The 72,089-nt window shown below is 40.7% G+C and overlaps 1 protein-coding gene across 1 annotated transcript; it reads right to left on the bottom strand.

The window, feature by feature from the left end:
- Positions 1–18,577: 18,577 nt before the first annotated feature.
- On the bottom strand, positions 18,578–57,545 carry INO80C (INO80 complex subunit C). Its single transcript, XM_030445696.1, has 5 exons — positions 57,234–57,545; positions 33,850–33,960; positions 30,791–30,902; positions 29,005–29,072; positions 18,578–24,119 (listed from the first exon to the last, which is right to left on the bottom strand). Exons 1-5 carry the CDS (start codon positions 57,366–57,368, stop codon positions 23,988–23,990), a joined length of 558 nt encoding a protein of 185 aa, XP_030301556.1. The 5' UTR covers positions 57,369–57,545; the 3' UTR covers positions 18,578–23,987.
- Positions 57,546–72,089: the final 14,544 nt, after the last annotated feature.

The raw sequence follows: 72,089 nt of genomic DNA, 5'->3' as shown, positions 1-72,089 counted from the left end.
CTGAAGAGCTCTCTGGGTTTAAGTCTCCAAAGCCCTGCAGAAGAGATGGGACCTGACTGCCTAGATGAGGGAATTCTGACATCTACTTTGAGTCCGGACCTCTTCTGACACACTCCCCTGCACCGAGTGCTTGTTTCTGGGCAATCATGGGTGTTGTGGCACCCGTGCTTCCTTCCCTTGGTTGCACCTTTCATGAGGTCTGTCAGCACGGGCTTCACCTACATTCAAGAGTAGCCTGGTGCCAGAAAAGCTGGTTTCAAAATGGCATCCAGCAGCCCTTGCTCTTCCCCTCTGCCCCTGCCTCAGAAAACAGAGAACAGACACCAGTGCAGGTGTTTTCCCTGTGTCACTCTGACTGCTTTGAAGTGGAAACCTCAAGAGAGGTGTCTTTTCTCTGAAGAAACACCTCCTTTTCTGCTTACTCCTTGACATTTCCATGGATGAACTAAGAAGATTTTGGCGTCTATTTTAATCAAGTAATGCAGATTTCATGTGCAGTCTGGTCATCCTAGAGCTCATTACGGTGTCTGAGAGATTTGTTCTCTGAAGCAGAGACCCAAACCCATCAGTATTTCTTCCTTAAGTACACAGACACTGTTTCTGTCTCTAGCTCCATGTTTGCTTATGCAAGTGTTTCAGGTTAGTGGTGATGCTGTCTGCATCTCCTGTTGGAGATCTCATGTTTCCTCTGGTGCTCTTTTGCTGGCTTGCTGTCCAGACATCTTGTGTCTTGCAGACCAAGAGTTTGTCTGAGACACTCAGAAAAGCTGAAGCAGATCCCTGACAAAGCAGTACATTGGTTGTGGAACTTCTCTTTATCTGAGTGAGGATGAAACTGGAAAGGGAACTTCCTGTTTCCGTTTACCCACTGGTAAGACAATTGTCAGCTACAGCCTTCCTGCTGTGGAGATTCTTGGGAACCATTCCTAAGACATCTCCGCATGCATGGCAGCTGTTGTGCTTTAGGCAATCAGAGTGTTCTTAAGCTGATTTTATGTCGTGTCTGTATTCCAGCTAACCTCTCTCCCCTCTTGCACATGCTGCTCCATACATCTCCCTATTCCCAAAGGATGTCCTGCCAAACTCCAGCCTACTTTACCTCTCCTGCAGTTTGTCCTCAGCCCTGATGGTACTTGTCCTGTTGCACACAAGGTCTCCCAATTCTGGATCCAGATGTTCCTCCACTCTGGGTAGCAGGTCACTGTCTGCTGTGATACAGCTGCATCAGCCCCAGGCATTGGCTGCTTCAGCCTGTTCACCTGAATGGTTCTTTCCTCAGAAGTGAAAACCCTGCTCCTGCTTCTGAGATCAAACTACCCAAGCGTGTTCATTACTAAAAGTAAGCCATGTTCACAAGAAAAAAAAGGCTTCTGAAAGCTTTATGTTCTCACAGTCTTGATTCTTCCACAGTAAGCTGTCTGGTACCATCAATCATATCCCTGCAGAGAGTGCAAAGCAATGCCCAGTGCTGTCTCTTGTATTTACTTTATGAAGATGCTAATGACTGTGGGACCAAAATGAAGTGAGTCTTCCCTGAGGAGATAATACCATTTTGTTCTGAGAGGCAGTCATAACAACAGATGGGATGCATGTGCACTTACTTTTCTGTATGTGTATCTCAATCTTTCTTTCCTGTTTTCTTCCAGAAGTGAATTCATACCAATTGATGGGATGAAATGGGAATCACACTCTTGACTCCTCTGTAGCTCACATCAAAGCCTCTTGAGAAGTGGTGTCTTTCTTCTCATACTTCATCTTAATAATAGCAATTTTTGATCAATAAATTAGAAGTCGAGTGATTCAGCATCATAAAAAGAGCTTGGAGCTCATTGGGATTCTTCTTTCATTTCTTTTGTTGGCTTATAGTAGTTGGATAAACAATGTTTCCTTATTCTGATTCTGTATTAGATTCTATGGCTCTGTATTTCACAGCTACCATAAAAGCATGTACAGCAGTGATGGGAGCCATATAATACCTAGATAGGTGATAAAAATATTGTTGCTGAGTCCTTCAGGGTGTGCTTTGTGAGAAAAGACACTTAATCTAAGGAATAGGGGATTATTAAATTTTACTATATAGCATATGCAATACTAGAATTTATTAGTCTATTGTTCAATAGAGTAACTGGTGTGATGTTTAAGTATATTCATTTTTTTTTTAATCCGCGAGATAAAAGAAGTTCCCAAACTTCCTGCCTCAGTTTTCCTCTTTGCAGCATGCATGCTGGTGATACTAAATGAAACTGCCAAAAATGAAACACCCACGTACCTATGTAGCACACAGGTGGAACATGATTCACATGTGTCCTTGAAAAGCTTTAGGTTTTCCCCAGATCAGTGAAGAATTGACTTCTAGCTTAGCTGCAGTAACAAAACTGCATACAGTGGACACCACTTAGAGCACTCGTCACTTGTTGCATTTGAGAGAGTGCAGGAGAGCTGCTCACTGTTATCTGCTGTCTTCAAGCAAGTCTGTAGCAAAACGTTAATAAAACACTCTTTTGTGGTTGTCCATATTTATCCCCATTATGATAACCTCTATGAAGGATTAACACAATCCAGGCCAGACCTCCTGCTCTGCCAGGTGTGGTTGCTGCTGCGAGGAGCTGACTGCTGCACGCACAGTGCAGTGATGAGGGGTAACCAAGAGAAAGGAAAGAAAAGGAAAGATAGTGGTGTTTCCACCAGGAAGATTCAGACACAGTCTCAGCAAGCTGTGCGTTCATTACTTGTGTATAATAGTTAGTAGAAAGTATTGCCAACATTTTTTTCAAAGGTATGTTATACAATGTACCCCTGTATCTTTGTGTTCTGCTTCTTTTTCAAACTGGGTGTGGAGTGACGGGTTTAGCCCATATGCTTTTAATGCACTTGGAGGGGACTGTGGCATTTCTTTACCTTTCCACTGTTTGAGGGAAAAGCAGTCATTGTGTACAAAAAGTCTGCATCAGTGGCAGCCTTTAAAGACTTCTGTGCTTGATGCCTGAATTCAGTTTTTAAGAAGTCTGAAGTGCCAGCTTTTTCTGCATAAAAGCTGCTTATCCCTCAAATGCAAGAACTTCAAACAGTTTGCTGACAGCATCTAGACGTCCCCAGCTGGAATAGCTTGAGATGGTTTATAGCTTCTCTTGGCAAGTGGGGAAGCTTAAGAGCGAAATCCTAGAGAGATGAAGACTGTTATGCTGAAGTCCCTCTCTGCTATTGATCTCTACACATCTTCAGGCACGATCACCACTTCCCACATTTCCCTTTGCAGTGTGCATACATTGCTGATGTGCTGATCCATCTGCAGGAGCACATGTCCCGCTGAGCTCTCTTGATGTTGGATCTCAGCTCAGCTGAGAGGCAGCCTGTGCCTCACAGCAGTGCTTACATGGGGCTGGTGGTTGTCTCACATTGCTTCATGCTAGCATGCAAAGCCAAAGTGCCTACTTCACCCACTTCAGTGCCTGACATTAATTCATCTCTCCTCTATGCCTCCAGAGCAGCAGAGGAGCACAGTGCATTTGTGCTTTGTTAAACCTGCATGTCAGGCAGTGAAGTGCATTTTAATTATTCTCACACAGATATGTGCAGTGGAGAGGGACAGTGTATTGACTTTTTTGTTTGTGTTCCCACCTCTGAATGAATATGTTTTTTGCTCAGCAGGCTAATAACCTCAGCTTACCAGTACTTGTTTTTCAATTGACTTTTCTCTCTAACTATCACTTACCTATGGGATACCTTGGGGATCTGCCTGTACATAGTGTTCAAGGGACATAACATTAAGATACACATTAATACCTTCCTGATGCTGCTGGGATCTGAAGGGAGACAGCCACTGCATGACAGTGGTCCTGGAGCTATTAGGAAGCCGAATGCCAAGAACATCCGAGTACCTTTGGGAACACAACCCCTGGTGTCTGTAAATGGCCTGCTGCAATACCAGTACCAGGTCTATGGCACCTCTCTGTCCATCCATGCCCAGTTTCTATTAGAATAAGCAGAGGCTACATACATCAGTGGATTTTGGCAAGGACTTTTTTTATCCTGGAGGCAGCTTTTGTATGCAGAGCTCCACATCCTAGAAGAGAACAGGCTCTGAACTGACATAACATAATTTCAAGGAGCAAGAGCTGTGATCTTTCTTTGTTTCACCATCCTTTCAGTAGCTCAGCCCCATGTGCAGTGGGTATCAAGCATTGCAGGCTCATGGCAAGCTGTTTGTCTTCTTTTTAACATACTGCAAGTACTGTGTGTCAAAGGAAAAGGAAACTCCTTTCTAATAACTGAGCCACTTTCCAAATACTGTTTGTATGGATTCCCATTTTAGAAACCATATTTTCACCTGGCTTGCAGGGAAGGCTGCTTTACCACTGCAGGTGGAATCAAAATAGGCAGCTTCACAAACCTCAGGAAAATTTTACTCAGCAGGCAGACCGAGGCTATCACTGAACACAGAAAACATTTTTTTTTAAAGGGCAAAAACAAGTTGTCTGGGTTTTGTGCTCAAGCTGATATGCTAGGCTAGCTGATGATCCCTGCTTGGCTCCAAGACTCTCAATGTGCTCCAGAAGCCTTGTTGCAAGCTGTTACTTTAAACCTGGAGGAAATGAGCACCTGCAGCCTTTTGGGGCTTATTTTGTAACACCTGCTGTTTGCTGGGGCTTGCTCTCTTCCAGCATGAAAGTACTCCTTTCCTTTTTTCCACCTGAGGTTACTTTGGACTCCTTTCTTCTTCCCTTTTCATACCCTCTGTGGTTTAAAAGCACTGATCATGAGAAAAGTTGGGTGGAGGAACCCAGCAGCTTTCTTCCTAGCATCCCTTTGCATAAAGCCCTTTAGCCCTGTAAGAAGATTAAGGTTTGTAAAGCACCAAGTCCCACCATGCTCCTCAGCTGTGTCTTCCTCCACCCTATGGGTACCATGGGGTCATTGGTACGAAAGTGTGCCTACAGGTAAAACCTCCTTGCTAACAGCCCCATGGGCAGACATTCCCAGTGCCATTGCAGGGGAAATCTCAGTGCTGGCAGCACTGGTTCAGCATTGGCTTTCCTTGCCAAGCCCCCAGGCCTGCCAGTCACTTGGGGAAGGTAGGTTTTGATTTGTATTTCTTCTCATTCTGCCAACTCGGCGGATGAGATGGTGATACTTGTTGTGATGTTTTAGTAGTTAATAAACATGTGCATGCTGTGAGAAAAATCCAATGCTGAAATGAGTCAGTGTGTAATGCATGCCTTCCTTTTCAGTACCTTTCAAATGATTTTCCTGTTTTTTTCAGAAGCCTGTGGAACTAGAGCATAACAGAAGAAGAGAGGATGAGGTGAGAAGAAACAACAGAGTTGAGTTTGTGGGTATCAGAGCAAAAAGGTAGGATTGCATCTATGTTGTTGTCAGTCCTTCACCTGCTCACACTGCCTGTAAGGTAGCTGATGGCTCAGTTTGTGCTGGTGCCCCTATACTCTAATTGGACCCTCACTGTCTAAAAGTGGAAGGAGACATTTGAAAGCTTCAGAAGTTCAGGAAGGTAGGAGCCAGATTAAGGCAGAATTTAGCAGACTTGTACTCCAAATGGCTTGCTCCAGGCAAGCAAATGAGAGGTTGTACCACTCTGCACATGAGTTGGCCCTCACAACCCCACTCCCCCACCCCAAAATGTCACTGCCTCTTTGAGACTAGCCCTATTTCCCCCCCACCTCACATACAAATACATGAAAAAAGAGCAAAGCCTGGGTTTATTTGCTGCAGCAGCTACCTGCTTAATGTTTAAAACTGTGGCTTCATTTCCGTAACATTATATGGCAGCATCATAATTTTTAACAGCTCATGAATCAAAAGCTTTTCCCCTTCAGCCATGAGCCTTGTGATTCTTGCCATGTGCTTTAGTTTCTTGTGGTTAGCCGAAGCTTGCTTGCAAATTTTTCCAGTTTAGAAATGTCCATCATTTCCTGTGCTCTTTAACAACAGAGAAACGCCAGCCAAGGCAGGCAGCCTTGCCAAGCTGCTCCTTGCTTCTGCACATCTAGGGTCCTCTTGGTAAACAGGGTCACTGCCTCTCCCTGTCTTGAAGCAGACTGTAGCAAGATTTTGGTTTATGCATTTCTTCTGGTGGGACTGGGAGGCTGGAGGGGGAAAGTGGCCCCAAAATGTCAGAAAAACAAACCAAACCCAAACCACAAACAACCAAAGAAAACCCCACAACTTTTTTACCAGTTGTTGAAAAAAAAAAGTTATACATTATGTGGAAATTTTCCTATTATTGTTATTATTTCAGCTTGTAGTTGGCCATGGGAACATTTCCAAAGAAACTAGTACTCTGGGAAACCTTTTGTTTTGCAGAAAGGCTGTTATTCAAAAGCAATTAACATAAAAATGTTAAAATTGTCTAACCTCAGAGACAGAAGACTGGAGGAAGGAAATGGGAGAGAGTGTGTGCACGTGGGAGGGACCACAGCAGGCTGGGGTAATGTAAAGAGGCAGAAGGGGGAGAGCAGGGGGCTCAGGTCAGCAATGGGTGCGATTGCCAAAGAGGGTTGGGATGGAGAGATCAGACACCCAGGGGAGTCAGGGAGGACAGGTGGGGTTGTTGTCACCTTGGAGGGTAGGAGGAGCTGAGGAGAGGTGTGAGGTATGGGGCAGCAAGCATCACAGGATTGAAGGTGATGCCCAAGTGTCTCTCTGTTCTTCAGGCCAGGTATGCAGTGTATGTTTTGGCAGCTCTGAGTGCTGTTGTGACAAGGTGGAGCTGTAGATTCAAGACCAGGCGTGTGCTCTGGCAGCCTAGGTCAATATTGCCAAATCATTTTGCTTCCCATCGTCAGATCTGGGCAAGGGCACCTGCAGCTATGGTGTTGTTGGGTTTATTTTGCACAGGTATGGTGCAAGTATTCTCCACTGTTTCTCCAGTGGGTTTTGAGCCAACTGGCTGAATTCAGTCTTCCTGGAGAGGCCAGGGGGTAGTAGATATGAAGGTACTGGCTAGTTGTGTGGAAATGAAGGTCAGTAAGAGGGAGTTTCCAGCTGTCCCAAGGCAGATGTCTCTGCCTTTCTCAAAAAAGCACCACTATTTTAAAGTCTGAACTGCACCATATGCAGCCTGAAGTACGGCACTTTATTTTGCAAGAGGGGTGCAACAATCTGTAAATTTACAGGTTCTCTCTTTTGACCTTTCTAGCAATCTTTCCTTCTCTGATTTTCCCTCATCTATACCCTGCTCATGTCCACACACGTTATTCTCAGTCAGTCAGCAATGTGGGCAGAGAGCTGAGTCCTCCTCAGGGAAGACCTTGGAGACTTGGGAGGCAGCCAGAAGGAGCATTGCAGGCAGGAGACCCACAGAAAGGAGAAGTGGCAGTAAGTACTATGAAGGCTGAGATCACAGGGGACTGGAGAGATGAACTAGACTTGCTGGGGTGGAAGGGAGGGATGCAAAAACTGATTAAATAACCCAAACTAGAGAGGATTCTGAAGGTCAGTGATGTTTGGAAGAACCTAACTGGGACCTGGAAGTTTGCTTGAGAGCCAGAGATGTTTGCTTAAATAAAAGTCTGAAATGTGGAAGCTTGTTCTAAACTAGACAGAGGTATTGCACTCTGAAAAACACAGAGAAATGAGTCAAGAAGCTTTGCATAAAAAAGCAAAAAGCATGTGAATGGCAGGGGCAGTAGACCTTGAAGTGACACTAAAAAGGCTCAGGTGAGCACTGTGTCCAGTGGTGTAGGAGGAGGTGTCCAGGACTGCTCTTCTGTTTACAGAAGGTGACTTTGCAGGTTTCTGGGGCAATGTTTCTGTGCTGGTGTTTTCCTGCAAGCCTTCCCTTCCATTCACAGTGAAGCATAAACTGTTAATAGATCATGAGTAGCTGGTACCATGGGGTTCCCCCACCTCCATCCTCCTGTCCTGTTTCAAGATCAAATTTTAATTGAAACAAGATGTGTCAGACAGGATGATTTTCTATAAATAGATTCTAAAATGTCATCTTAAGAAGAATGTTTGTGACCCAGTTCAGATACCAATATGAAGAAAAAAAGTCTTAGCCCCATTAGACACAGGAAGGTCTCCTTGCAAATTGTTTTCTTCTTTGGCATGTATTTATTTAGGCTGGTTCCAGCATATGATGACACCTTTTCTGCTTTAGTTTAGCAAACGTGCTTTTTAAAGTTCCCATTCATCTTACACTTTGTATTGTGATTGAATTTGTTGCCCAGATAATGTGTGCTTTTATTACTTTCTTCTTTTGCAATTTTTAAAGACTTTAATTTATATATAAACTATTATCTCTTGTGACAACAAGAATTTGCTTGGGTTCTTAACCAAATGCTCATGTATAATTTTTTGTTATATAATTTTCTAAGGTGACCATATGATTCACCTGAGGAACTAGAACATTGTAGAGGTTGGGATGGAAGGTTTGAAATGCATGTAGGGTGTTTAAATTTCTAGTTACAACTATGGAACAGTAATTAAGTCATCTGATTCCCCCCTCCCCACCCCCCAAAGATTACCTGTATAAGTAGCAGAGGCAGCTAGGATTCAGGTTTTGTTATTCAATCTCTTTTCAACAAATGAAGTGTTCTCAGACAGCTGGTTATGTAAGCTGAGGTTTGGTGAGGTTATATTTTCAAGCGCTTAACTCTCTGCACTGCATATTTTCTCTTTTTTTTTTTTATTTGCTGTGCTTTCTGAAGGGTTGTGTGTATCATCCTTTTTGCTGAAGTTCTGCAGCAGCATGTTAAGTTTTGAGGGAAATACATGTTAGAAGTGTAAATATGTTTTTACTATAAAAAATATAAAGCTAAGAGTAGCTAAAATAAGATCCCAATATAAATTTTTGAAGTATGCTTATGCAAATTTAAATACATGAAACATAGACCTTTAAACATTATCCAAATTCAGTGAGTTTGACACAATATTACTATAGATAGTCAGTACTCAGAGTCAACTATCATTTAAAAACTAGTAGTGACAGTACTGTGTTTCTAGGGGTTATATTAATCTGCACCACTCCTTATGTGTTCCATGGTGTTAAAGAAAACTGACCTCGTGCAGCAGGGCTTGCTGTTTATGTTCATGCTGCAAAAGTTTTCAACTATTTGGAAACCTGTCTTGTATCTGTGTGAAAGCCAAATAGTTATATTACATCAAGGTTGGATTGACAGGAAACTGAACATGAGCCAGCAGTGTGCCCAGGTAGCCAAGAAGGCCAATGGCATCCTGGCCTGTATCAGGAGCAGTGTGGCCAGCAGGTCCAAGGAAGTGATTCTGCCTCTGTACTCAGCCCTGGTAAGGCCACACCTTGAGTACTGTGTCCAGTTCTGGGCTTCTCAGTTCAGGGAGGAGATTGAGGGGCTGGAGCAGGTCCAAAGGAGGGCAACCAGGCTGGTGAAGGGACTCGAGCACAGACCCTATGAGGAGAGGCTGAGGGAGCTGGGGCTGTTCAGCCTGGAGAAGAGGAGGCTCAGAGGAGACCTCATCGCTCTCTACAACTCCCTGAAAGGAGGGTGTAGCCAGGGGGGGATTGGTCTCTTTTCCCAGGCAACTCTCAGCAAGACAAGAGGGCATGGTCTTAAGTTGTGCTGGGGGAGGTTTAGGTTGGATATTAGAAAGAATTTCTTTACCAAGAGGGTGATCAGACACTGGAATGGGCTGCCCAGGGAAGTAGTGGGTTCTCCATCCCTGGAGATATTTCAAAAGAGACTGGATGTGGCACTCAGTGCCATGGTCTGGTAACCGCAGCTGACCCCCTTCCAACCCAGCCAATTCTATGATTCTATGATTCTAAGGTTAAGAAACAACATTCACCAGTCATAAATGCAGAGTGCAGGTCTTAACATTCAAAATATCCTTTCTCTTGAGTTGTCTGGTGGTTTTAGACATGGCACTTGCACTAATGGAAGTTTTGAGTTTAAATGATCTAGGCAGTCTCTAGCGTGAGAAGGTGCAATTACAGATTGAAATATATGGTTGCCTCAAGCCACAGCCAGTGAGCAGTTTGTTTTGATAAGGTTTTTGGAACAGGCTGAAAGTTTGCTATCTAGTGAATACATCTTAAAATGTGTTTGAAGTCTTGTTAGCCTAAGTACCAGGATGTATGAAATAAGGATAAGGGATTGTGGTGGTAGAGGAGAGGTCATCTGCCTAAAAGCACATGGTATGTTTCCTCTCCCTTGAGCATTCCTCTCCCTTCTTCAGTGGGAAAACACTGAGGACAGAGACCTCAGGAGAAAACAGCAAGCATAGCCCTTGGCTTTCTCATCAGTTTGGAAGCCTCTCTCTGGGCACAACATCAAAGGGCCTCAGTTGCTTACAACTCATCATGGTTCCTTGTGGTGGCAAAAAGTGGAAGTGAAGAGGACTTTTAACTAGGTGAGGCCTGAAGTTCCCAGGAACCAAGAAGATCCCCAGGCTCTTGAACCACCCTGTGACCCTTACACACCTGGAGTACAGTACTTAGCCAGCCAGACCACAATGTAAAAAAGATATGACCTGTGCATTGAACCACTGAACGTGTCAAGCCTGTCAAATAACATGAGATACATGCCATATGAAAGTAGCATCTGTGAACCTTCAAGTTGGCATCTAGATTTGAAAGCATTAAACTGAGCCAAACTGAGGCCTGTCTGCACCTTTCGCAATTAAAAAGCTCAAAACATAAAAACAAGGCCAGATGGGGTAAATGTACTGAGTAAACACCATCTAGACAGATGTATCTGCATCACACAGAAGGAACACAAGTATTTTAAGGTCTGAATTGCACTTGCACGGCTTTATATGAGGTACTTTTTTTTGCAAGAGGAGAGAATATTGTTGAATTTTCTAAATTTGCCTCTCTCACTGTATCCTCTTTTAGTGTCTTCTGTTTTTTTCTCAGATAGTTCTGGCCTCTGTAAGAATCTGGTTAGGGAACATAAGCCATGTTGTTTAGCATGGGTGAGCAGTCACACGGCTTATTTGAATTCTGACCAAAAGTGCTTGGAGATATTGGTACCATTCAGCAACCCATAGGCAAACATCGATTTTATTTGAACCTCTTCACTATGTGATTATAAAACTGTAAAAAATCTTACCCATTTCTGGTCTGAAGAAATATCAAGTACAAGTCACTCTTACTGAATACTTCTGCTAGTGTACTTGGCAGTGAATTTGCTTTAACTCCACAAGGGCATTGCAAATGAAATTTTTAGCAGAGATGCAAACTGATTGTGCAATACTGGGCTTTCTGTTCCTTATGTTATTGTCCTGCTCCCAGTCCCAGATCCACTATGCCTACCAAGAAATACATTCTATTGAGGCAGCAGAAAATTGAAGCAGCTTCTAACAGCAGAAGCCAGCATAGCAGCTGAGATATTTGGGATGAAAGCACCATGAGACAATGGCAGTTCCAGCAGGATTTGGCTCAGGGATGGTGTGGGAAGCCTTTCCAGTGCCAGACCAGTGATGAAAAAGAAGAGGGAGTGACGAGGACACAAGCTCCAAGTTGTGAATCACCTCTCATGTTGGCCAAGGAGTCCACAGATGGAAAGGAGAGAGAAGCGACCACTGAAGCCAAGCAATGCAGCCTCACCTCCCTGACTTCCTGCTAGGAAGAACTGTGGTTTTTTGTTTCCCTCTCTGAAATAAGCCTTCTCATACAGCATTTATCATCATTAATTGGAACATCTGCCTCCTGCATCTTAGTCAAACCGTGCTGTCACTGCAGAGTCGTCTGACATGCTGGCCAAGTCAGTTAGTGGATTTCTTGCCTTAGGCCTGGTGGGTAGAGATATACATCTAATTTTATTCTAGATAAAATGCTTAATGGCAATGAAGCATTTATAGGCTGTCCAGAATCAGAAGGCACCCCTGAGAGAGATTCTTGAGAGAGAGCTTCACTCTTGGTTTTAATTTTTCCTTCAAATATACTTAAAATGTTGATAACTTATCCCACTGGAACAAAATACCACATATATTAAAATGGGGTGAAAAAAAACAGCTGAGGAAGAGGAGTTTAAAATCAAAACTGCATCTATCCTGAGATGTCTCTCATCCTAGCAAATATATCTTTCAGCCAGCAACTTTGGAAGTGACTTCACCCTGCAGAGGACAGGTACCCTCCAGCTCTGCACCAGACCCAAACATCCTGCAACTGGAGTCAGCTGTGAGTGGGATTTTGGCCAAGTCTGCAGTGGAAAAACATGTCAGCCGCAAAGTGGCTTCCAGGTCTGGGTCATAATTTTCCCCAAATGTAGCACAGAAGTGAGATTTTGGCTCTCCCTGTTCATGGGGCTTGAGCTGATTTATCAGGAAACACCAGGGAACTGCACAGGTACTCACGGAGTGAACTCTGAGATAATTTACTCCCAGCGAGGGGCCTGCTTTTCACCCTGTTTCCTGATCCCTAGGGAAACAACTCAGGAAAGCAGGACCCTTTGCAGCAGGGCTGACCCCATGCCACAGTAAATGGAGCCACCTGTGTCTGTGTCACCGTGCCCGTGTCCAAGGCAAACAGCTCGCTTCCTGGAGTCCCCCGGCCGCCGGGGAATGTCGCGGTGCGTCAGGGCTTGGAGCGGAAAGCGGATGGTGCTGTGGAGAGCACACGCTGTGACCGGCTCGGATGGAGGAATTGCTCCTCTGAGCTCATGGCAGCAGATGGCTTCTTCCTATACTTGACGGCAGGAGAGAGGCAGGGAAGCAGGGGGCGGGGAGGACAGTTTTTCCACGGAAACCTGTCTGTCTGGTAAATATCAAGCCCAGCATCTGTGTGTCCCGGGAAGTTCAGACAGACGTGTTACACCGCTGATTCAGCCCCTGTGCTCCCCAGCTGCTTGGCTTGGGATGGGTTTGGCAAATAGTCCTGCATGAGCCTGTTGCAAAAGTTGAAAAATTATTTTCTCAGCCCTTCCCCCTTCCCTGAAGCTCCAAACCTCTGGTTCCTTTCTCAGAAACGGACTAAAACTTAACCACTACAAAAGAAAATGTATAAAAGTAAATTAGTAAAAATATATTAACATAGAAATAGAACATAGAAATATGTTGCAGATCGAATTACAGTTATGTTTCTTTTCTTTTTTTTCTGTATTTCTCCCTCTTAGCAGCACACATGCATTTCCTGTGGGGTGGGGTTCCCATCACTGCAGTTAGTTTTAGAAAACCTCCCTCACGCAGTGCTGAGCTGGGACATCCAGGGGAGCTGTCTGGGACAGGAGTTGGCATCTGTGTTCCCTCTGTGAGGAGAAGGAGGGAAGGGGGATAACATGCATCTGCATTTGTCTGAGTTAGCATATAGGTGGTGACAGAAAATGATAAGGCAAGCTGAAGAAGTGTGTAGGCCTTTTCATCCAAGATCACCACTATGGTGTGTGTGTGTGAAATCTGTGGCGTTATGAGCCACACTGGCTCTCGGTGGAAGGGAGAAGGTTTCCCAGTACTTCTGCAGAAGTACCTAAACCCTGTTCACCCATCCTGGCTCTCTGCAGGATCTTATTTTCAAGGTGTATGAAAGGAGATGCCACCTCTTTCCTCCAAAGTTCAGTAGCTGGCAATTGCTTTTTTGGTGTGACTGTTCAGAAAAACAGTCTCAAGCCATGGTGTCTCCAGTGGTTTGTAGTAAAAAAATAAATAATGTTGGTTTGCTCAGTCTAAAACCAGAAAGATGAAAACAAAAGAGTAAAATACACTGTTGGTTGTCCCAAATACTGGGAATTAGTGTCCCTATTGAAACTAAGTGCCATAAATGGCTTTAATGTTTTGTTTTTTCTCTTGTTTATGGAGCAATGCATTATTGCTGCCACAGCACTGGCACACTGTATAGCACAATCCACCTGTTTTCACTTTCTAAAGAGCAGTGACTCTCATTATTGCAGATACTGCATTGAGTGTGTACTCATGTTTTATTACATTTTCCAAAGGGGACTGTGTCTTACCAGCTTCAAGAAAAGTTCAGGATAGCTGCCTGTGTCATGGAAAAATAAGAGTTCATTGACAGTATATGTAGGAAGCCCAAGAAAACATTAGAAAGGTGTAAAGATGTTAAGATGGTGTAGATTAGTGAATATGAAGGGTTGTGTAAGTCTGAGTGCTTGATATGATTGACTACATCAAAAGGGAAGCTGTTGTCTTACTACTGTTCAGCTGGAGGTCCCTGCTGACAGTGTTGGAACAACTGCAACTCAACTTAAAATTTCAACTATCTTCCAGAATTGGGCCTGCATTCAGGTCTTTCCTGACTTGCAAATGTGGAAGGATGACTAATGAGAAGGGGAAAGTGTGACTTCAGAAAGTGTGCTCATCAGCAAAAAGCACTGGGATGCAGTCATTGCACCACACACGCTATGTTTAAAAAAAGTCTTTCCACATGAAAGATGGTGATGATAGCAGCTGGATAACGGGGACATGTAAAAGGCAGGAAGGGTGATTTGCAAGCCTCTAAGTCTTGCCTCAAGCTGCTTTTACCCCTTTTTGCTGACACACACAGCTGCAATAGGCATATTGCAAAGAAGCAGGTGAAAATCTGCAGTTATTTACATCAGTCAGAGATACATCCAGTGAGAGTGGTTGTGCACAAAGCATGAATTATCATAATCTTACCCTGTCATTAAAAGACAATTGTTTTGCAACACAAATCCCATCATTATGTCTACATATTAAAAAAGGTTGTTTTGTTTTTGTTTTTTTGAATTTTAGACTTGCTAAGAGGTGGGTCCAACTCATGGTTAAATCCTACAGATGATAGTCTTGCTCAACTCAGGATTTTCCAAAGATTAAAATGCAGCTGTCTAGATTTCTTAAAGCCCCACAAATACTTCAAAAACAGTAGACCCATTTTACTCTTCCTCAGGTACCTGTGATGACTGTAAACTCCTTGAGTGTCCTGGCAAGATTCCATGTAAGAGACTATCTGTTGAGTAACTCTTGGTGGCTTATTAGCAATTTTACATTTTTATATTTTAGCAAACAAAAGCAAAGTTTATCCCTTGGCTTTAGCTTAACTATAATAAATTATGTATGAAGTTCACCACTATGCATGTACAGGTGCAACAGATTTTCCAGTTGTGCTGTTTTTATAACAGAGTACTATTTAAAACACACACACATGTGTGGGGGTATGTTCTGTACAGAGCTGTATATAAAGTCTGAGCCAAGAAAAACAAAGAAGTCTCCCAGAAAATCCTGGCACTTCTGTAGTGGTGATCCCTGTTCCATCCCCAGACCTGCTTCCTAAAAAAAGCCTGAGGCCAAGGCATGGAGGTTGGTACCTGCCTGTGCTCAGCCCTGGATGTGGGCTTGTCAGGATGAAAATTTGTGTGAGCTGGTTCAAATGAAAGTCATTGCCCAGAGATAAGCCTGAAGTGCTCACACACTTCAAGTTCCTGGCAAAATCTTTCCAATAAGTATGTTTACATTAAGACTTTGTACATATATTTACACCCAGGGTTTGTAGATAAAGTTCCAGTGTGACAAATATCCCTGATCTAGAAAAGTTGTTTAGAAAGAGGCAGTAAAGAACAAAAGAAGTGCCTGCCTGTCTGCTTGAGTGAAATATGGAAGGTCTGTGTGTGAGTGTGTCCTTATTGTTGACTTAAGTTTTAAGTTTCTCAAGTGGTAACTTCAAGCACTGGTTAGCTATACAGCTCAAGAAAAGAAAATATATATAGTTCCTGACAGAAAACACTTTGTATGTTAGCTGGCTGGCTCCATGGTATGCCTTTCGTGATTTTCTGGTGAACTCATTCCATTTTAAGCTTTGCTTCTTTAGCCCTTTTGACACAAGGGCTGCTGTAGCGGATGCTTCTGGCTTTTGCCCACCTTAGGGTTTGGGTTATCCCTTGCAGAAGGCTGCCTTTTTGGCTACATGGGCCATTAGCTATTCTCTTGCAGTTTCAGCTTTTCTTCTTGCTTTTCCTCTTAGGATTTTTCTTCTCTTCTATTTTCAGTAAGCAGTATCTGCAGATCCGCAGCTGAATTTGACTGGTTTTTAAGATTAGTATCACAGGGTTGAGGTGGTTTGAGTGGTTTTGCTTGGTTGGTTGGTGGGGTTTTTTTGAGCAGGGAGGGGAAGTGGAAGGTGGAGGAACTCGCATCTCCCAGGGAAAGTGCTGTTACTAATTATGCCTTGGAGACTATTTTTTAGTGGCTCAGATATAATTACTACTTGATCAAATTTGTATATGCTACTTAGGACCAAAAAAAGCGCCTTTCCTTCCGTGCGACCCCAAAACAAGCTATTTCTTCAAATATTCATTTTCAGGGGGTCAGGGAACTGCATCTGTAATTCTTACTGATTCTACAGTCCCTGAATCTCTTCCCACATAGGTCACCCCAACACCTCTCCTCCCTACCAAAACTTTGCCACCTATACAAAGGTGCAAAGGAGGACTTTTTGGAGACCCGTAACTAAGAGATTCTGGGTTTGTCTTTTGCAAACTGCTTAGAAATGTATGTTATAGGACATGATTTTAAACCTTTTGTAGTGTATTTTCCAAGTTTGGAAAAGCTGAACGTAGAGGGTAATGCTAATAGGTCATAGCTCAAGTAGAGACTTGGCCTGAAAAGCAAAAAAGTTCTGGGGGAATGACAAGAGGACTCCTTTTTCCCTTTGCTTATTTTTTTCCCTCCTCTAATGCTCATGCTTTCACCACTTCAGATTCAGTACTGGGAGGTACCAGGTACCTTCTGGTGACACGAAACACGTGCTATCTGAGCAGGTCAGATGATATGGTTGTTGAGTCAAAATCCACTGAGTTAGTAAGACTCAATCCCACATCTTAAGAGAGGAGTAGATCCACAAAGGGATCTGGTCTGGGTTTAGGGACTCTGTGCCCAAATCTGCAGCTCTGTGTATCCTCACACAGATGCTGACTGGATCCTGGACAGTTACCCAGGTATCTGAAGCTGTGCCTTTGAGCATGCCCAGAGACATGTTGGCTTCAACAGAGCTGAGCAGCTTGGTACCAGCCTTCTGCCCACGTTCTGCCCTGCAGATGCAGTGCTCTTCCAGATTACACTCTGAAAAAAGGCTGTTATAGGAGATCTCCTTTGAATATAGCCAGTACAGGGATGCTGCTGGAGTTCCTGCTCTTATCCAGCTACCCAGGGTAAGGATGCTTCCTCCCAGCTCTTTGATAGGGGCTCAGTCTCTTCCACCTAACAGATGGAAGCACCTCTCCCATTCTCTGGAGAGTGTCTGAGTTACCTGGGCTGTGTAACTGTTTTGCAGTGGGTGCAGTCCCACGAGTTGTAGAGTTGGAGGGTTTAGTCCAGAGACTGTTAAGCACAGTGAGCAGAGCATGTGTGTGAAAGGTAGAAAGGCTGGATTCTGCTGCTTGTTAAAAAAATGATCCATGTACCTTATGCACATATTAAAATGAAAGATAAAAGATCGTGGGGTGAGAGTCACTGCCCAAAGGCTCCAGAGAGGTCTGCATGTACCAGTGTCTACAGGAAATATACAGGAAAAATGGCTTTTGCACTCTGTCCCAGGGTGATCCTTCAGAAAGACATCTCAAGGTCCACAGAGATTTTGGCTTCCAATTAATTATTAGGTAAATTGTAAGAACGTGGAGGCAGCTGCTGAAATACCTTTTGGGGGTGGGCGGGTGGAGGGTGTTTCTCTGTGGGGTTGGACACGCAGTTCCCCAAGGGTTCAGGAAGCATGGGGCCAAGCCCGGGTACTGATGTGGAACACCTCCTACTTCACTAAGATTGTGGTAATAATTCTCAATTTACAAAGTGCATTGGAAGGTCTTGCTTACCACTGGAAAGGAGTTGCTGGTACTTTTTTCTTAGCTTTCTGATTTTGTGCAGCCTGGCACGAGAGATGAAGCATGACCAAAAAAAAAAAAGATTATTAGTTGTTAGAGGCCGAAAATATTTGGTTGATTGTGGCTCACCAGCAGATTCAGTAACAAAAGCCCATTTAGTATGAGGAAAACAAGGCTTGTGTCTATTAGCTGCTGTCACTTGTGCACATGAGACTGATGGAAGCCACTGGCTCCACATCACCAGCTATGACATACCTTGCAGAAAGGAACGATTTGAAGTAGTGAGTTATGCTCTTTTTATGTTCTTTATTCCAAATATAAATCCACCATAATGTTATAGGTATTATTTCAGAGGATTAAGAATCACCCACAGAGTGTTTTATAAATGATTTTCCTTCAGTGTAGCCTTATATTGTCAGGGCAATTGCTTCTGCAGTCCCACTTACGGTGCTCTTCCTTTAGTCTAAGTCCAGCTCTCAATGACATTCCTGAGATTTTGTCTTTATTATCAGGCCCCACACTCTCTATGTCTCCCTTACAAGAACTGCTACTCTGGCACACTCCTAGAGGCTGCTGACTTTTTCCAGTGGTTTGAAAGTGAGTGGTGCCTGCATTTTGGTACTGAACTGGAAGACAGACACCCACCATGAGATTGCCTGCACGTGTTCATCCCCACCACGTTTGCCTTGCCACCTGGTGAAGGGTGCAGCTGTAGTCACAGGAGGACAGGGGCAGCACAGGCTGTACAGCCAGCCCTTCAGTGTCTCCTGGGCTGCCATGGCCTGAAGGCTTCATGCAATTAAGGATGCTAATTGTTTGGGTGGAGTTCAGACCACAGGAGCACTCCTCTGTGTGGGCTGGGATATAAATGGGATCAGAGCCATAATTCAGACATTCCTTATTAGCCATGCTTAACCAGTGTCCGACTCCTGCCAAGTATTGACCAAGCAGACCAGGCCAGCACCTCTGCTCCTCAGGGTTCATTGCTGCAGATTAATCAGATCTATACAGAGGCACCGAGTGTGCACAGACACCAATTTATTTTGATAGGATGGGGCAGGAAACACTTTCTTTCCATGCATGGATAGGCAGCTGTCTTCAAAAATTCAAAAACCTGATGCTGAGAACTTGCTTGTGTGTGACCTGTTTTGAAACAGAAGTACTCACAGGAGGCGCTCCTATTCTCCTTTGAAGAAAACTATGCTTTGGATTCAAGACTTGCAGAGAAAAGAGACACTGTTGACATGTGCTGTGTGTGATTAGTGGCTCACAAATGATTCCTTTGTTAGAGAGATGACTAATTTTTGCATCTCAAATTTGCAACATTGGAGAAGACTTTAGATAATAATCTGCATCCAATAAGCCAGATGCAGTTTTCTGGGGTGCTATGCTGGGTGTACCAGAGCCAAGTAATATGGCTGCAGCAGCCAGCATGCAAGCAACTGACAGGAGCTTTTGCCCAGAGGGGAACACACTGGCAAACACGAGTCACAGCTGGCCACAAAACCAACTAATTGTCTAGTCCACTAGTACCATGATTTTCATGTAGAGATTATTGATTTTAGGCTAGAGTCAGAAAAAACAATGTTCTGTACTTAACACATGACATGTGATCTCATAGGTCATAAACCATGTGCAGTAACACAAGGATTATTTACCAATAGTTCAGTGTTTGTTAGTTGTTGTTATTAACTCTCCCAAGAGATTACTGCTATTGCTGTCTGTAGATTGTAATTTGCAGTAATGTCATGATCTGGAAAGACTGATTTGTTAAGTTGCTCAGATGATACAAAAGCAAGTCAAACAATGTTCACAGATACCAAATGGACTAGAACAAAATGTTTTTCCTAACCTGAAAAATGTCCCACCCATCCATGCTCTACAACAGGCAGAGAAAAATTATATTTAATTGGAGGATACATACTAGAATCAGAAAAACATGAAGGGATTTCTGTGAATTCTAGTATCAACGGTATCATAATTTCTGTGTGACTCAAGTGTTCAGTAACACAGGTACTGCTTTATTCTTCTTGTTTAAAAGAGCACTAAGCGAGGGCATTTGTCCCAGAATCTTACATCAAGTCTCTGGAAGCCTTCTTCCCTGAAGTGATTCAGAAAAAAACCCTACATGCTATTTTGTTTGAAGTATGTAAACCAGGTACATTGTCAGAGATTTTAAATGGTCTTAAAAGGTATCGGTAAGTTTTCTAGTGATAAACTATTATTGTATGAATTTATTAAAGATTACTTAGCCTCCAGGAAAAAGACTGTCATCATGCAGAGAATCTGAGTTTTTTTCTTAAGGGTGAACTTACAAAACTGTTTAACCTTATACTAGTTGATTTTTACTTCTATATTCTTCACCAGTAAAATGTTCTCCCCTTTGCCTACCTTCACTTCCTTCTGCTTTACCGGAATTTGACACTTAGAGGCTTCTGTCAAAGGAGATCAAAACACATCTCCTTGCACATGCCTGCTATCCCTGTTCTCTATGGAAACCTATATAAGGTAGGTTTCCAGATAGGGAATGAATCCATAGGGATCCCGAATGCTAAGATGGGAGAAAGCATGGACAGTGAAATGCAGGAGCTCAGAAATGAGCCAGCCCAAGGCCTCTCTCAGTTCAACTTTGCTGCTTTCTAGGACATGGAGCCAAGGTCATTCCTAGTAGAGATGTAGCAGAGAGTAGGGTTGGGATGGGAAGTTTCCATGGGTAGTACAAACCAGCAGCAAATAATCAAGGCAAGAGCCCTGGGGCTCCAGCATCTTACTCTCCTATCCACTATCCACACCCTGCACTCCTGCAATCCCAGGCAACCAGACTATGGCAGCTCTGCTGCTCTGTGCCCGACTGCTGCAGAGGCAGTGGCCTCCTTTGCCCAGGCCTAGAGGGCAAGCAGATTCACCCAAATAATGGGGCAAGTATAAGCTACTGCAGTCCTAAAAAAATTCTGAAAAAGCCCACAGAAAGCTGGAGCAGAGAACCTTCCCCCTCCATCTTGTGTTTGCAAGTAACTGCACAGAACAGGAGCTTGGCCTCTGGTGAACATGCTCATTCTTTCTGAGAGAGAAGACAGATGAGGAAAGGAAAATATGTTTTACACCCAACAAAAAGACTAAAGGTAAAGCTTAGCCAGTTGAATTGTGCCTTGTGAGTTGCTGGACAAGCTCACTTCCCATTAACATCAGTGGGATTTCTGAGGGAGCTCAGCAACTGGAGTGCTGTGAGCCGTTCCAGAGGGTAATGGAGGGGGATGACAGGGGAACATATTAATGCAAGTGTATGTGAGGCTGAAACCATCCGTGCTCTGTATCAAGTAATGCATTCAGGTGATACTTCACAGATACTAAACGTTGTACTTGAACAAATTAGTCCTAACCCTGACTGCTGGCTTTCTGCTTCACAGATATGGCAGTATTATTAGCCAAAACACATTCTCCCCAAGTCTGAAATGGTATTGTCACTGCTTCTCTTTTCAAATGCCTCGTCCTCTTTGCAGTTTAAATTCAAGTTATTTAAGTTTATCTGGATAAACATCCCATAAGTACTTTTAAATACAAATGTACTCCTCAGTTTTCACTTCTTCTAAAGCTGACAGTAAAACATATTTTAAAAATGCTCCATAGCACAGGCTAGCTCTTAACTTACCCATATTTTCTCTTATATACAGGAAGGAAGGTATTGCTCAGTTCTCTCATAAAAAATATTCATGAGAGCAGCAGGTCCACATATGGTTCCCAGAAAGAACCTAGTCAGACTGAACAACATCCTACATGTTGGCTGCTATGGCTTTTCTGTCCTCTGCTTCCTGCTAAAACGAATTTGTTTTGATTGTTCCACATAGTAAACTGTTGTTGATCACTAAAAGGCTGAATGGTTTTGGTGGTTGAGTCATCACTCCTGGCTTGACTACTGCACAGTCTAATGAGTAAAAATGAGGTACTACTCACTAAGATAAAGGGCCAGTAGCTAACAAAGAAAGAAACATGGAAGGTAAAGGGAATCTAGCAGGCATCATATGGACAGAAAACATTGAGAGAAAAGTCACGTCATTTTTTAGCCAAATCTAAACTGGACTTTCATTTCTGATGCCAAATGAAAATGCAATGCATAAACACTCCATAGTAGAAATTAGCTGGGGAGCAACATCTTATTGTACAATACAGGAGTGCATGGAGCTCTTCTCATGATGAGGGAGCCTGGTTCCGAAACAGTCATTTTCAAAGAATGTTAAAAAGTATTTGTGGGAGAGAAGAAGCTGGTGAAATACAATTTTCTGAGCTGCTGTCTGCTTACTTAAAGCAGAAATGATCTCACAGCATTTCTTTGTGTTCTCATATCAGCGTTAAGCTTATCTTATAAACACATCTTCAGTACATAAAGTTAGAAACATTCATTGTAAAACTTGGATGCAAAGAGAATGTGGCTTAGATGCTTACTGGCATGAAGAGAGATATCCTGTTGTGTTCTTTTTTGTTGTGTGATACAGTTGTAGCATTATCTGGTATCCAGGGCTTTGAAGGATCCATTGTAAGCATCTCAAAGACTTTTAAAATTACTTTGTTTTTGTAAATATTAGATCACAAAATCTGCAGAATGAGTCCCATGGACTTTATTAAACAATATGTTCGGTTATTGCTTTTCTTGTTTTGGTATTGAAATTAAACTAGCATTAATAATACTGCATATTTATTTTTCAGAGAAAAAAAAAAAGTGTGTACTGGCAATTATCACGCCTATAGAAATGTGCATTCAAGGTGCAGCTTAGACACTAACTAGTTACCACTGTGCACTGCTTGTGCAGTCAGAGAGAAAAGGTGCCCGGCCCAAGATCCCAGTGGCCACGATGGAACTTGAGCCAGAGGGAATGGTGCCCCATGTCAGAATCTCATCTTCCTAGTACTGGACAGTCCAGGATTAACAAGCTATGGGACACATTTTGGTGGTTTTGCACATGGGAGAAGAGCATTTCTAGCAAGAAGTAACTTGCCTAGCTCCCCTTCTGGCTAACACCCACAAGCTGAAAGAGTTAAGGGAGGTAAGTGCCACACCTTACAGGGTAGTTGGTGGCATGTGTATGTGAAGGCAGTGCTGTTGGAGGATAGGAATAGTTCAGCCTGAACTTGGAGTCCAGATTAAAACTTGACAAAAGTCTAAGGCTTGGACAAAGATGCAGAAGTGGAAAGATAAATCACAAGTTGGTCATAAGAAAAAGGACAAAAAGAAAGAATGGGCAGAAAACCCTCTGCCCCCTTGTCCCTAGACTTAGTTTCAGGAAATCATGGTCAATCTGATGTTAGTGTGTACTAGTCAGCCCCCTCAGCAAAAGTCCAAACTCTCCTTCAGTCACCCTCCTCTAAAGGGTGACAACTTTCAGTTGCTGTCCATTATTCTTCTGGTACCTCATGGTGCAAAGTGACCTGACATAGGAGGTCTCACCTTGCTGAAGACCACCAGGGTGTCAGAACACCATTGGGCTGTGGAATTCTTGCTTTTTCAGAAGAATTTTTTAGAAGTCTGGGAAATTAGTACTTTTTTTTGTACAAACTAGTACTAAGATTGTCCTAGCTAGTAATGGTAGAAGAATAATCAGGTTGTGAAATGAAGAACTCAAAAACTACAAAGTGTCATGATTGTTACCTAATTACTTGATTCTATCCCACTATGCATATTCATTAGGTTATTTTAGACACAAGTTTGAGCCCAACTTTATTTATGCTGACAGGTCTTCAATGCAAGTATTTGTGTGAAGCTGTTCATATCCACAGTGCTCAGTACCATAAACAGCCATCACAACAGCAGCACTTGCTAGGTATTTTAACTTCTTTTACAGGTGGGACAAACTTCATAGCTAACTGGCAAGCACACCTGTAAAGCAGGTTCAGAAGTTGGGATATCTTGGTACCTTTTCCTTAATTCAAATTACTCTTTTCCATGCCAGAGCAGTACATAAAATATATACAGTGGGGATGAAATCCTGTCTCTACATAAATTAATATAACTCAAACATTATGGTGCAGATTCATATCTTTAAGGCCTAAGCTATTCTGTTCACCAAACCAAATAGCTTACAAATTGGCAAACTAACAAATATCAGCATTTATCAAAATTAAATCCTTATGTTCTTCAAATTCATGCATCATCATCAATTACTTACAGACATAAATATCCATGGATAGTTTTAAGGAACCTCAGTCCCACAGTCCGTTTCCATAACATTTCTAAAAATTAGCACTGTTCAAACCAATATACAACAATATTTGTTCTCTTCAGGAAACAATACTTGTTGCTTTCCTTAGAGCCAGGTATCCTGTAACCACATCTGAAGGAAGCATCCGAATATAGGCAAATTCTTCAATAGTACTAAATCTCAGCTTGCTCTGAGGATCTGTGTAATTTGCCTGAAATAGAAACAATGGCAGAGACACTATTCAAATAAAATCTCTAAACAGAACTAAAAAAAGTGTATAATTACAAGATCACAAAATAGTTTCTTTTCCCAGTAACAGCACTGCTGTCCTACCCTGAGACCAAACGTTGGTACTTTTTTCTTTCTCCTCATGTCAGAACTTATGAGAAGTTAGCACATAAAAATCCCATTAGAAATGCATTAAACATAACAGAGGGCTGAAATAGTTTCACACAAAACAAAGCCCAATAAAAATCCCTCAGCTCTCTAAACTCACCCTAGCAACTCTGTGCCTTGTGCAGTCTCTCTGAAGGCAGCTCTCCAAGGATCCGGCTGCTGCCAATAAATTACCCACAAAGAGGCTGAATTATGGGTGCTCTGATAACTTTGGACTGATTTTCTCTTCCTGCATACAACTTAGCTTTTAATTTACGTTACAGTGGTTGTGAAAGCAAGGGAGCCTCAGCTTAGGGTTCTGTGACTGAACTGATAAGAAATTTGAGCTTAGTGTTGTGCTTTGCTACAGATGCCTGCTGTCAGGCCAGCAGCCTGGGCAGCTAACCCTGGGCAGCTAACCCTGGGCTGTGCTTGTGTCCTCTGCTAGGTTTGGAGTCCGGGTGCTTGGAGTGGGGCCATTTCCTCCTGTTAAAAATGACCGAGACTCAATATGCTGTTAATGGTTTCATTTAATTAATAAGATTGAAACTGCAATGAGCAAAACAGTGCTGGGTGCATGGGGAGTGTCTGCTCCACTCACACGCACGAATCTAAAACTCTAGAATTACCTTTTATTGATTACAATTCTATGAATGTTAAAAAGGGGTGGTCATATATCACACTCCCATCCTCTGCCCTTCCCCACTGGAACAGAAATCCTGACCTCAGATGGGCTGTGCTGGGAGAAGGCAGGATTCAGGGTACCTCCTCTCCACCTTCTGCCTCCAGGATGGTCACTGCCTCTTCCACACTGGATCACCAAGTGCCTGCCAAGGCTCTGAAAATGTTTTCTGTACCTTTCTTTAACAGGCAGTGGTGTCAGGCTGCAAGGCACAGGCACCTGACATCCCTTAAGACTTTGCTAATGCAAAAGTAAAGGGAGGGAGAGCTGGAGCATTCCTCCCATCCATGCTGTTAAAAGTGCAGAGCCCTTTAGCATTTTTATCTTGGAAAGGATCTGTTGACCGTGGTAACAATGCAGTCTGGCCCAGATAAGGCCCAGCAGAAAATTAAGTGTTATTTTTAGCTAGTTTCTTTACAAAGAAATGCTACAAGGTTAATTAAATCAAACAACCAATTCATTTTCAAACAAATGGCAAAGTTAGGATATTAGGAGTAAATATATCCCAGGTCGTAACTGGGATACTGTAACTGTAACTTCATGGTTACAGCAGGTATAAACTTATTTTTATTTCACATTTTAAATCTGGTCTCATGTAAGAAAAAGCTAACCAAGTTGACTGCTTTTCAAATGTGTATAACTTGGTAATAAGCTAGCCAAGCAAGATCTGCAATCTGTGCTATGCACCAGTCTAGGTTAAAAATACTGCAGCAGTTCTTCACCATTTGGATACTTCATTTTGGGCTGAATACTGTTTGCACACACTAATATATTGGAAATAGTTATTTATGCCATGACTTCAGTCTGAAAGCAGACTTTACAGCTACTCCAGCAAGAATTAAAGCAGATTAGAAAAGTGAAGTAAGGTGATTTTGCAAAGAAAAAACTGTCAGGTTTAGGAATGAAGTCAAAGGCCACAGTTCCATGATCTTCAGATATAATAAATTAGTTATCTTGGTCTGTTGCTATAGTAACATGGCTGATCCAGTTTCAGAAAGGAAACATAAATAAATATAAATAAAACATAAATAAAAACATTTAAGTATTTGGGATTTTTAAAAATCTGCTTTACAATAAATTAATTTATTTTGCATTTAAAAAAAGATTTAAAAAAAAGGATCTAAATAATCTTGCAGGTTTGGGAATAATAGTTTTATTTTGCAGTGTCAATACAGTAGAGAATAGCTTTTGAATTCTAGGCTGCCTTGCAAATATAAATTGGCTGCTCTGCTTAGGCCATTGGAAGATTTAATTCTATTTGTGTTACACACAGAAAGAGAAGAGGATCAGTAGAATTTAATTCTGGCATTTAATATAACTGCAGGAATACCAATGAGAGTGTTTTAATACAATCCTCTTTTTTTGTACCTGCTAGACCATTTACTTCTTCCCTAACTGGATACTGCTAAGGAGTTTATATATTTATTTTTTTTATCCCCTGGGGGATCCAGCATTCCCATAGATAATATATTCTTACACAAATGCTTTCAGATTTTACACAGAAAACACAGGGACATTTTTCTTATACTAGATTTCTAAAATATTCTGTTACCCCACATATCTTCCTACTAGAAAATGGTCTTGAAAATATAATTAGTACTTCTTATGAAACATTTCTGGCTTAGCTATTTAAAGGACATGCTGTCTCAGTTATCATTTACTAGACAAGTTTTTAAAATATGGTATTTTTATCATAGTCTGGAGAAACCTTGCAAGCCAGGTAAAATAGGAAACTTGTCTCAATACAATTAGGGGATGGAAAATTAAAAAGAAAAAAAAAAAGAAAGGGGAAAGGAAAAAAAAGGAAATGTATTAATATAGGAAGAAAAGTATTTATACTGAGCTAGAATAGTTAAGAGTATATAAATCACTGATGGAAAGGAGGATCTGAGGAACTGAAAGGAAGGCTGTTATTTCCTATGGCTATTAACCTTATCTGGTAGGGCCTTCATTCCCATCTGTAACCTGCATCAGCATCTTGCTGTAGGGGCAGTGACTGACAGGTTTTCAAATGCACCCCAGTGCTGGAGAGGAATGTTTGGTTCCTTGAAGATGGGGCAGTGAAAGGGTCTTATGCCTTCTGCCCCACATAGATCCCTCACAGATCAGAGATGTTGCTGCAATGCTACTAACATCTGATGTGAATGCTATGAATACTTGGAAAGCAACTCTAAGGCAAGAGGATAGGAAACAGGTGAACAAAAATAAGTGACTCAGTATGGATATTTTGATATTTTGGTGAAATCTACTGATTATTATTTAACATGTTCACCTCTCCCTTTTTACTTCCACAGCATCTTTATCCTGAGTAAGGGTCCTCATGCAAAGTTCCTTATGTCTGAAAACAAATCATTATTATACCAAAATAATACTCTTATGACTACAAAACTGTAAGTCTGCCTGACTGGAGGGAATTATTTTCCCTGGATTTGTGAACAGTCTTTTCCATTTGCTATCTGCCAGATTAATCTGCAAGGGAGATGTTGATTTCCTATTCCCTCTTGAACACCAAGGGTTACCAGCCTTGATCCAAACAACCCACTGCATTTCTAAATCATGCTCAAAGGCACAGGCTGGAAACATGCCACCCTCTAGGTACCTTATTTAAATGTGTTACTTGACAAATAAAAAAGTCAAGGGAAACATATGGTGCCAAATGAAGAACTCAAATGTTAGGATATGCAGTATTACAACTGGCACTATAGCTTTTTCTTTGACATCTTGCACTGTGTATCCATTATAAGGCACTCCTTTATTAAGTGCTCATGTTAATTTTTTTTCCCAGTGGAGACTTTCACCTAATTCAGTGTAAAAATGCAAGGTGCTGCACCAGCATAACAAATTTATATATTTATATATGTCTCTGTGACCTGATATCAGTCCTGTAAGTTGAGCTACTGCCTTATGGATGAGAAACATTAAACTGGGGAATGGGACCCAGAAATTCTGTCTAAGGCTGCATGACATTACGAAGTTTTTATTATTGCAGTTATTCAGTGTAGCCATTACTTAACCCTTTTTGTAGTCCAAAATACAATGTTTGCAGTAATTTCAATTGTAATAAATGCATAGGCTTCTGTAAAATAAATCACTGGGAGCTGAAGGTGAAATGTGAAAAGATAAGCTGTTACTAAGACCTGTTTTGTTTTAGATGAAATTATTCATGTCACATAGGAACAGAGTCAGCAGCAGGTATGAAATTTTTGTTGGGCAGAATTCAATTACTTTACTCCTGTTTTGTGCCAACAAAATCTCTGGGGAACTCAGGTGCCAAACAGTAACTACTGAGACATTTTGGAGCATGTGCAAACTGTATCTATGGTTTTTTTTTGTTTAGTTTGGTTTGTTTTTTGCTTTTTTCTTTAACAAAACCATGTAAAAAAGCCCATCTGTGGCACAGGCCATACATCTGCCAATCTCCTAAGTTCCAGCTTGGAATCATGGAGATATCTGAAATTCTCAGAAGCCCATGCCCAGTGTCTGTTTCTGGCTGATTTGTTTGAGGAAAAGTTTGAGAGTAATGATAACAAGATTTTTGGTTTTTAACCTGGGCCACTCAATATAATTTTGCCTCATCTCATTCTTTGAAATTGCTGAGTCATCTTTTTGAAACTTTATCTGAAAGATATAATGAACTAAATCAGCCTCATGCAAACACTCAGCACAGAATTTCAGCCTGTGTGGTTAAATCTTGGCAAAGTTCAGAGTCATGGAGACTGTGGGCCACCAGCTCTCACTGTAACAATCTAAAGAATCAGAAATGATGGGGACCAATGCAGAATCTACAGCTGGGAAAGCAGTGTGCTAGGAGACATTTGGCAGGACAAGGTATTTAATCTGTCCTCACATCTATTAATGACCTGAGGATTTTGTGATGTAGCAAAAGTATTTGGGGTTTGGCTCTAAATTCCTAGACAACTATAAAGCACAAGGCTGAATAGGAACCTCAGCAAGTCCATCTTTTACAAAATCATGCACTGGCTTTATTTCATTGTGGAAAGTGAGATGATAATTTTAAAGAGAAAAATAAAATACTTACCGGAAGTCCTGAAATGTCTGAATATTTCTTGGCAGGCTTAAAGGAGGGAGGAGCATCAATATTAAAATCTAGAAAGAAACAAAGGTATAAATTCAGTGCATATATATATATTCTACAATGCAAAATCAAAATGTAAATACATAATGACACGTCTTTAAAATGCTGCTGTTATTTCTGAAGTCTCTACTAACTAGCAGCACTAAGGCAAAGAAATTTGAAGAATTACCACTGGAAGCATTCAGCCTGCTAGCATTGCAAGCAAGACTGATTTGGTTCACCTCTCTCAGAGTTTAGTAAGCAGAACTGGCCTCTCGAAAAGGAGAAATGCAGGAAAGTTAATTGAAATGTGTTGATTTCTTCCAGGTCTCAATTAATTCTCTTGCAATCAGTTATTTGCCAAGAACAGCCATTATCATACATGTGCTGTATGTTACAACCATGGAACATTGCTCAAGCTATATTTTGCTCAATACTATAATCCAGAAAGGCAAAGTTATCTTTTAAATCAGTTAAATCTTTAAGCATGTAACACTTTAAGCCTAGTCAATGACCTAGAAAATGGTCTGAATGTTTATGTTATATTATGGAAATTGCTGTTCTTTGGTGGTCTTTAGACAGCAACTCTCATTCATAAACATTTTTGAGATGTAGCTGGTATATTTAAGTAGTTAAATTCCCAATTTTTGATGTTTACAAACATACATTGCACCTGACTCATTTTTTCCTCTTTCCTGATATCCCTTGCACCTCATTCAGATGCCAAGATCAATTCAAATGCTGCACGCACATCAGATTTCTAACCCATCATCTCATAATTCAAAAGACACTAATGCCACAGGCAGCTGGTTTAAAATATGCACTTGAATTTCTTTTCTCACCTACTTAAGAAGAGCCTGTAAATTTACTGTTGCAAACAGAATGTAACAAATAGCAACATCAGCAGATTGTCAGTTACAATACCCAGGAACCCACAGCAGTCTGCATTTCTCTCTAACACTTTAAGAGTCTAAAACACTTTAAGAAAATGGCAAGCTATTTTTGGATAAAGCACCAAGCCTGACAAAAATTACATGAGCTCAATTCTGAGATACCTCCTCTTGCTTAAGTAGAATCTGAGAACCTTGTTTTGTCTCCAGACAGAGCCAGTAGTATCCCATTTTACAAGCAGACTTGGAGTGTATCTAGATTAGGACCACTGGTGTAACTCTACCCCTGTAGCTGTACACCAGTGAGCTGTAATCAGGACTGCTAATCGTGTAGTTCCAACTGTGCTGAACTTAATAGGGGGGATGTCCAATTTTAATCTCCCAAGAATCTAGGATAGGGAGCTAGATAGAAAGCTTGGGCTGGGGTCTAAGTTAGTGTAGGTATGTGATTTAGCAGAATCTATTTGAAAATAGTTCAAATATAGCTAATCAAGCAGCAGCCACCCATCAGAAGACAAATGGGCCCTATGCAGAGGAGAAGGCTCCTTGGCAGCGAAGAGGTAACAAACAGCTAATGAGAATAAGGAGTTTCTGACCTGGTTCAGATAAATACATTTCCTTTATCAATCTGCCCCCCCAGATGCATCTCAACTTTGTCACAATACTTCAAATTATTTACTGCTCCTTCCTTTCCACTAAGGGCTGGTGAGTGTGACTGGACAAGTCACAAATGTACTACTGGACCCTAGTCAAGCAGGGTACTGAACACACTGATGAAATCCTTTAGGTTTGTTTTAAAGAAAGTTATCTGTGAAGAATTTATTTTTTATAAATACATGCAAAGCATCTAAGCAGCTTACAGCTAGGATCATTTAGTTGCCATGGCAATGCCCTTTCAGAAGCAAGAATTTGTTTTAGGTTCTTCCAAGTTCTGTTCTTCTTGCCAGCTGCTGCTCCACCAATGCCGGAGTGCTAGAATTAAAAAGACAGTGTTTAGAGAAAAAATAAATAAACAATACTATTTCAGAGTGTGACACTTCTATTTCATAGTCTTTCTGATATGCTTCATCTTGTCATGAGCCATTTGTTATCCTCACTTATTTCATCAGCAGGCTAATATACTGTACACTTTAATCTTGGTTGCAAGAAAAACAAAGCGTTTTGGACCGTGTCAAACCTACTATGTTCAGGATTAACAGAAGGAAATGAAAATCTGCTTTTTACATGGAAATAGCAAATCAATGTGGTTAGGTTTAGCCTGAGATTACAGAATTCTGTATGTGCTTCCCATCATATTAGAACTTATTACTATGAAGTTGTGCCTAAAATTGTGATTACATGGCTGAATTTTCTCTCTCCTTTTTATGACATATTACAGGTGCAGCTCTAGCTCTTGTAAATTATCCATGACTGTAGAAAACACAACTGATGGTGCAAAACGTAATGAATACTATGAGAAACTTTTTGGAAATTTTATTTTTCTTTCAAAGGACATAAGACAGATGAATAGAAAAAGAATAATAAATAGAATGTTGGCTGCCAAGGCAATTTTGCATTTTGAAAGGTACACTAATGGAAAGCTTGCCACGGGTACTATAATGGTAGTTTCAGTTATCAAATGTGATTGCTCAGAGTAATTTATTTATGCACCTCCAGAGACAGAAGCTGCACAACATACTGTACTACTTCTAAATGATCAAAGGACACAGATTTACAGCTTTACTTCAAAGAAGAAAATGTTCTTACAATTGGGGAGTTGTTGTTCTTTCTGTTAATAATTACCACCTGACACATCAGTCTCATCACAACTCAGCAAAGATCTGCAAAAACACTTGTGCTGTGATTGGTTTATAAATTAGCCTGTTAAATTGGTGAGAATGATAGGAGAAAGGACCCAATGGGAAAGCTTTTCTCTGTAGACACAAGAAATGATCAGAAAAGATGCTCATGTACTGATGGTGAACTGGGGTTTGGCAATGGATATCCAGTATAGAAAGTACATCTAGAGATTGTTGTAAAATAGAGAATACTGGAATATGAGGTAAAAATAGATGTACTACATTACTAATTCAAACTGATTACATAAATTTTCCCAAAAATCATTGCATCATGATTTTTGTTTGGGTTGGGTTAGGTTGAGTTTTGTTCTTTTTTTTGGCTGTAAACTTGATTCTCAAAAGCAACTATAGGGTTTGTGTGAACTTATGTCTCCTAGAAATGGGGCTGAATGTCATCTCGCATACCTATAACCAAAGCACAACGACTGCCAAGCACACATAACCCTAACTACTACCTCTGCAGTAGTGAAGTTCAGGGAAAGCTGGAGCTAGGACAAGCAGAGCTATTCATTGCTCTACCAAATTGTCAGGAGGTCGTCTTCACCTTCCCCGTTGCCAAAAGATGCAAATTCTATTCAGACAGTTTAAGAAAAGGTGATTTTCCCCTGCTTCTCTGCTTTTAAGTCTATCCTCTGCAGTGAGCCAGCAGTTCAAACTCGGGCATATTCATGAGAGACAGACTGTATTTGATTTATTTTCTTGTTTTTAAGGCAAATTAGGCTGGAAGGATGCAAAAAGCTATCCAAATTGTTACTACCAGTTCACACCAACTAAAACCTAGTTAAAATTCAATACATTTCTTCTCAAGTTAGTTATTGTATTAGGGAAAACAATTCAAGTTTTTATTACAAATGCTTATTATTTCTGCAGTGGTTGCCAGAGGCCCTGTATATACTTTATTATTTCAAGCATGCAGACACTGATGTTGCCTCTTTGAAAACTATGACGATCCTCTAAAAACAGAAGGATCAGCACAAGGCCTCGTGACTATTTAAATTCTAAATGGAAGCTACACAGAATATTTCTAGGTGCAAATGGAGCTTTTCCAATAAGCCTCATTTCTCAAAGACACCGGTGCTCAGTGGAGGAGTAGAGTGAGCAAAGTACACAGTCATCTGAATGTCCCTCTGGTGACAAGTCATCTGCAAAGCAGACACAGAGCAACTTGTAAGTAAGAAATCTGTGCTATACCCCCTGCCAAACCTGTGTTTAGTGAGCTGTGCAATGCCTGACTACTCAGGTTTTGTGCTGTGGGATATTGTATCTCAGTCATACAGAATGAAATCTGGGATAAAATACTTCTTTCTAAGTACTGGCTTAGGACCAGCAGTCTGAGAAGTTTGCTTGTCTAGAAAGCATTTGTACAGTGTGCCAATGAGTTGGCCCTGGCACAGCAAGATAAGAAGATAATAAAAACAAACCCAGCAGTGACAGCATTACTAGCTGTAGTCTTCCTTCACCTTCTCCCCCAGTTTAAAGCTCAGAGTGTTTTAGCAGCCTGTATTTCATCAGCTGTCACAGTTTACGTGGCTTCTGAATGCTAGCAGGCCAGGGAGCATGGGGCACTTGCTTTTAAATCTAGCAATTACTGGAAGAACAGACACCACAGGTCTGTTAAGAGTTACAGGGACTGGAAGAGGAGTAAAATGCCAGTTGCTAATGACTGGCTGATTTCTAGTTCAATTGTTTTGCTGCCTGCCTTGGCTAGGCACGGGGAGATGGGATTCTGACATTCACAACAGTACAAATTATTCCTCTCTAGCTGTGGCACTTCGTGAGGTACCACATCATAAAACTTCTGCACTTACCTTGATCTAGCAGGTTTTCAGACTCTGCTGCAGAACTTAATATAATGGTTCTGCCTCTGGACTGGTGCCATTTTCATGCTATAATACAGTACACATTTCAGATTGTAGTGCGGCAGGAGCCTGAGGTGAATTTCTTAAAAATTGCCAATCTTCTATTTGGCTGTTAAGCTGACTTATCTTAATAGTTGTATTAGCAATATGGTTAAATACAATCCTAGTTAATATTTTATTTGAAGAGTTTAGAATCTCAAATTGTTAAAACACTATACTTACAATGAAGTTTGGATCTTTAAATGGTAATGGTCGGACGGTTGTTTCCACTGATCCTGTGCTGGAGTCTGTGTTCAGAAATTTGTTTTCATTCATGGCCTCCCCACCTGCACTCTGAGGGAAAAAATAGTGTTATTGCTTGTTACTAGTCTGAGCAACTTTAACTGGAGTCTGTTGTATGACCTACCTGTTGGCTTTTTAGCCTTTGGGATTTTTTGAATCTCTACAGATGCTGCCATGCCAGCAGTGGGAAAGCATGAAACATATTTGTCAAGCACTTTACAAAAGACACATAAAGGGGAGGAGGGGAACAGAGTGGCCAAAGCCTACTGAGTAAGAACAGCATAAGGTTTGTTTCAGTATTGATGAAAGCCATCTCTATGATAAAGTTCAAGACAGCATGAAACCAGAAACAGCAGAAACGTATATTGGATTTGTTTCAGAATGTCCAGTATTATAGGACAGGAATATATAAAATTTGTAGTTTTTTGTCAAGGTTCTGAAGAATAATGGATTAATCAGTTTATTCTCTATATGTGGTTTCAGTCATTCTTGAGAGAGGACTGAAAGGAAAAAAATATTATCAGTATTATTTTATATACAAGCTTTGCAAAATATACATTGCTACTAGTTAGTGTTTTCTAGGCTTTTCTTTATGGTTTATTTATTTAGCAGGAAGAGCATTTGAAGAAGGTGTGTGTGACTGGAAAGCTAAAAATGTGTGGCAGTCTAACCAATTTCTGATATTTCTGCAGGGCTGAGTCTACATTGTTTGTTTTTTTTTATTTTGTGTGCACTCTGTAAGTTTCCATGTTACCAGAACCAGCCCATGCTACACACATAAATGTTCTTCCTGAAATCCTCATCTATACTGAAACCAATGAGAATTTTGCCATTGGGTTTGGCAGTTCAATCAATAGGATTTCATACCTTGATTCTTTTTTCTTGAATAACAAAAAGCTTGGCTAAAAGCTAAATCAGTATTTACTGAACAAGTGGTTAGAATGTTTCTTTACCTTCAGATAGATAACAGAAAAATGTTTTCTTGTGAAAGCCTGCACTGCAAAACCTTCTGTGTTGATAAAATACTTGTAAGTAGGAGAAAAAAAGGATCATTATTATTTAGTGAATTATGAATTTACCTCTAAAAGCTAAGACTATATAGCAAAGGCCATAACTCAGCATAACCTTCTCCATGTGGTTACAAGGGAAGTGTTTATATTCTTAACTACATGCATAAAGTAATTACAGGATTAAGAACTAGGCAAGTTGAACTCCTCTTTAAGGAAAAAACATCAGTTATTCAAAAGTGCTGTTTTAACATAGCAAAGAGAGGTCTTAAATATTCAAAGTATGGTATAAAGAAACATTCAAGTGAAAACAGTCCTGTTTCTAGCACCTTATTAAAATAAAATGTATTAACAGAGACTATTTTCAAAACAAGTCAGTCCTCTGTAAGGTTATATTAGAAGGCATATTGCCATAATAACGTCAGTGGAAGCAACACTGAAGTCTGTAGCTTAAGCTCAATCCTTTCCTTGCTGAGGACAACATTACAAGGCTGTGACTGCCACAGAAACAGAAGAAATGCAGATGGATGTTTAGAAAAGTGTGCGTGATGTCACAGTGAGCAGAGAAAATATCTTCCACAATCCTGAGTAAAGTGGCTTTATACAGTGACCTGCTAGGTTTCAAACTATATTCTTGTACATGCAAGCTTCCATCACTTTGAATTTCAGCAGCAAACATTAAAGTCAATCTTGAGAAAGACAAGGCTTCAGATACAAGATTATTTTTTAATAGAGTACCTATGATACTGCTTATTATCAGTGTGAACTCTCTATGTGGAGCAATCAGCACTCAGTTATTCTTCCAAGCATTCCTGCCTTTTCTTTGGTGCCACTTGTTCCTTTTTAAATCCAACCATACAGTTTTTTATTAATTGCTTTATCATTTTTTCCCCTTCAGTAACCTTCTTCTAAGTATTCTGTTGTTCATGAAACATGTTTTGAGTAGCATTTCAGCAATATCTCAAAACATTATTTTAAGTATTTTAAGATGAAGCAAATAGAAACTGTTTATCACTAAATGGGAAGAACCTTCCTTGTATATGTAGTCCTTAATTTCTGCAGCTGGGTACATTTAGACATTACATTCATTGACTTCCATGGGTTTTTCTGTGTGGATTCAGTGCTAGAAAAGTAAGGATCTGCTGGCAAGGCAGTTCCTGAATGTACACATCATTTCTTTTCCAGACCAATGCCTAAGGGACTTCAGGTATTAGTGCTGCTAATAGAGTTGAGATACCTCACATTACAAGCCAGATGTTAATTTTGTTTGTGCTACCATCCCTGGCAGAGTGGCAGAGGCAGCAGGATCCAGAGCAGCAGCTGCTGCTTTTCTGGGCCACATAGATAGCCAAGTCATTCTCCAGTCCCACTGAGATGCAGTCCCAGCAGGAGCTTCTGGACCTGCCATGGACAATTTGAGAACAGTGGTTTACTCTCCAAGGCAAAGGATATAGGCTGGTGTGCAGGACTGTAAAGCAGCTTGCATATCACAGTGGTATGCAATTGATACCATGGTTTTAGAGACCTGTGACAGACTGAGAAGAAAACACTATGATTCCAGTGCAATGCTGGGAACTGAGATAAAGGCACAATGCAGAGGCATGCTCGTTCCCTCACTCAGCATTGCTTGTATGAAATTTCCTATTTTTAGCAGTAGCACTATGGCAGGCAGATATTCAACTAATGTCCTTTTCTTTCTGGAAAAAAAATTAAAGAGTTAAGTGGAAGCACTGCTTCCAGAATAATGTGCTGCTGCACAAAGAAGTGAACCCTGGCAAGTACAGAGCTTTGAAATGATTTTTCCATGCAGCCTGCAGAAGTCTCAGCTGATATCCTCAGTATTTCTTCAGCAGCAAACTGAAAGTGTCTCAACAATCTAGAGATCTGACTAGCCTATGTTTTAAAATGTCAGAATTTAAAGCATAAGAGATGTTATTTTGTTCCAGTATTGGTTTCTGAAAGATTTTTAAAGGCAAGGGGGAGATGCCAAATGAATTTTAACCAATATGGCTCTGCCTTCGCACTGCAAAAGGCGCCCTTCCTGAAAGCGCCTAATGAAGTGATGATAGAAAACACAAAGTACTTACAGCCTGAGAGAGGATTCCTCAGTGAACAATTACTGTACAATAAAGATAAGCTTTAACTTCTAGCATTAACTCAACCATCTCTCCCAAATGTGCTTGTTTGCTTGGTTGTTTAACTTGGAATATAGTTCATTCTTCACTGTCATGTGTTGGGGCAAACAAACAGGAAAGATTTCAGATCCCCTCTGCACTCCAGTGAAGCGCCAGCAGTCTCGTGAACGCAGTGAGGAAGCTCCTGTCACCAGGGAACAGGAGCTGCTCAATGTGTGCTGTAACCCTCAGTCACATGTGGGGTTACTTCCCCTTCCTGCCCAATTCACAACCAGTCCTCAGGACATTTTCCCTACCCAGCCAGGCTCTCAGCTATCTCCCTCACCCCCAGCATTCTAGGATAAATCCAAAGGCTTTGCAGTAGGGCAGTAAAGAAAGTGTAACTATGGGCTGAAAGTCACAATAGCTGCTGTAAAGCTTTTTTTTTTTTTTTTTTAACTTATCTTGTAATGTAAACATCCTTTATGGGGAACTCAATATACACTTCAAGGAGAGAGACAGTCAAGCAGCTTTTAATGTGCACTTTATAACTAAGCTGTGTCTTCATGTAACTAAGGCTACAGGGAATTTGTGCTACAGTAGTCATTAAGCTGTATATCTTTTGCTGCATAGGCTGTTGGAGATTGTAACAACAAAGACTTTGGAGTGGCTTTACATTTACAAGGTGCATCTGCACTGGCAAGTGAAGGTGTGATTTCAGTACAGCTGAGCATGCTTACACTAGTTTTACCCCAAATAACAATAAGAATGCTACAGTAAAGGCTGTAATTAACTGTCAGTAATGATGTTCATCCCTTCCCATTGAGTCTTTCTTTGGCTGCTGACCTCCATCAGTGGTCAGTGCTGCCACCTCCTCTCATCTTACCACCTCCTCCTCCCAGTAGCCTCTTTAGCCAACTGCAGAGCAACCTTAGCTGGAATTTCATGCTGTAGACAGCATGGTAAAGGCTTCTTACAGGAACATTTGTGTGATTTTATTCCCTCTGCATTCCCTTTTATTACCTCTATGTTTATGTGCTTTGACTACATTTTAGCTGCAACCACAGTGTGACAGGTTGACAACCTCTATCCTTACTGGGGTAGACTGGAGAAATAGTGGAGGGTGCTGCTTCTTTTTCACATTTCTTTTCATGAGATCTTTCTTTTCATTGAGTATTCAGTGCATCCCAGGTAAGAAGGACACAGTCCTCCCCATTACTTACTAGGTCTGGGTGACAGTCACTGAGTGTGGAAGCTGACTGAGGACTTGGATTGGTTAGGACACAGCATAGATTTAAGCAAGAGAAAGTGAAGACCTGCAGCAAACACTTGGGAGTTCTAAGAGGTTTGTTGTAAGAGCAGCCAAGTCTGGGGAAGAGACCCGAGCTGAGCTTTCCTACCTTAACACTGGTTTCTTTTGAATAAAGCCAAACCCCAGGAATGAGCCTAGTTTGGACTCTACTGTAAATACTGTGTGTACTGGGAGAAAACACACTGGGAGGCTGCTTTTAATCTTAGGGTTTTGGTACTTTAATTTTTTTCAGGATATTCTGTTCCAAATTCCCTACCACAGATGTATTGGTTTTCACATGATTTCCAAAGATCCTCCATCTGTCTGGTTTTATTTAGGGAGAGAACAAGCAAAACTTGTAGACCATGAAAGCTGACTTCTTTGTTTTGGCTATTTCTATGTGGAATCAGCACTGTGGGGTTTGGGATGGGTGTCTGTGATGGGACTAAATACCAGGCAGAATTAGCTTATGATGAAAGTGCTTGTCTGAATCATCCTACCCTGCCCTAACCACCCCAGCAAGGATTAACTGTATAACAGAATAACTCATATATGCTGAAGTATCATTTCTTAATTATTTACTTTTGCATTATATTCTATAATATTTTTTCATTATTTTACAATAACAGTATTTAATGAGGTATTAAAAAAAACATTAAACCCCATGAAACATAAAAGTTAAAGACATAAATTTATGCATTTCTGGCATCCTATCACTCCATACCATGCCTGTCATGGCTTAGGTAAAAAAAAAAAAAAAAAAAAAAAAAGTGAATAGCAGTGAAGGTACACTTTATTCATCTGTGGCCATTTTCACAAGATGTTGGTTGGCAAAACAGAATTTAAAAACAGAAGGTAAACTGAACAGTGTGTTGGTAAAGCAAAACTTAAATGCATAAATAAATCCCGTAAGAACTGGAAAGGAAGTTTCTAATTGAAGGGAGAAAAACCAATCGTGTAAAGATTTTTTTTCTCTGTCTGTTTTGTTTTCTGCTAATCATTCATTAATTGTTAACACTATAGGGAGCACAGCAATTGTTGATGAAGCTGTTCTAAGCTGCTTTACATATATAGATTTTTGGTTTGGCTTTCCTTCTGTGTTCAATATTTCTGATCTGACTTGATCTTTAAGTTATGACTAGGGGGCTGTATGTCTCTTGAAAAATAAGTAATAAGGGGGGGTTTGGTTCTAAATCAGACCCTCACACTTGCTGGTAACTTTGACCCTCGTGCCCAATTTGGGTTGCTGAGGAACCCACTTGCCTCCAACCTTTGTGTGTCAAGTTCAATGAATGGCTTAAGCTATTTTTACTTACTTTAGGCAGCTGATTTTCATAATCACAATAGTACTACAGTGACATTCTTAATTTCACTAATACAGTTGTTCTAACTCAACCTCAGTTATGATGTCTGTCTAATTATTCCTGCAGTAGATTACTTCTAAAGTTGCAATATCCAAGTTGTAGCAAATAGCTCAGCTTTTAGTTGTGGTTAGGTTCTGTGACATCCTGACACAGATGTGACATGCGCTCAGAGAAGAAAATGGTAATTTATAAACTAGATGGATAATAGCTGTCTTTTCACTAGCAGCCAATTACAGTGAGAGAGAATGGCATGTGGAAACAGAACACGAACGTCACTAGATGACAGCAGCAATGATATAAGCAGACTTTTTGAAACTGGAAGTAGTGTTTGAATGTCAGCTATTTAACAGAGTCCTAGCTAATACTTCTCACACTGGAAACATATATGAAGCTCTTTGATTAATATATTAGTTCTCACTATGTAACAAGTGCACATTCTGAATATTTAATTCATTTAACTTTGCATGATGACATGACAGGACCCATTAAAACTTGAACATGTACACTCTGGCAGCAAAAAGGCAGCTCTTGACATTGCTGGAAACAATTCAGAGAAAAGTGTCAGAATCAGATGTGCTTATGCTTAAGCTAAAATGATAGCTAAAAATTTCTCATCACCAACATTATTAGCATAGTGCATTTCTGAAAGCAAGCTTACTGAAGACTCAATACCAATGTAAGAGTGAAGAAATAGCACTTTCTTGAAAAATATTAACTCTCTCCACTTTAGTCATAGAAAGGTTTGCTGGAAAGACTTACTCAGTAACATGCATAAACATGCCTTCCCCATCTGGTTGCATTTTTCTGGTTCTTGGATTCTGCAGGAAAAACTTTTTCCCTTTTCCTTTTCACTCACTAAAATGAAGTCTGATACATTTTCCACAGTCTTTTCTCTTTTGGTGCTCTGGTATGCACTAGCATTTTAGGGAAGTTCTCCCTCCACAGGTCCTACCTTAATTTGGGGTAGGACAAAAAGTAGTTTAGCTTGGCAATGCTCAAATGCCAGGAAGGGAAAAAGCAAATCTTGCATATTCACAGCAAATTTTATTTCCACAGGGTACTGAAAAACTCCATTTACTAAACAAAGAACCTGAGTAGTAGCTAGCTAAGAACAGGTTTTAAGTACAATGCAGACCAATGTCCCTCCTTTCAAGCAGCTAGAAGGGTGGGTAAGTCAGTCATGCAGTGTAAATGGGGAGTAAGTCCATTTAGTCAATGGGATTCATCATTGCCAACTCATCTTAAAATACAAGGTTCCTGGAACAGGTTTCTGCTTCCATTGACGTCAAAGTAAATCTCCCAGATGTCTGACAACAAAAATATTTTTGTTGAAATTACATTGTCCTCAGATGCTGCTGGTGCTTTTACTTATAAAGAAAGCTGAGAGAGTGTTGTTAAAAACAAACATAACAATAAAAAGCTTGAAATTAGATTGTGGAATTATGATAATAATTGTTTATAATTCCATGTACATGTCATAAATATACTTCAGCTTCTCCAAGCATTCCCCAGAGGACTTCTGAGTCACATGTCAAACTACTTTTCTGTGCAAAACAAAATATCTGTCCTTCCTAAAGCAGCAGTTATTTCCCTCAACTTTTTGAGTATTTCCACAGAGCATCAAGAGTTAACCAACTACACAAATTAATTTCAAACATATGACCAAAATATAGAAATGATCTTGCCTGCTGGGTGTGTAAGAGGGAAGGGGGAGGTGTTTTAAGCAGGACATGGAAAATGCTTCAATTGCAATCTAAAGAAACAAAGATAATACATGAAGACACAAGCTGTCCAGAAATCAACCTGTACATTATGCTTTTGAATTTTCACACTGCTCTGTTGCGGGGAATTAAAACATCTTATATTCTAACTGCCTTAGAAAGGCTGAATAAAATTTTACTCATGCACTAAAAGATTGGACTGCCACATAGTGATGGATGGCTTCTCTATGTTTTCTGTAGGGCATTTCAACAGCATAGACTCTGAGTGCTCTTGATTAAAAGGCGACATTCTCATTTAGGGTCCCATCACTGCTGGAGCTTCAAACCATTATCATTCACCTGCACTGGTGCTTCCAGTGACAAAATACTTACCAAAATGTATAAAATGATAATTACTTCAGTCACTTTGATAGAGGCATAAAACACCCTAAAGCAAAGCTGTAGTATGCTGTGTGAGGGCTTGAATTCAAAATTAAAAATGCAGCCAAAGGGAGAATAAGATTTTAATTACCTTCCCACCTCTCCCACATTTCTTCAAAACCTAGGGGAAGAGGACCTAGCAATTTCATGACATAGGAACTCCCTTCATACTGGTACTGCTCGCTTAAAGAAAAAAAAAAAATCCAGAAAAACTCAAGTTTACTTCGTTCTTCTCAAAATTACTAAACCTTCAAACGCAGAAAGAGACTAACAAGCTTCAATAAAAAGCTTTGATTTCTTCTCAAGAGATTTCAGATGCCAAACATGTTTTTCCATTTATAAACTTTGAAGCACTATGATAGACAAAGTTTTATAACTTACAGATATTTCAAGGAAAAAAAGCCCAAACTATTTTCTGTGGGGAAAACCCTCAAATAAAATGTAATTGGGACACAACTGTGAATAGCTTCATACTATCCCAGAAAAGCTTGGTTTAATTTGCATTTGCCACAAAACTCCCTTCGGCTTTAAATAATTGCAAAGGATCTCTCACTTTTAGATTTCACTTGGTGGACTGGGAATATTCCTTGTTTATAACACTTGACAGTTTTCTTTATTAAGAAAATTGTAACTTGGACAAATTCTTGAGCTGAATGGCATGCTGAAGCAGTTCTGGAGTTAAAAATTTCAGTATACATGGCATGAAAAAGCATGCTAAGTTCATACTTCCACCAAAGGTAAAACTCGACCCAGCTAACAATATTTTGATTCCCCAAGAAAAAAAGCCTTCTAAATTGATGGCCCTTAAGATCAAAAATGGATGAAAGCATACTACCAAAGCAGACTAGAGTAAATCACAATTGAATTTTTATAAAAACTGCCAGTACATTCCTTTCTCTATCAGAAAAAATTCAATTCAGTCAAGGACTTGGCTAAACTTCTTCTTAAAGTTTAAAATACATCATTTGATATAGAACAGTTAAGGTCGAAGTATTTCAGAAGAAAAGACTGGAGGATTACAATATGCTCATGTGCTGCTAACATTGTAATGCTGCTCAGGGAGCGTATCAAGATCCTTCTGTTGAATCGGTTGCAGCCAAGGTAGGAGAAGGATCCAAGTCCATTCACTTGCGTGTAACTGGGGACAAGGAAAGCAAAAAGATATCAGCTCTTAGAGCTGACAGGAAAGTAATTCCATTCTGCAAAAAAACTCAGTTTCCTGATTATAGTTTATTCTGTAAAACATTATCCATTTCAACAGGAAACAACATTGGAGTAAGGAACGAAGACAAAACATTTCTTCAAGGAAAAGCAGTTAATTAGGTTTGAGTAAAGATAGGATGTATTGGTCTTCCAGAGTTCCTACTCTGTTTTTCTTAGGAAAAACACATCTGAATTAGAACAGTCAAATTTTACATTCAGATGTTATGGACTAACAAGTAAACCAACACAGAAAACAGAAGTCTACTTTCATATTTTCCCAATTTTTGCACATTTTAGCACTTATGTCTGCCTTGTCACTTTAACTAGATAAAAATTCTGCTTTTATTAGTTTTCTACTTACTATACTATCCTGCCATGATGCATTAGTAAATACTAGCAGTTATACTGCAAAGGCTTAGCACTGCAATCTAAGGATATTCAGAAGGTTTTTACATTTGTGGAGAGGTATCCAAAGCATTGTTTGTCATACCCAAACACCCTATCAGCAAGACAAACATTAGGTACAGTGATATATGGAAAATTCCCCTTCTAAAGCAATTGAGAATATTATTTATTCTTCTTACAAACCTTCAAAAAGTTAACAAAGGCATAACATATCAGAGGGCAGGAATTGTAGCTCATGCTCCAAACGTCTTTAAAAGAGGACAAGAAAAGAAACTATACCTTAGTTTTTAATAATCTTTAAGGCAAAAAAGGTCTTTGTTATTCTTTGTCTCATATTATAGGAAAAAAAAATCTGTCTGTACATGCTCTGAATACTGCATGCACTTTACTTCACCTCCCATATTCAACACCAAGCATTCCTGCTATGAACAGCACACCAGGTCTCCTGTAGTCAGCAAAATTTAGGTGCATTATCCTATGGATACTTACATTCAACTGGATAATGAAACCAACACACACATCCCCTCCCTCCCTCCTGTGACGACTGAACCAAAATAAACATACAGCAAATTGATAAGGTAATACAAATATCTATTGTAGACTGTTTTGAGGTTGCTCAGAAGGCAAAGGGAAGACAAAGTTGTATAGTGATGTGAATTTCAAGACAAATTTCAGAAACAGTTGTGCAAAAACATTTGTACAAGTAGGTGGTTGTTTACTCAACTATGTAAGTTCTGTGGCCATAAACTTCACCCTGATAGGATACATTGAAACTGATGAACTACAGCATATCTGAAAAGCATCAGTTTAGATTTTTGTATATGCGCTTGTATTCTGACTGCCTTTTATGCTGGACTTGAAACAGAACACAACTATTAAAAGACTTTACTTGTCCACTACATTAGAATTAGTGAAGTTTTGGTATCACATCCTTGATCATAGGTGAGAGGAAAACATAGTATTTCATATTTTGTGATTGGTTTAAAGATGTATTTTTAAAAAGTTCCCACAATTAATTATTTAACAAATAAAAAAAAATACATTTGGGGCAGATAGGACGTAGGTGGATAAAAAGGAAAGTTCTGTGGCTGCAACAAAAGGCAATCTGGCTGCAATAAGTAGGTTTAACAAAAATCAAGGAGAAAATGGAGTTTCTGACAAGAAAATTTAAGGCTTTTAGTGTGAAACTCAAACTAGCACTGCCAGTTCTAGACTAAATAAACAAAGATAATCTACTTAAGGATAAGGACTTTCCAGATAAATGCTTTGGTTTGAGAAGCCTGAACACACTGTGCTTTTGTCAAGGAAAAATGGCCTTCTCTTACTCTGATTTTGTGCTGTTCCTTCCTGGGAAACCATTGTTATGGCACAGGGAGAAGGAACACTGTAGAAATGCATTCAGTGAGTTTTCGGCTTCATTAAAACACCACGGGGAAAAGTCTCCAACTGCAGGACCCTGACCTGCCTATGGAAGGACAGTCTGATGGTCTAGGGAGAGGGTAAGCACATGTATCATATGCCTGAAATGAGACGCAGTAACGCTGAATCACTGAGGCTGGAAGAGGCCTAAGGAGGTCACTGTCCCCCTGCCTGCTCAAATAGGGTCAAAACTGACCTTGCACCAGGCTGCTCAGGGTTTTGCCCAGCAGGGCTTGAACACTTCCAAGGACAGAGATTCCACAGCTCTCTGAGCAACTCTCCATCTCCCTAATTATAAATCCTATAAAACAAAAAGTTCTGATTTTATTAACAAAAAGCTCTTTTGGTCACGAGCAGTCATATAACTCAGGTTAATTACTGCCCTCATTTCTGGATGTTCCATTTCAGCAGTATTTTGATGTTATATTTATGCCCTGAAACCATCCAGGCATAAATGAAACAAACTTGGTAGGCAATGGGGTCCTCTTTTCTTAAATGTACCTGTTTATCTGGAAAAGTAAGACAAGTTTCTGAATGGACTCCATACCAAGACACCACTGCCTCAGTAGAAAGATTTTTTTAAGAAGCATAACTTTGACGCAGCTTCCTATGGGGTTTTAACTCCCTCTTTTTTTCTCCTAGTTGATGTGTATTTTCATACTACTATCTCCCTTCTCTGATTAACACCTCTCATACTCCTGGTATGCCACTGACCCCTTCTCCAAAGATGGTCTACTTGATATATACATAATCAAACTTGAAGTGCTTGTTCTGTATTTAGCTTGGAAAGTTAGTTTCATTTTCAGATTTGAAAAAGAGACTTAGAATCATAGAATCATAGAATTGGCTGGGTTGGAAGGGACCTCAGAGATCATCAAGTCCAACCCTTGATCCACTACCGCTGCAGTTACCAGACCATGGCACTGAGTGCCACATCCAGTCTCTTTTTAAATATCTCCAGGGATGGAGAATCCACTACTTCCCTGGGCAGCCCATTCCAATGCCTGATCACCCTCTCCGTAAAGAAATTCTTTCTAATATCCAACCTAAACCTCCCCTGGCACAACTTAAGACCGTGCCCTCTTGTCTTGCTGAGAGTTGCCTGGGAAAAGAGACCAACCCCCCACTGGCTACACCCTCCTTTCAGGGAGTTGTAGAGAGTGATGAGGTCTCCTCTGAGCCTCCTCTTCTCCAGGCTGAACAGCCCCAGCTCCCTCAGCCTTTCCTCATAGGATCTGTGCTCGAGTCCTTTCACCAGCCTGGTTGCCCTCTTGTTTGCTTGAAAGTGTGATTGATTTTTCCAGCCATCCCACTTAAGTGACACTATCCCTACCTGTAAACCACATATAAATTATGCACTGTCATAGGCATCTCACCCTTTTCTGCCCTTCTCGTTCTTTCACTACATCAGAAAAGCATAAATCTAGGGAAGCAGAAAATAAGGCTGTCATGATAAGCATGTTGCATCCTTACAAACACAGGAGCAAGTAGTGCTACAAGCATGCCAACACTATAAGGACAGGAAAGTTAAAAAAGCTAACTTGCTTACAACTGTGGAGAAGGTTTCACCTCTAAGCTTGTGGATGTTTGCAACATAAGGCACCTTTTAAAATTATGTCAGATTTTATGTAATATTAGGCAGGTTGTGCACAGAAGCACAAAGTGCTGCATTCTGTCTGTTAAGGAAAATTAAGGACATACGATATACAACAATTCATTTTTCTCTTTTTAATAAAGGATAAAGGGACAGATATGATATTAGAAGTCTCTCTTCATGTGGTAGATCCTAGAAATGGCCTGCAATGCTTTACAAAAGGATTTTTCTTTTAATTCCTCAAAATGCTCCTTATTGACAGCAGGGTCTCATAATCAGCAAAGACAATTTTTTTTCCTGGAGTCAGCCAGCACTTACATCCTGGGGTAGGATGATTACAAACCATGTAATTACAGATATTCATCCCTCCCACAATGATGGATTCCACAGTTTCAATACCTATTACTCACAAAATAGTTTCCTTCTATTCATTTCAATTTTTTTTTCTTGAATTAACAGTGATGCATTTTTATTACAACATAAATACATGTTGTTACATGGCATGACTATTTAGCTTTTTGGCTAGAGTTTGGAAGGAAAAGATTTCTGATCCCTGTTGGCACAGCTGGATATTTTGCATTAAAATTATCATTAGACAGAACATTTAACAGAAATAAATACCAAAAATACATTAGCAGATCATTCTAACAGATGTGTTTAATAACAGACCATGGATTCCCTCTTCTTGTAACAGACAGAACCTCCATCCTTGGCTGTAGAAAAGGAAACATTTACTCACTCCCCTTCCACCATGGGCATCCAGCCTGGTGCTTAGCGTGTGCATGGGGAAAAGAGAGTTTAAATCCATGCTGCCAGTGGCAGGAACAGGACTAACTTCAAATGGAGGGGACAGCAAGCACTTGTAAGGACATATGATACAAAAAGCAGTATCAGTGCTGTAACTGTGGTTCTGAATCTCAAGTGCCTATATCTTCAGGGAGAAGTAGAATTAGGACTAGCCCTTAGTATTTCCTGCTAGTTTATTTCGGTAGCATCTCACAGAGCTTGACAGAGTTCATAGTATCAGTTCTAAGGTACTTAAGAGACTGACAGACAAGCAGTATGAAAGCTGAAGCTGTTACTCTCCAAGTCTTCCCACAAGCAGGGACAGTGGATCTACTGGTGAATCAGACCTTGAACTGTGACAGTTTTAACTTAGTCTGTTATAGTCAACTAATGAAACCTGCAGTTAAGAGTATCTGATCTCATTAGGTAGCTTGCTTGTAGTTGTAAAGTGTTTTTCTTTGCCATGTGGTCCTCTTTGTTTCTCATGCTACCCCCAACACCTGTCAGACCTCCCTGTGAACCAGAGCAGTTCAGCAGAGCAGCAGGAGACAATCAGTGCAACTTCCTGGGAGAAGGGGAAGGTTTGGTTAAGTTAGTTGTCTGACTGATGGCCTCTATCAGTGGCTGGGCCCATTTGGTGAGTACCAAAGCTGAATAGATGCAGACACTAGGATGATGTAGCTGACACTTCTGGAGGTGAAGGGTGATGAAGACAGAAGAAATGTGGGGAATCTTTTCTTTTAGACCATGAGAAGCCACTAGCTTGCCTAACTATGCCTCTTGAAGTTGTTGGGATGCTTTGCAATGAGACAAGATATGCTGTTCATGGATATGAATTCTGCTGTGAGGGCCCCGGATATTTCACAACACAGACTGTGTCAACTTTTATGGCTTTGTCTGTAGGTCTAGGTATCAAACGAGGTCTCCACTCTGTTTTCTTGGTATGCTTAAAAAATGTGTTCAAAATCAAACCTTCACAGGCTATCAAATTAATATTTCTATTAGCCCTTCTAATACAAAAATAATACATTTATATAACTACTAATACCTTGCTAATGCAAGAACTTAAGTTATTACTTAACACATGCATAATGTGAAAAAAGCCAGCTTGACACCTCTTCAGAGCTGCAGTACCTGGAGAGTTAAGTTATTCTAAGTTTTCTTTTGTTAATCTGAACATTTCAGTGTGCTAAATGGATTGAGATAACTTTCTAGGAGTACTGGCTCTCAGACAAAATGTCACAATAAAGTACATGCAAGGAGTGTTTCAGCTTGCTATTTCAAAAAATAAACCATCCTATTTATCTTCTTAGTGAACCATCTTCATTGTTTCTTGCAAGTTTATCATTATTCCTAAAATTAAGCGTGATCATAGACTCTCTGTTTTCTGTTATCTAAAGGAAAAATTCCTCTACTAGGATAAGGAGGAAAGGGTAAAAAACCAAAGCCACCAACATAGTGATGCCCACAGTAAAAGATAGTACCAATATGCTTTTGCCTTTCTGTAACATAACACATCTGTGTTTACCAAAAATCTAAAATCTAATCACATGTGGTTGGGGAACTGGTAATTCTCTGAGACTGGCATAGATTGGTTTAGAAATTCACATACTTTTATGATTACAGATCATCTAAAGCCTTCAATATGTGATAAATGTCAGCAAAGTCAATTCTTAGCTCTCAGTTTTGACAGTTTACCTTTTAATTTAGATTCCTCTATAAAAGCAATTCCCTTTTTTTAAAATAATGCTAAACTTAAATCACACATAACTTTTGCCAGATTTCCCTACAAAATATGCTAATTGTCTTTCAATTATAATTTTTCCCCATCAGGGACCAGAAGAGTTCTGGTTCTGTAACAGATTTGACTTCAAATGTGCGGTGACAAAAACTGCTACCTTAGGATAATTCTGGCTCATTAGTGGATTGCCTGAAAATAAGCTGATTTTTTGGGAAAAGAACAGAAACCCCAGGGAAGAAAAGATGCTTAGTATTTCAACTGTTCACAGTCTGCTTTGTTGCAGAAAGTATCTTTGTGGTTACATGCGTTTGAAAGGATGAGGAGATGTAAGTGGTGACTGAGTGTTTCACACAGAGAACTGTGAGTTTGGGGGATTTCCAGAGCTCTGTGGTCTGGTGATGTGCAGAGTACATGGTCTGTGATACCAGTGTGTACCTACCTGTGGGACAGCCATCCCATTTTAAAATTTGCCTGTTAAAACTCTTGTAAGGACACGGCCATTGTTTGAAACTGGCTGAGTTTGTTTTTTAAGAGCAAACTCTTGGGTAGGGCTGTGAATCAGTGTGCAAGTGGCTGAACTTGAGGAGCTCACCTCAGCTCTTTGTATCAGTAACTAGCACTCAATGGCACCTAATCATATCTATACTTTATCCAATCAAAGTGTCATTTATATCAATTAGATTAAGGCTGAGTTAGCATCCCCTGGGAGCACATTACCTCTTCTAAAGATACTGTTCCAGGTAAGCAGTATCTTCAGACTGGCACTGCTTCAATGGTTAAATGAATATATTGTCAGTTACTGTCATAACCTTAAGGACTGAGAGGTGGTTAAAAAAAAAAAAAAGTATAGTCTAGAGCATAATGATGTGATAGATTTTTAATAAACTGGCAACTAGATATGTACTTATATCTCCTTACAATCGTGCAGTATTAAGAGCCTGATGTCTGTGGGCAGGAGGATTGGTAGAAATGCAACCTGTTTATTAAATTTCAAACTATGAAAGAAAACAATAAAACTTTACTGCTACAGAAAGCCTTATATGGTATGATGTTATAATCATTAGATTAAGTATTAGATTGAGTACGTCTGTAAGCAAGGTCTGAATTCCTAATTACATGATTTTTAATTTCAGCTCAGAAAGTTACTGTACTGTGATGTACTAGAGAAGGTACCAGCCCAAAACATGGTGAGAGCAGCAGTTCAGCTCAGTAGTTGCAGCAGTACTCATTTGTTCTGTAGTTAAACCCATTCTCCCTAGCCTCATTTTCCAGGAAATTACAGCCAGATCAAATGCTGTCTTTAAAAGCAAGTTATTTTAAAATTGATTTGATGGTTTCCTACTTACAGTGATAGGCTTGGTAAAATAGCAGAACAGGAGAATTGATTAAATTTAGTGATGATTTACAGTACAATTCCATGCTATTTATGTATTAGGGTAAGCTCTCTGTCCCTGGTGGACAGATTCTGAAAACATAACAGTTAGGCACGTTAATGTGTATGCATTTAAGTCTTCTTGTTGAACATAGAGCTCTCTGAGAACACTAATCTGGTGATCTTCAGTTTAGAGTGTAAAACATAATTATTCATTTACACTTGCAAAAAAAATGAAGTTCTAAGCATACCTCCTTTTATTTTCATGTTGTGCATGAGAGGAGGTTCACAGAATCCCAGAATCATCCGGGTTGGAAGGGACCTCAGAGATCATCAAGTCCAACCCTTGATCCACTACCGCTGCAGTTACCAGACCATGGCACTGAGTGCCACATCCAGTCTCTTTTAAAATATCTCCAGGGATGGAGAATCCACTACTTCCCTGGGCAGCCCATTCCGATGCCTGATCCCCCTCTCTGTAAAGAATTTTCCCTAATATCCAACCTAACCCTCCCCTGGCAGAGCTTAAGTCCATGCCCTCTTGTCTTACTGATGGCTGCCTGGGCGAAGAGACCGCCTCCCTCCTGGCTACCCCCTCCTTTCAGGGAGTTGTAGAGAGTGATGAGGTCTCCCCTGAGCCTCCAGACTGAACACCCCCAGCTCCCTCAGCCCTTCCTCACAGGACTTGTGCTGGATCCCTTCACAGCCTCCTTGCTCTTCTCTGGACCTGCTCCAGCACCTCAATCTCCTTCCTGAACTGAGGGGCCCAGAACTGGACACAGTACTCGAGGTGTGGCCTCATCAGCGCTGAGTACAGGGGCAGAATCCCTTCTCTGGACCTGCTGGTGACGCTGTTCCTGATCCAGGCCAGGATGCCATTGGCCTTCTTGGCCACCTGGGCACACTGCTGGCTCACATTCAGCTTCCTGTCAATCCAGACTCCCAGGTCCCTTTCTGCCTGGCTGCTCTCAGCCACTCTGTGCCCAGCCTGGAGCTCCCCATGGGGTTGTTGTGGCCAAAGTGCAGGACCTGGCACTTGGCGGTGTTAAACCTCATCCCATTGGAATCAGCCCAACTCTCCAGTCTGTCCAGGTCCCTCTGCAGAGCCCTCCTGCCTTCCAGCTGATCCACACTTCCCCTCATCTTAGGGTCATCTGAGAATTTGCTAATGGTGGCCTCAATCCCCTCGTCTAAACCATCAGTGAAGATATTAAACAGAACCGGGCCCAGCACTGATCCCTGGGGGACACCACAGGTGAGCGGCCACCAATTGGATCAGCACCGTTCAGCACCACTCTCTGGTGGCCTCCAGCAGTTCCTAACCCAGCACAGAGTGCCCCTGTCTGAGCCCTGGGCTGACAGCTTTTCCAAGAGAATGCTATGGGAGACGGTGTCAAAGGCCTTGCTGAAGTCCAGGCAGACTCCATCCACAGCCTTCCCCTCATTCACCAGGCAGGTCACCTCATCATAAAAGGAGATCAAGTTGGTCAGACAGGACCTGCCCTTCCTAACCCCGTGCTGGCTGGGTCTGATCCCCTGTCCATCCTGTAGGTGCTGTGTGATTGCCCCCAGGATGATCTGTTCCATGACCCTGCCAGGCACTGAGGTCAGGCTGACAGACAAGGAGTTTCCTGGGTCCTCCTTTTGTCCATTTTTTTGGATTGGTGTGACATTCACCAACTTCCAATCATCTGGGACCTCCCCAGTGATCCAGGACTGTTGGTAAATGATGGAGAGAAGCTTGGCAAGCTCTTCCCAGGCTCCCTCACAATCTTGGGGTAGATCTGTCTATTCCCATAGACTTGTGAGGATCCAAGTGGCTCAGCAGGTCACTAACTGTTCCCTCCAGGATTGCACAGGAGCTACTCAGCTTCTCATTTCTCTCTACAAGCCCCAGAAGCATCTGTCCTCAGGACAGCCCGACTTACTGTTGAAAACCGAGGTAAAGAAAGTGTTAAATACCTCAGCTTTTTCCTCACCTTTAGTAACTATGTTCCCCTCCAAGTCCAACAAAGAATGTAGGTTTTCCCTGCCCCTCCTCTTGCCCTTGATGTGTCTGTAGAAAGACCTTTTGTTATCCTTAATGGAAGTGGCAAGATTGAGTTCAAATCGTGCCTTCATCTCTCTAATTTTCTTTCTACATGACCTAACTATATTTCTAAACTCTTCCTGAGTAGCCAGCCCTTTTTTCCATAGACTGCAAGCTCTCTTTTTAACCCTAATTTCCTTCAATATCTTCCTGTTCAGCCAGACCAGTTGTCTTCCCCTCCAGGCTGCCTTTCAGCACACAGGGACAGACTGCTCCTGTGCATTCAGGACTTGCTCCTTGAAGTACACCCATCCCACCTGGACCCCTTTGTTTTCAAGGGGGTACACTCTGTAGCAGTCTTCTGAAAAGGCCAAAATCTGCCCTCCGGAGAGGCTTATTTAAGAGGATGATAAGTTCAAAACATTTTGACAATTGTGATTTCTGATATTGTTCTACAGCTTCTGTTTTTAAGCACAGAACAAGAAATACTCAGTGTTAAGTATGCATACAAGAGATAGTTACATAAAATGAAGGTTGCCAGTTATGCTGCTGCAATATTCACAATTAGACATAAAATCAATATATTTAATAATTTGACTCTTAAGTACCATTGCAGAAAAGGAGGTTCAATCTTAACCTTCTAAATGGTACCAAGACCTGCTGCTACTACCATGATGGAAAGTAAGGTAGCAAAAAGCATTTTCTGTGTATTTCTGCAGTTCACAAGGTTGTTTATATCAATTCAAAATGTAAGCCAAACCATGATGCAATTCTTAAATGCAGTTATTATAATTCATAATGTCTGAAGTTGCTTGACAAATAATGTAAGCAAATATGCATATATCTAAAAAAAATTTAGCCTATTTTTTCTTTAATCGTCCACTGATAAAATCAGACACTTTGGGGTTTTTTTCCCCCAAATCAGTCTCTTATCTCACTGCAAATTTTGTCTTCTAAGCTTGCTGGCTGTCACAGATAAGCATTTCCTTTCATAATTTACATTTTAATGTAGAATATACTATTTTAAAAGCTTCCTGCTGCTGTATAATCTATAAAAATAATGGAGTGAACATTAAGGTAGAAGAACTGCTGGCATTTTGAGATCTGTGTCAAAGATTCTATCCCAGGTTAAGTGACAGTAATTAAAAAGACAGGAGACCTGGAGACAAGTCTACACAAGAGCCAGCAATCAGCTGAACCAGCACAGCAGCTATTGGAAATCATTGGGCAAGAACCTCTAACAGAACAGTGCTATGTAAACCAGTGAACAGCATTGCTTTTGACACATGAATGTTTCCATTTAATAGATATAACAATCCTCAGCATTAAAAATCTGCTGCTGCAGCAAAGACTGAGGTATTTTTCAGTGGCACAGCTACATGAGAGGAATAATTGTATAAGGCTAATGAAAATGATGTAATCAATTTGTAATCACACTTTCATGTAAACTCACTTTTTAATTTTACATTTGGTAAATGCAGACATTATATCCCCCCCAAAATGTGTCTCCTTCTGTAGACATGACTGACAAGCCCTGTGTGCAATGGGCTTCCAAAACAAACATGACTCAATACCTTTGGGTCAGTAACTCATACAAATGATGAAGAATGTGTTTTGGAAATGTTCCGAAAGTGTATCCTAGAGAAAGTAGCAATTCATATGTTGGAGAAGCATCATCAGAATTGGAATTTTAAATGTATGCATGCTCTGTGATAATTATGCTTTCTTGTAGGACACTCAAGTACATAGTTACTCAAACTAGTTGATTACATTGGTATGCTTAAGCAAATGTGTTGTATATAGACAAACACTTTTTAGAAACCTACAGTTTTACTAGACCAGTGTGTCTGTCAACACAGGCACTGATAGCTACTTGTGACATAAGGCATGTGAAAGAAAAACAAGCTATGTGATTTGCAAAACTTACAAAACCTCCTTTTTGTTTAATTTCACAGTGATGGAATCACAGATGTGGGTAAATTCACAGCTAGCACGAAGTGAAGTGTGTTTTCATAGAAGTGTGTTTTCATAAAAGCTAGGCACAGGTTTCTCTGCAGAATTTACCAGTTAATATAATGGGGAGTCCCCAGATCCTAAGCTGACTTCTGCAAGCAGTTACTAATGTCTCAGTAGGGATCCTTATACCTATAGTTTTCTAATTAACTGAGGAAATAAGTCACTATTTTTCTGCTATACAGCGTCAGTTCACGTGAAATAGAAACCATTCTGTGCTGACCTGTGACAGTTTACTTGGCTTCTGAAAGGCAGAATATAGGCTTTAAAAAGCTATTAAAAATATCATAAGGGTTAATTAGGAAAATTAGCAGCCAGAGGAGTAACAAGTGCTACCTACAAACCTGTGCTGACAGTGGTGTGTATTTAAGTATCATACTGCCAGATGAATTTGGAGTGGAAAAGTTAAAATAAAATCCAAATCCCACAGTGATTGGATATAGGGTATATTATATATTCAGAAAACATATTTAAAATTCATAGATGACCTAATCCCTAATTGGCTGAGCCACTTAAAGATTGGCAAAGTTATAAAATGGAGCATTAAGTGCTTGTTGACTGGCTATGTTCTGAATAGCTCAGCAGACTAGAATTATTGAGTATTTCATTGTGTCGCAGGTTTCCTCATCCAGAAAAAGCACATTACTCAGCAATTAACCACGGACTTCATAAGGATTTCTGGAGATTAAGATTAAAGAAGGTACTGCAGAAGAAAGTGCCCAATGATCAATGTTTCTAACTCAAAAAAATGGAAAGCCTCCATTTCATTTCTGTTGTAAACTGGCTCACTCCAGAGCTAGTCAGCAATGTTGAATGTGATTACTGGAAGATCAACGAGCTGTTTCTTGTCCCATTCCTGAGGTTACACATTTCCTGAGACTCATTTTTTTCTTTTCCTTATGGGATTGATCTGCAGTGCTGAAGTCAGTGAATGTGTATGCTGACTTGGACGTAATGTTGCGAAATTACTCCTTTCTGTACTGAAATCGCTTGTGAGAACTGCAACAACTGTTTATCACACACTATCAAAACCCAGTTTAAGAAATCACAGATTGTCTCATAATCCTGGAAGCTGCCCAGAGGCTTAAGTTTGGCGTGAACTTCAGAAAACAGAGGCTCCAGGGTTTGGGGAAGTTCTTCAAATATAAAATATATTATACACATGTAAGTATATAATATTGTATTTGTGTATACACACAGAGCAGTTGTCTCCACGTTGGAAACCCAGGCTGCTAATTCTAGCAGAGCTTGAAAGAGTTGTCAAAAATGATCATGCGAGGCAATAACTTTTCCCAGTCGCAGTGCAGCTTGTTAGCTACATTCAGCCCTATGGTTTGTACTCCCTCTCCTAGGGATAAGCTAAGCAGAAAAGGAAATAACGTAAATTCCAAAGGGTGAAAACAAGTGTTAAAAAAGCGTTAACTCAGAAAGAGGAAGGGTTTGTTGTCTGTGCCCTAGCATGTGCACAGTGGCTTTAAACTGTCTGGAGAGAAGATTTGCTGAAAAATGCAGAAATGTTCCCCTGATATGATGGCTCATTTGAAAACAAGCAACCTAATTGGCAGTAGGGCATCCTTTGTAGTTATGCTACTGTTATAGTTCATTAAATATTACTGAGACGAATCATTTCTGGAAGGCAAAAAAACCCAGACAACCATTTTTCCAATTTTTTTTTACCATTTTCGCTATAAAAATCCTTCAAAAAGAAGTAAGCCAAGACATATTGCACCCAAAGACTATAAAAATGTCATATATACATTGATTCTGAACCTTTTCTGAGGCTTAGTTTTGGAGCATGAGATGATACCTCATGATCAAGGGGCAGATGTCATCAGCTGGGCATGGGTGTGTGGATCTGCACCATGGTGTTACAGCACAGAGGATGCTGTGACTGGTGCTGGAAGTTAGGAGATACATTAATTGCCCTTCTTCCTCCGCTGGCCCTATTCCCCAAAACTTAAGCTCTGAGCCTACATCTTTGTCTCACACTTACCTCTTAAGTCCCCTTAGCTCAACTGGGAGAAGGCCAGAATGCAACATTATATTCGAGCAGCACACAACAGAACTGGTAGCTGTGAAATCGTGCTCTTTCCAGCACTAGCTCTTCCTTCATGACCGATCAGCTATCTCAAATTAAAACCATCATCGGGAACAATCACAAGTTTGTGCATGTAGGTGTACATACAAGCCTCGGGTGTGCCATAATGTCAGTTATAAGGCAAGCAACTGAAGGCGAGCATGGAAAAACTGCGAGACAGCTTGATGAAATAGTCTCAACACAGGAAAACCTCTGATAGTTAAGTGATTTTAAACACAGTTTTAACTGAATCTCGGTTTAGCTTGGCTTCTTTGTTACACACCTGACTGGAGAAGGCATGAGAACTATACCACCAGGCCAGCTGTATGCACAGAAGGGACACAACCTCCCCGCTCGAGGGGAGATAAGAGAGTGAAACCCGGCGTTCAAACCCTTGCATGAAAGAACCATCAGAGCCCCCGCAACTCAACGGCGGGCTACAGCAGCCAGCTCTCCCCTGCAGCTCCGCAGCTTCCAGGCCGTCCAGGGGCGGGACTGGCGGCGAGGAGGCAGGAGGGCCGTGAGAAGCCGGGCGAGAGGCAGTAGTGGGCCCAGGGGCCACAGAGGGCACAGAGGCTGCGGAGCTGTACGGGAGGGCGGAGGTGAGGGGGGTAACGCACACGAACGGGAACGGTGACAGCGAGCGGGCACTGCCTAAACAACCCCGCCGACCCTGCACGCCCTCTCCTCTCGCCCCCCGCCAGCATGCGCGGAGAGGAGGGGGAGGTGACCGCCGCGCATGCGCGCTGCCCGCCCCGCCCCCGTTACCTGCGAGCCGCCCGGTGCCGTCACTTTCTTTTTCTTGGACGGGGCGCTGCCGGTACCCGGACTGGCCGGGCGCTTCTTGCCACGCGATGGGGCTCCAGCGGGAGAAGAGGCCGCCGTGGGGATCAGGCTCGCCATCTCCCCGCTCCCACCCCCTACCACGCCCCCCCTTCCCTGTCTCTCCGCGCCTGGCCTCAGCACGGGACGGAACCGCGACAGACCCTTCCCTCCCCCACCTCTCTCTTTCGCACCGGGCGCCGGGCCGTCCCGCGCACGCGCAGCGGAGGAGCGGGCGCTGCCGGGCCTCGCGGCGGGCATGCGCGGTGGCAGCGGCGGGAGCTCCCGTTACGCCCTCCTCCCTCCCCCCCAACGACTCCTGTCAGAGAGGCGCTGGCGGGGAGGGACGGGGGGCGGCACGGCCCTTTGGCCGCCACTTGTAAAGGTTTCCTCCGGAGGCGGGCGACTCGGTGGTTTGGCAGCTGGGGAGAAGCCCGTAAGAAGCAGTGTGTCTCCTTATTGCTTCGCCAAGCCGCCGGTAGGCGGGGCCTCTTCTCACCCTCCGGGATGTGGCGACGGAGCCGGCCCCCGAGGGGTGCGCGCCGGCACGTACCTGGGCTGGCTGCGCGGTGCCGGGCTCGGCCTGTAGTCCCTCTGCCTGGGAGGTGAGAAGAACCGTAGGAGGCAGTAGGTGTGCAGGGCTGTGCGGAGGCCCGTGTATCACGGGGGGTTGAGTCCCGCGGCGTGCAGTTATTTGGGAAGTGTGAAATAAAAAGCTGTGTCAAGACTCGACGATACAAGCTTAGTGTGGGGCTCGGGAAACCCTGCAGAAAAGGTGTAGTCGGAACCCTGGAGAAGTGTTGTGTATGGAGGAAATTGCTGTCTGAAACCTGTCCGAAAGGAGGTAAAGGTTATGTAAAACGCATTAAGACCAAAGAAGGGTCGGTTAGTCTTAAATGTGTCAGGTTTTACCAGTTGCCTTAATACATGCAGCTGTTTTTAATGTTCTGTGTTATTGCCCACTCTTAATGTATAATTTTTTAAATACAAGTTGCAAGTATTTGCAGTTTTCATTAAAGATTTCAAAATACGACTACAGGTAACAGTGAATGTCTTTCTGGGTTAATTCATACTGCTGCAGATGTGGTTGGTTTCACCCCGTTTTAACATGGCTAGTTCTCTGGTCCAGAATTTGTTTAATCTTGTTGGAATCTGGAGTAATGTTCACTGGAGCAACAGAATTAGATTCGTGGTGATACGGACTGTGCTCCAAAGTGCTTCACAGTTTTCACTGTTTCGTACCCTACCCCAAAGAACTGGTTGGTGGTAATATGGGGTTGCAGATAGTTCTCAAGCTGCTTGATGGCTGATAAAACTGGATTTAGTTTCTTGATTCTTACATGTACCTGCATTCAACATACTGGTCAATTTATTACTGTAATTGCTTGAGCCATCCCTGTGCAATGCCTGACTAATGGATTTCTAGCTGCAGCTGTATGAGATACTGCCTCATGTGTGCCTTGTAGGGAGGCAGAGGTCCAAGAAGTTGATATTCAGGCATAAAAATTAGGTCACTTTTGGAGACGGTGCTGTAATGAGGACTGAGCTTGGTCACAGTAGGGGTGCCAGGCAGTGCTGTGTAAAACAAAAGCTTTGAAGGTGGCCTGAGAAAGCTGAAGACAAAAGAATGGACTTCCAGGCTGTGTTCCAGGCACCTGTGTATGTAGCAGAAAAGCAGGACAAGATGTGCTTTCCAGGAGCATAAGCAAGGCCTTGTACAAACATCCAAGCCCTATCTTCTCCTTCCCAATGGTAGTTGTTGTCTTTCTGTCTGTGTGTGCAGGCTGCCAGCAGCACTGCAAAGCCCACTGGTAAACACGATTACATTTGCCCTTAGTGATTGCTTCAGGCTAATGTGTGCAATGCAGTCTCTGTTTCTTCTCGCTTCAGGTGGCAGCCTCCTGTCGCATGCTGAAGATAGTGACCTGAGTTTGAAATTTGCAGGAGCACTGGGAATACCCCCTGACAAAGCCAAATCTGCTTTCCTGTCTGCTCAAAATGTTGATCATAGCCTTTTTTTGTTGTTGTTCACAATGCTGGGTCCCATCTATTTCCCACACGCATGCTGTGTTCTCAGTTCCCAGGCATGCCCAGTTAAAAAGCATACCTTATCACAGGTATATTTTTACTGAGAGGAGCATCTTTAGTGCTGCTGCAGAGGAAATGTTGCATATGAATCACGCAGAGACTTAACATGCTGCATCAATCAAAGTTTTTAATAGCACTTCACCAGGCATTTTCTTATCTGTACCCATTTTTATCAATCAGTTTACTAAAAAAGTTGTAAGGCCCATGTGAATTGCAGCAGGATTAAGTATGATGCAGTTTTATACGGTACCAGATACTTTACAATCCCAGAAGACCTACAGCTCATTGAAAATAGTGATGATCTCAATGTAAATGGTGGGAGTGTCTGCAGGGGATTAGTAGAATTTGGGATGTGGGAATGGCTGTGGTGTATCAAAGGTGCCTTCTCCCCACTCCTTGAGTAGATGTCGTGCTGCAAATGAAGAGGTGTTGTTCTGGTGAATAAGTGCAACTGTGTATCTTGCTGTCTTCCTGGAGCATTAGTGAGAGGTTGCTTTGTCATACAGGTTAGGGCTCACCTGAAGAAGTACAAATTGCAATTGCTAGTCTGGCTTGGTGTGATGCTGCTCATCCTGCTCTTCCCTTTGAACCTGGCTTGAGGTGGACACCATTTCCCTTGCTAGTACTGCAAGGTTTATCTTTCATATGCTGCCTTGCTAATAAGTAAATTTAACACAGCTCAGCAATAACTCTGCCTGCTCTATGGTGTGAGCAGTAACTCACCTGCCTGTTAGTAATGGTCTCTGTGAACTGGAAAAGCTCCTTGTACTGTTCTTGATAATGTATGAGTGAAAGTGCAGGAGTCCCCTCAACTAGGGAAGGTCTCAGGTTTGTGCCCCAGGCTTTTGTTGTTTGGGTTTTTGGTTTTTTTTTAACCTTCAACTGGCTAAAAATTGATCCCTAGCAATAATTTTCATGTCATATTGAGCAGATTACTCTGGTGTGAAGGTGTTGAGGCATATGAAAGGTGGTAGGTGCCTCAAGATTAGAATAATACTGATTAAGGGGGTTTTTTTCCTAATGGAGGAATAAAGTGATGAAAGAAGAAAATGTACGGAAAACCATAAGAAGTATCTTTAGCATCACTTAGGATAAAGCAAAGCAGAGAGAGCAAAAGCCTCCAGCAGCCATACTCTGCCCTTATACTGGCTGCACCTCTGAACTGCTGGGGTCGAGTTGTGGGAGGGCTCCTGCCATACAGATGGCTCTGCTGTCCCAGCAGCTGATACCAGACCTCACAGCCCACAGCAAAGACCAACCTGATATGGAGAAGGATGGCCAGCTGTTCTGAGTGTCAGTAATGTGTACCTGGAGGTGCAGGGACAGCTGATGGAGAAGAGCAATGGGCAGAAACTGTTGGGGCAAGGAAGGTTTTCTCAGAGCTGCTCCCAGCCCCGGGATCGGCTTCCTGGCAAGCAGGGAGTTGTGCCAGCTCCCTTCCTGCCTGCACTGGTGAAGTGACCCAGTGGAGCAGCAGGTTGCAGTGGGATGCAAATGCCTTGGATGTTCTCTTCCAACTGCATTCGTACTCTTCTGTTCCATGAAAGAAAAAGGCCAGTCTATATAACTGGAATTTAACTTAAATTAAATTCTCTTGGTACCTAATTTACATTCCACCTGGCTGTTTAGCTTTCACCATTCTTACTTCTGTAGTACCAGAAAAATGGGCACATTAAGCATGAAATTATGGCTTCACTCACTGGACATAGTGCCATTCATAAAATTACTACATGTCTGAAGTGGTGCAGAAAAATATCCATAATCCCTCTGTATACCAGTGAATTAAAGTTAAGGTTTTTAAAGTTCTTATATTGCCTCTCTCTGAATATTTTTTTTTTATATCTACAAAGTAGGGATAGAGTTTTGCTAGATGATACGTTGAAGTTGTGTAGGAAGTTGTGGCAGTTGAGAACTATCTCCTAGTGGTGTTTACATAGTAATTCATACCATTCCAATTTCCTGGCAACAGCAAGAGAACTTTTCTGTTAATTTATCTATCTGTAGCAGTGTTGCAGAGATGCAATTTGTGCTATAATTTGTAAGTTTTGAACTTTTTTAAAAAATAGAAGTTTTCTTTAATTCTTTTTCTTTTAGTTGTGTATGTGTCTAACAGGTGCCATTTGCATTTTTGTATAGGCTCTGGTAAAAGTTGAAGTTCTTATCTTCCCCACTCTGTCAGGTGAAAAGCAATGGATTCCTGCAGGGCAGCTTGTGATGTCTAGTGGCATTTTGTACATTGTTCTTTAAAAGCACTTGGAGGCTTTGATGACTTTTCAGAGCCTGCAGTGTGAATTCCTGTATTTTGCATTTGTTCCCTGCAATTTTCAGCTGCAGGCACTGCACCAGCTTTGTTTAAATATAATGCCCAAACCTTTAAAATAGATGCTTGAACGTTGGATGCAGACTACTTTTGTAATATCAAAGGCCTTTTTATTGCATATACCAAATACCTAGCTTTCAAAGCAATCTTCCTGTTAGAAATTTTTAAAAAGCCATTTCTGTGTTCTTAGCAACACAAAAAGAGAAGCAGAGTCTTTAGAAATGCCATTTGTGATGTTTTCCTAGTAGCCTTACTTTCTTCAAGCTTATTTTAAAATTGAGTGAATTTGACACATCAGAAATAAGCAGCAAGAGAAGAGTCAAAGTACTATTCTGTTTGTAGTTTAGTTGTACATTATTTGAATTTTGTGCTACTAACTCAGTAAAGCTATGTTGGTGGCAAGCTTGCCATTTATCAGTGTTGTAACCCAAAGTGTGGACTTCTGACCAAAAATTTTATGCGTGCTGTTTATGGCACATTTAACCAAAATACTGTGTAGGCAAGAGAAATCTAACATAAAAGTCTATGATAAACACAGACTTATTGCAAAAAGAAAAAAAATACATTGTATTTGACTTCGATTTTCAACATTGTTTCCTTACAATGTAAAAGGGAGAAACTGGCCATTGTGCAGTTAATGGAACCCTGTATTCATTGTATCCTGGATGATGATTTATTATGCGAGATTTGATGGGTATCCTCTGTGTCAAAAGATTTATGAATTAATTTATCATTAGATTTAATCTTATCTCTTTGAAATTGAAAATAGGTTAAGAATTTCCCTATTTAGTTTGTATTCATATTCTGATGAATGTTTTCTGCAGTTACTCATGTGAACAAGTTCTTGATTTCTGAAATGCTCAGCTGAGAAAGATAAAAATGTCATGATACTCATTTGCCTAATCTTTAATGCAGTAACCACCTTGAAAATGCTGTAGGTTTGTAGACTGAAAAAAAAAAAAAAGTGAATTAGCTGAGTAAGTAATCTGATTTATGAACATAAGATATTGGTGGGATGGCAGATAGTTTGCAAGCCATCTGGAGACTGAGCACGGTCATATAATTCATTTATTAATAATTCCAAATAAAGAATAAATCCACAGAAATAAAAATGTCCCATTTAATTCATTAGCAGAACAGGGGTTGAAGTCCCTGATTAAATTGCTCATGCATCTCTGCTTCTTAGAGTGAGTCTTTTAGTTCTATAGCACTTTTAGTCCTATAATAATTTTGCGTTGCTTGTAGATTAAGGCTGCGGTATTTTTATTGCAATTAGGATATAAATTTACATAAGTTAATATTGCCAACAATATTTGCTACTGTGCAAATCAGATATGGGATAGACAAGAAAACCAAAGCAACCAACCTAGCTAAATTTGTAGATGATAGAAAGCAAAGAGAAGATTGCAGCTGAAGGATAGGATTGGGATTCAGAAAAAAAATTAAAATAAATCAGCACAACTGGACACAAATTTCATACTTTATTTTTACACTCAGTGGTCTTTAAGAGTCCAGTCACTTGATCCTGCAAAATCTGTAGGGACCATGTGAGGTAACCAAGAGAAGCAGATTGATACTGCTTAGCATCAATTTTATTTTTGCAAAATTTCCCCAAAGATATCTGGTTTTGAGGAAAGTGTTCTACAAGAGAGAAAAAGAAACAAGCAAGCGAAAAAATCCCCATTGGAACAATATAGGTCATGGGCTGGGGTAAAAATGAGTGGATAATAGTTGCAGTAGAAGGCATCACAGAGCATTGGTGAATTATGAGCTGGATATAATTCACCCAGGAAACTTGGCCTCATGTTTTACCAGAGGAGGTTCAGATTGGATATTAGGAAACATGTCTTTACTGAAAGAGTGGTCAGGCATTGGAACAGGCTGCCCAGGGAGGTGGTGGAGTCACCATCCTTGCAATGTTCAAAAAATGTGTGAACATAGTGCTTCAGGACACAGTTCAGTTGGCATGGTGGTGTTGGGTGGACTGTTGGACTTGATGGTCTTAGAGATCCTTTTCAAGCTTAATGAGCCTGTGATTCTGTGAATCAGCAGCATTGCAGTGCTTTGATGGATGTCACACAAGAAGGAAGCCTGCAGGGCATGTCTTATAATCCTTTCACTTATCAAAGCTTTGGTTAGGCTCAGTGTGAATGCTGTGCCTGGCTTTGGTTTTTACACTTCTGGCTCTGTCCAAAGCTTTTGTATCTTTCTTGAAGAGAGTTAGGGGATGCTCTGAGGTCTAGGAAGCATGATGTGCAAAGAGTGAATGAAAATTTGCATTACGTGTGTGGCATGAGGAAGGGAACAGCGGTGGAGAAGGTTTCTACAGAAAAACAACTGTTCTCTGTCCACATTGTAGATGGAATTCAATTTACTGGGCAGTATAGGCCATGGTTTGTAGGAATACCTTATTCCACGTGTTCTTTTTTGTACTAGTAATGACCCTAGGATCTGTTCTGTTACTTCCTATGATGCACTCTAGTGGGTAGTATGTAGAAGAATTTTAGTATTGGGGGGTGTTGGTATTTGTTTGCTTACTTTGTTTTTTGGTATGTTTGGGTTTTTTCCAGGGTGGTTTGTTTTGTTGGTTTTTTTGGTTTGTTGTTGTTGCTTGGTTTTTTTGTTTTGGTTTGGTTTAGGTTTTTTCCCCAGTAATTACCTACCTATAATTTCAGAGGACTTGGCTTTTATTTATTGTGTTTTGGTAGGTAAGTCCAAGGATATGAAAGGCCACTGCAAGAGGGGAGAGACCATCTCTCTCTCTAACAATGAGGAAACAAAGGGATTAACTTTGCAGCATTGAAGATCCAGTTCTATTGCAAAGAGCTTTTTTCCAAGAAGGGCAGCTTCACACTAGAATAGGTTGCTTTTGAAGATTTTGAAAAACAGGTTAGACAACTGCCACAAAAGATCATGCACGGCTGATTCTGCCAAGAGACAGGAGAGTCAATTAGGTGACTTCTCAATAATTTTTCCAGTTCAGTTTTCTGTGATTTCTGTCAGTTTCATCGTTATTCACGGAAGGCATGTGCTTCACACAGAGAAGTGAGAATGTGAGGCTGGCTGCACAGGGTGAGATTCTTTAACCCAGTACACCATACTTGGTGGGAGATGGAAGCAGATGTGCAGAGAAAACTTGTATGAGCACGGCAGCTACACAGAATGATGCTTATTCTGTAGCTGGTTTCTATGTGTTCGGTAGCTCTAGGGAGATTCCAGTCCTATGAATTTGTCTGGCACCTCTTGAACAAGTCTGAGCTGCTGGTGTTCACGGTATTCCACAACCAGAAATTCTTTCAGCTGAATTGTGTGTGTGAAGACCCACCTCTTTTTCTTAGTTTTGAACCTGAATCCCTTCTAGCTTCATTTTGTGCTTTTTGACTCTTGTTTCTTTGGAGAGACATTAAAGACACACCTTCTCCTTTGCTATCAAAGACTCTGTAGGCCTTTACCTTGTTAAGTCTTAAACATTTCTGTTTCTAGACTCAAGAGTTCTAGCTAACTTAGCTGTTTCTTATATGGAAGATGATGTTTGGATTCTCCTTGTTGCTCTGTCTGGAATATGTCCAGCTGTACTGTATATTCTTTAAGATTAAGGGAACAAACTTCATACAATATTGAAGATGAAGGCACCCATAGGTTGCAGAGATGTTCTCTGTTCTGTTTTCAGTTCCTTCTCCAATAATTGTTTTTCTTTTTTGACTGTTGCTGAGCACTAATCTTACCACTCCATAATCTGTCATGACCTCAAGGTCTCTCTTCCTGAGTGGTACTGGTCAACTCATTGTATATTTGAAATTTGCAAAAGTTTATACTCCTGTGTATCTTTTGACATTTATCTATATTGAATTTCCTGTGCTGCTTCACTGCCTAATTACTGAGTAACATAAGGTCTGTACGTAGTTTGTCATGAGCTCTCAACTTCACTGCCCTCGAAAATGAAGTAGCATTAGCAATTTTTTTCACCTCACTGCACCCCTTTTCTAGCTTGCTTATAAATACGATAAGAAGTAAGGGGCCCAAGACTGTTTTATGTGAGGACAATTTACTTCCCTAACTGGTGTAGGTGATTATATCCTATTTTTTGACAAGTTCTCTTATCTGTGAAAAAACCTTCATTATTTATTGGTAGATATTTGGTGTCCCTAACCCTCATAGAAGTGCAGGTAGACTGCATCAACTGGATTTCCACTGTCCATATACTTGTGGAAATCTTCAGAAAATATGACAATGGTAGTAAAAATGGAATTCTCATTTACTTGAGAAGCTTTTCACCAGCTCAAAATTTGTTGTTTTAATCACAGTATTATGTTTCTACTTCTGACACATAGGCTTGCTGTGCTTTTTAATGCTCAGAATACAATGATTTAATCATCTGTGCCTTCATTTTTTGAATACTGGCATGATAAATGGCTACATTTTACCACTTGAAGAAAGACTTTGATGAAGAACATTGTTAACAGTGTGCTGTTTACTGTGTCATGTTATGCAGTAAGAAATTGGCAAACCATTTGAATATTTTCAAGAGGCATGATTAGTACTTAAGCAAACCAGATTTTTTTTTTTCATCACTATTTAGTGTCATGCTATTGCTGAGATTATTGACAAAAAATAGGTGTGTCAGCCTGTTGTAGTGTCTTTTTTATTTCCTAATTTGAAGATGAATATGGCTCAGCAAATGTGAGTGACAGGAAAAAGAAAGATTAGCTTCAGGACAGGGTTATACTCTCCTGGTCATGTCTGTTGCTCTGAGTTTGGCAAAATGGCTGGGTATCTTGCATTAGGTGGACATATATGGCCTTTTGCAAATGAGGAATTTTCCTAATTATTTCATTGTCTGAGCAAGGTAAGATCTGTGCTCCTTTAATGGAGAGGAGCCCATCACAAAAAATGCTATGCACGTTTCTGTGTCATGATGCATCTGAGTATTTTTCAAGGTTTTGCCCTTCCCCCAGTTCCTTCCTTCTTCCAACACACTTCTGGCATGGGGGTGTGTTGTTTCCTGTAGCAAATATTAAGGGCTGATATGAACAGAAGTTACTGGTTTTATCACCTTTCATCTTTTATGAACAGAAAGCAAATGTTTGCTGCATGATTGTTATTTTAAATAAATAAATAAAAATAAATATAATTTCAATTCCTTTCCTAAAAGATCCCTGATAGATTCAGCTAAGGTCCTGAGAATGCGGGTAATCATACCTAATAATTTCACCACTGTCAGATTAGATTGATTTTTAGTCACTTCCGTGCAGATTAGATTCAACTCAGGTGCTCAAAGTGAAAGAAGGTGCATTAATCTGCAGTGATGTTCTGTCTCTCCCAATTAGCAAGTTCTGAGAGATGTTAGGTAATGCAAGTTTGATGGTGTGAAGTGTTTTTGTTCTCCAATGGACTTCACTAAAGTTAAGGAGGTTTTAGGCCTTCAGAGGCAACCATCAGCAACTTGAGAGCTGAACCTACAAAAAAAGCCCATGAAAACATGATGGAAATTAAGATAATTCCTGAGAGATGTAGAGGCTGGGGACAAATGGCAGTGTTTAAACTGAGATTTTGAGGGAGACCTTTAAAAAAAATCTTTAATGTAAGCCTCCAGTATACACGTTTTTGTGGAATCAAAACATCTTCCAAAATCTTGATCAGCGTAGAGACATTTGTAATGTGTATGGATTTGCATGTAGTGCTACATCCAGTGCTGCATACACTTGTCTCACATGGGTGTGTTTCTGTGTGGTGTTGAAGGGCAGAGACCTATTTCTTCAACTACACATGATCAGACCATAATTTTAATGATTTTCAAAGCCATAGTACACTGGCATTACAGAAATGGACAATGAAGGACAAAGTACTGAACAAAGTACAAATAAATGCTGTTGCAATGGGTGCGTGTCTTCTGATTCAGTAGAATTAGTGCTGGAGAGGCTTTGCTGTAGTTCAAACTATATGTTTATTGCTTAATTACTGAATATGCTCATTGCATATTTTGGGGAAGCAGTAATTGAGTCCATTACTGTAGATAAACAATTGCCAATTTATAGTGCTTCAGAAAAAAATCTGTAAGCAGATGTTACAAAATCTAAAATATTGATACTATCTTACTTTTACCATGATGAAATCTTAAGTAAATTTTTAATGTGCACTCTGCCAATGCTTGTTGAAAATTGCCAATATTAGCTTTTTATTTCTTGGAGAAAGGTATCTACTCCAATTATATTAAAATATTTTTTCTTTTTTACACTTCCTTTAATTTTTGGATTAGCTACTCATTTTTTTGTTTATTTGTTTGATATTGGTTTTAGCTAATGTCAAGAAGCCAGTTCTTTTTAATAATTTAAGAAGATGAGCTTTTGATTAAATGAGGGCAATAGGGAATGTAAATTTAACTGATGGAGCAATGATGATTTTGGAGGAGTTTTCAATCTCCTACTTAAAAAGACACATTCATCCTATTTCATGAATGTTTGCAAGAGATCCCCATTTAGTGATAAGACAAATAAAACCTGACACCTGGTAGGAGATCATGATTAATACCACAAATTCATTTGAATGGCAGGGTGAAATGTAAGGGTTTTCCTGCAGATTGTAATCTCATGTAATTTTTAGGTATAATTCCTTATATCTTGCCAGACCATTAGTCCACGGAATCTGAAAGCAGTGTTTCCTGCTTTCAGAGAGCTCTGATTGTTTAAAACTGTACCATAGGTTAGAAAGAGAGGATTAGGCTACATCTGAAGCAGTTAAGGTAAGAAACAGGTTTGATTGGGTATTTGGGCTTGTGGGGTTTTTTTTTGTTTTGTTTTTGTTTGTTGAATTGTTTTTTATTTATTGATGATATGAATTGTCCAGTGCTTTTAAAATAGGTAAATAAAAGGCCTAACTCCCACATCAGGGACACTGTAGGCTGGGTGATTTCTGTTTGCATGAAGCAAGGCCAGGGTTGGAAGCAGAGTGGAAGTCTCCATTGACCAGTGCAAGTGCTAAAATCTCCCAAAAAGAGGAGTTACTTTATATAATGAAGTAGATTATGTGACTCTAATATTGGAATAGGGATCTCTAATATGAGGGTGCAGGTGCAACCTGTATGAAGGACTTTCTGTCTTCTGACTACCCCCTTACTTTGTTAGCTTATGTACTCTTGTATTACAACATACATCAGGGAGATTTGATTTCAATATATGTGAATATAGAGATATTTTAATATGTATTTATGTATCTAGAAGTCCGCTCCACTCCACATATGTATAAAGATAAAATTTCTATATATGCATGTAGAAGTGTGTGTGTGTTTGTAAAAAAAACTCTCTGGAGGGCTCTTCTACTGTCATTTAAGTTTTGCTATTGAGTATTGTATGAGTGAGTACATGCTTCCTGTTATGCAGAATTATGCTCCCAGTCTCAAAGGGCAATTCTGTGTATTATGTCTGCAAAATGAAACTAATCTCACCAATACTTAGCCCAGAAGTGTTCATTTCATCTTGGAAGTAATCCCACTGAATTTAATGAGCCTGTAGATGGTAAATTCTTTGGGGCTTTTACTTTCCTTTGTGCCTTATTCTGTGGTAAGCACAATCTCCATTAGCTTTTACATTAACGTCTACTGTTACTTACAACAAAATGCTTTTAGGTTTTGGCTTAAAAAGGATAATTCAAATGCAGACACAGGAACTCTGAAGCAAAAGACAACAATTAAAATAGAATTATTACAAAATTACATTTGAAGAATCTGAAGTGGCTTTGTGAAATTTCAAAAGCTACATTTTTTCAGTGCTGCTGCAGGGGTTGTCTGATTTAGCCTTGATTGTAAAGAGTCTTACTTATAGATATAAGTAAAGTACAAGCTTGTTTTAGGTAATTGACACTTTTTTTTTTCCAGTTGGCTTTAATCTTTTAGAGCAGAGAACAATTCAACCTTGCCAGCTGAGAATTTCTAATTTTTGTAAGCTTTTTGGTTTAGAAATACCATTTCTATTCTGGTGGTGTAAAATACCAATGTCCCACACTGACCAGAGCTCAGGATGAGACTTACAGTGCTTGACCATATTATTATAGCAGCATAGTTTGAAAGAATACATGGGAAATTGTGCATGATTTTTTTGATGGTTTTATCTTGAGGGTTACTCTGCTGGCATCCATTTATTTTGCTTTTTAAGAAAAAAAGAGTTAGGAAATGTGCGCAGGAGGGAGCAGTAGTAAATACAAATGTAGGCATAAAACCAAACTATTCTATTACTGCTATGAGAAAATTAGGTGAGATGAGTTGATTTGCCTACTGGTTTCCCTTTAAAGCTGTGTTTGAAAGGCACATTATCTACTGCATTGGTTTTCATGTTAAAAAATGGTATTCTGGCTCAGCAGTGCTGTCAAGAAGTACAATATGTCCCACCTCATTAAGTACCATCCTTTTTCCCTCCATCTGTCTAGAACAGCAGGAAAACTAGTTTTCAAATAGAAAAATAATCAGTTTTGTATATTTCCTTTCTTCATCTCCGTGTCTGTATTCATCTAAAAATTCAATTAAATTTCCAGGGAAGTTGTGCTAGAAAAACAACCCTAATAAAGACTCCATTGAGAATATCAGGGCCTGTTGTTTGGGGTGTAGCAACTATGAAAGACCAGGAAAAAAATGTATATTGGGACACATGAGGGAAAGAAAATTTGCCCATTTAATGGAAATAATAAACTGTGGTTAATTGACAGAACAGCTAGAAGAAATTTAGAAAGGGAGGCATTTCCTCCTCTGTTTAAATATATGACCAAGAAGATCATAACTGGGTGTTAGAAGTGCAGCACTTCATGCTGAAAATGCCTGATTTTATGGAAGTAAATAACTGTGCCATATACAAGAGAAATGCCCTGCAGATTATTTGTGTCATTACAGACAGTACTGTTCAGATCAAGGGCCTGATCCACTGTAACAGAAGTGCAACTTTCCCAACAAAGCAACTTGCCACTTGCTTATACAGCAGCAAACTGCAGATACTGGCTTTACTGATGAAACTAAGAGAAAAACAACTCCAAAAGCCAGAAAGAAAAGGCAACAGCAGGAACATGGAAACACTGCCTCTGTTTTCAGGTAATTGCTTTCATCACTGTTCAGCTTTTGCGAGATGCAGCATTCTTCCAAATCAAGTGATTCTCCTGATGGGACTTGTATCAATGCCCTCTCCTTAATCTTTACTGCACCTGTTCAAAGGTCCTGCAAAAAATCAATTTTAAGCCTGTATTGTCTTTCTGAAGACTACTCCCAAAGACTGAATGAAGAGCTCTGATTAAACCTTTTACTTTCAGAGGCTGCAGATCATACTGATACTGGTCAACTAGTTGGAGTAGTGATACTGAATTAATAAAAGAGTGTTAACTCCAAAATGTCACTTCTTTGCAAAGCCAGAGAGTGGCTATGGGCAGAAGTTGGCTGCTCACAAAGCTCAAGTCCCTCATCAAAGGTTGGCTAGAAAACTGTTTTGCAGCTGAGATAATAGCAGAGGATGTGGGACTGTGTGAATGAGTATTTTTTATAATACAAAAAAGCCACTTTAAAAAAGTTAATAAATGCAGGTTTATAAAAAAACTAGCAAATTTGTTCCCTGCATCCTAAAGTAGTTACATTTGCAGTTCTGTTGTAGACACAAAATGTAAGAGACCCCAGTGTGTAGCAAAAGAAATAAGCTTGCCGATCAATTGCAGACAACAGGCATCAGTTACCAATTTGCCACTAGGTGATGTTTAACAATCTGAGAATAATGAAAGGAATTTTCAGGGAGAGTAATTTACTGTACTGTGGGCTATGCATGTGCTAAGGGTGATGTCATACCCTGAAAGAATAACTATGCAGACCATAAATAGCCTTTCAGTTAGAGACATTTAACACTTTCTTTGTGAAGACAGGAGTGTATCTCTGAAGAAATCACTTTTCTCTTTATCCAAAGAAGCATATTTCAAAACATAAACCAAGTTTTAATGTTCAAATTGTGCTAAACAGTAATATGCTGTAGTGAAGAGTGAGATGCATGTAATTAAATAGGAGTCTGACTTCATAATGAAGCACAGGAATGGGAGAGGAGGGAAGACCTTGAATCCTTTTGGCACTATATACTGACTTTCTTTGACCCGAGTTTGCCTCTTAAAGACCAGTGTTAACCTTACTTGCATTTCAGGGTCACATGAAGTTTAGGTGGGATTTGGTGTGGCATCTCCTGGCCTTGCTGTCAGTGTAGCTGTCTGTCTAAGAAGAATGGGTCTGAGATGGCTGCATCAAGAAAAGCTGTGAGAACCTCAGGTAAAAAATGTAGTGGATGTACATAATTTTCACTTACTTAAGACTCGTGCTAACTGGCGTGCCAATGTTCCAACATTTAAAATACTTAAAAATAATCAGATCTTGTGTACAGTCAGATAAT

The sequence above is a fragment of the Calypte anna genome, chromosome 2 (genome assembly GCF_003957555.1).
Source record: "Calypte anna isolate BGI_N300 chromosome 2, bCalAnn1_v1.p, whole genome shotgun sequence".
Taxonomy (NCBI): Eukaryota; Metazoa; Chordata; class Aves; order Apodiformes; family Trochilidae; genus Calypte; species Calypte anna.
This window is presented reverse-complemented; position numbering and strand designations above follow the sequence as displayed.

Coding starts and splice junctions, on each gene's coding strand:
- INO80C (XM_030445696.1), bottom strand. CDS start 57,368: ATGGCGAGCCTGATCCCCACGGCGGCCTCTTCTCCCGCTGGAGCCCCA. Junction 30,903..33,849: donor TTAAAGATCCAAACTTCATT/GTAAGTATAGTG, acceptor TTTTAATTCTAG/CACTCCGGCATTGGTGGAGC. Junction 29,073..30,790: donor GCAACTAAATGATCCTAGCT/GTAAGCTGCTTA, acceptor GTTTCTTTCTAG/ATTTTAATATTGATGCTCCT.